Below are 72,089 nucleotides of genomic sequence, written 5' to 3' on the forward strand. Positions count from 1 at the left end.
CGTCTTCCCTGGTCACACCAAATTCCACGTCCTTCGTATAATGTTCGGTGTTTACTATTTGGCTTAGAGACTTTACAGCATAGGAGAACTACGGCTCAGATAACTTTTATGCATAAATTATTAATTGGAGATTTTGATGCACCTGACATTTTAAATTTTATTTGCTTTTCTACTCCCTCTAGAGGTCTTAGAAGTAGAGAGCTACTAAGAAGCCCTTTTAGATCGACTGGTTTTGGTGCCAATGATCCACTGCTCAAAATGATTGATGTGTATAATAGGTTAGGGTTATCAGCAGATTTCAATCAATCCGTTAGTCAGCTGCGTCAGCATATTCAAGTTAGTTCTAGGGCCATACTTTAAACTTGTACTCTGTAAGCATTAAGTTATTTAGGCATACTGCCCGATAACTTTGATTTAAATAAATAAACATAAATAAACATCAATTCAAAGTGCAAAATCGTAGGAAAATTTGACAAGAGCGCACGGAAGATGATATTTGAAAGCGTTGCTGAGGAGAGGATCGACGATGATTTTCGCGATGGAAACTACCCAATAGGACACCAGAAGCACCATACTCGGTTATTAGACTTAAAAGAATTTAATATAGTAGTTCAGATGTCAATTGCAGACGATTTACACTTGTTTCATCTAGGGGCATTGAAGAAATTGCTTAAGGGTTATAAAGGAGGTTATAAAGGGTTTTCAGCATGGTCAGCAGCAGAGCAGGAAGAGATAAACAAGATTTTAGCTAGAATAGAATTGCTAGCAGAGATACATCGAGGTGTTAGGTCTATAAAATATGTGGATTATTGGAAGGGGACCGAATTCCGGTCTTTTTTACATCATATAAGTATCCCTTTGTTCTTAGGAAGAATCCACGATTCAGCGTATGATCATTTTAAACTTATTTATGTAGCTCATACTTTCCTTTCGCATTCTTTCTTCAAACAATATTGGACATACGCTGGTCAATTATTAGAAAAATTTGTTTTATTTGTATATTTGTATATTTATTAAATGATCGACGGACCTCATAAGCCCTCTCGATATATGTAAGGGTACAATAGGAATATAACAAAAATAGTCACACGCGTTACAATAACACAATAATAACAACAATAACAATTACAAGGACGCTAAAGATTCTGGCGAGAGGCGCGAAGTAAATTAATGCGACTCAACACATTTGCCATCGTCATGCCGGGCTCATACGCATCAGATTCCGCATTCAGAGCAAGACATATACGCACAAACGGGTCTCGGGAGGCGAAGGCGGTCCTTGTCTCTGGGATGGCCAGCATCGCCCGAGGGCGGAGAGTTCTTGCAGGCACATACAGCTGTATCGACGAGAGCTAAACCGGACAGTCGATGCTACCATTGAGAAGCCCAACGATAAAAGCCAGCCTAGCATTTCGTATTCGGTCGTCGAGTTGGGGTAACCCGAGCAACAAACACCTTGTTGTGTAGTCGTTGTTGCTGCCCCACGAACGGAGCGCGAAACGGGTAGCCCTACGCTGGATGGACTCCAAGCGCGCAACCCCCCGAGCAGAGGAGGGCCACCACACAACGCTGCCATACTCCAGCACTGATCGAATAAGAGCACAATAAAGAGTTTTGGTGCAGATTGGTTCAGAGAGCTCGCGAGTCATGTTAACGACTAAACCTAACAGTTGACTGCATCTTGTCACAACGTGATCAAAGTGTTGCTCAAACGTGAGTCTCGCGTCGACGAAAACACCCAAGTCCTTGACACAATCGACTCTCTGCAAAGTTTGCCCGTTTAGCGTGTAGTCGAAATGCACTGGAGAGCGCGAACGGCTGATGGTGATGGTAACACACTTATCAACACAAATGGTTAAGGAGTTTCGCGTGCACCAGTTATCGAATTCTTCTAGTGAAGCCTGGAGTATGCGATGGTCGTCTGGTCCCTGGATTTGCCGAAAGATTTTGGTGTCGTCCGCATAGAGCAGGTGATTATCCGCAGGAAGGATCGTGGAGACATCATTTATATAAAGGACAAATAGTAAAGGTCCCAGATTGCTGCCTTGAGGGACGCCAGAAGATGCACGGAGGGATCTAGATAAATGGGGCCCCATCCTAACGGAATAAGTGCGGCCCATTAGGTATGATCTCAGCCAAGCAACTAGGGGATCTGGGAGGCCGAGTCTGTCGAGTTTTGCTAGTAATATGACGTGAGATATCCTATCGAAGGCGGCTTTTAAATCGGTGTAAATGACATCTACTTGAAGGCGAGCATCAATGGATTTATGGCAGCTACTGACGAATTGCATAAGGTTTGTGGTTGTTGATCTGTTAGGGACAAATCCGTGCTGATTCGGGCTGATGTAATTGCGGGCAGAGGCCAGTAACGGTTCATAAACAAGCAGCTCAAGCACTATTGCGATGGCCCCTAGCGATGTAATGCCCCGATAGTTAGAAGCCTCATTCTTGCAGCCTTTCTTATGGATTGGTGTTAACCATGAGACCTTCCAGGAGACAGGAAAGGTGCAACTACAACTACACAACTAGACTACAGTTCAATATACACTAAATATAATTTAACTAGTAATGTCCATAACCTTTTACGGCCAAGCTACACGTACCGGACGACATCGGACGATGCCATAAAACGTAGGACCGCAGACAAGAGATTCGCGTCGGGCTGGGCCGTGTCGGATCACAGCGGGCCGATTTTGTATGGGATTTGACAGTTGGTATTAACGGATTTATGGCATCGTCCGATGTCGTCCGGTACGTGTAGCTTGGCCGTTACACGTCACAAAAGACGTTCAAAATTTAGGTCCCCTTCCAGAAATTTCAACATATGATTGTGAGAATACGCTGCAGTTTATGAAAAGGCTAGCTAGACCAGGACCGAGAATATTAAATCAAATAGTTTGCAGGCTTGCTGAGCTTAGGGAAACACAAGTAGCAGTTAGAAAGGAGGAAAAACAGTATCCCATTTTCAAATGCAGAGGAGAGGAAGTCATTTTATTCGTTAAGGTAGGTTTAATGCTAAGGAAAGCTAATAGGAATGGATGGTTTTTGACGAAGGATAGGGAGATCATCAGGTATAGTGCAGCATTAGAAGAATCTGGAAAGGTTTACATAATAGGACATTTGATAAAGAAGAAGAAAGTCAGCTTTAGTACTCCGTGTAGTTCAGATATCATATTTAATAACGAAGGTGAAATAGCAGATTTATCAAAAGAATTAGGTAGGGTTCCTATAGATAGTGTGATGTGTAAGCTTGTAGCAATTTCATTAGATGAAGGAATAGGGTATCATTTCAGTCCATTACTATATACTTTAGCTGAATAGGTTAGATAGGGTTTCATTAAGATAGCTTAAGACGTTTTAATTGTTCCATGCAAGGCAGCAATGCTTCGACAATTTTCCTTTTTTTTTCTTTTTCAGCTGGCTAGCAAATGCTTTGACGCTTTTATGCATCTTTGAACTCCTATCCCAACCTCCACGTGGTGCTAGCTGGATTATATTTATTGCAGAATTTGTTACATTAATTCTGCAATTTTTATAAACTAATAGGGAAGGGGGCTTTTAAAACTGGTAATATAAAGGACTAATAAACGATGATTACAACATGTCAACCATATAAATACTAGCAGTTCAGTTATTTCATTAAACTTATTGCTACTAGATTTTAACAATTGAAAGAAAGGGGTTTTCTATAATTGGAGCTAGTTGGAACCTGGCAGTTGGGTGATTTTCATTAATAAAATATGCGCCAATTGGTATGAAAGATCATGGTTTCATTAGAACGAAGTAAACGTTTGTTGTAAAAGTTCATTTGTTATTCAATTATATAGCTCTTATTACTTACATAACTAGTTAACAAACCATCACATCTTTTAAGAAATTCATCGTTGTCATCCTTTAACAATAAAACAAAATCACAGCAATTCTTCGGTTTTTCGTTTTTTTGCTTCGCTTGCAGTCAACGCATTCCCTAGTTTCTTCATAAGAAACTTTTTTAATAATGTATCCGCAGCCTCAAGAGAGTCGTTACCTCCTACAACTCTCAATAAGTGAAGTACGTATATAAATCGATTGAAATCTATCTTACGTGCACCTACACTACTTTTCCCCGACCAACTACAAGTGGACAAAAATTTGCGATCGAACATTACTTCTAAAACTAAGTTGAGTCTACCTTCTATATCTTTAGCACTTGTAACATAAAATATAAGTTTTTGTGCAGTGTCTAACATAAAGATGCTATCAGATTTTAACCTTTCGTTAAAATTAATCAATCCTGCTTCATCAAAAATATTTTTAATTGACACTTTTCTGGCAGTGGCATTTTTGTGATACATTGTATCGTAAATTAAATCTACCTTCATGGACTTTTCTATCATAATCTCCGTCAAAGCTTCCACGGAAAAGGGAGTAGTAGATGAAGGCATATTCGTTTTAGGTGTTTCTATTTGTACAGATGGAAGTACGGGAAGACGGGATTTCGACAAATCACTGGTATTAGAAATCGATCCAGAAGATTGAGGCAAATTCAAAGGTTCCACAATTGGTCGGTAGACTGTGGGAAGGACCGGAAGGGGCTTATGGGGTGCCTTAAAACTAGAGGAAGCAGATGAGTTTGTTTGCCTAGTAGGAAGACGGGTTTTCGATGAAGCACCAGCGTCGAGCAAATTGTCTAACGGACGGGGTACACATGCATTTTGTACTAAAGGGCTGGTTTCGCTGATTACAAGCACAGGAAGTCGGGATGTAGTTAGTGTGCCAGATCTGGAACAGGAGGAGGAAAGCGATTTTGATGACATTATTTTATCACTTCGCGAAATGACATTGGATGATGCAACTGGCACATGATGTGGTTCGATGGTTTTAGAATCCATATCTAAAAGAAACGAAAAACATGTAACATTTTTTTTCACTGATAGCGTAGGAAGATGTGTGCTCCCCAGTAGCCGACAACAGTGACCACGGGAACAGCGCAACACCGGTAAGGTTAATACTTCTAATTTCTACTTACAGTCTTCTCTGTCTTTTTTTCTAAATACAGCAATCAAGCAAGCAAAATCACAGCATGGCAGATGGGATGCGAGAAGATCCGCCTACAAATCACAGCACTCACAAAAGTAAATAAAGATGGCAAGCCAAGCCGGGTGCGCACAGTAACACACACACACATATCCACATTGACAAAGCGCGTACATAAAAGCGCGGCTTTTTTATGCAATCTTCGAATCGAACATGACATTCGAAAACAATTTCGAATGTGTGAAACTATACAATCCTTGGTAAAAACGTACCTTGGTTTATGCTCACCTTGATGCATTCAAAATGACAGCAAACCTCTTGTTTTGCTGAAATCAAGAGGTTTTGAGGTGAATTTGTGGCGAAAATTGTTGTATGGGTAAGTGTGGTACACCTGTGGACATAAAAATAGCATTTTTTTTCTGACTGAAAGAGGTAGTTCTTTTCATAATTGTTTGGTAGCCCTTAAAAGAGCTGATTAAGTGGTGGTTGGGAGGAGGTGTTGAGGTGTTCCACAAAGCGAAAACACATTCTAACGGTCAATGTGTTGACCATTATTGTCTTTCACTGCCTGCAGCGAGTAGCCATATCCATGATGAGATTCTGGCATCTTTCTGGAGGAATGCGTTTTCACAAATCCTCGCAGCGTGCCCATAGGTCATCGGCTGAGGATGCATGCTGGTTCTTGAGCTTGTCCTTAAGAATTGACCACAGATTTTCAATTGGATTGAGGTCAGGACTCAACGCAGGCCACGGTAGAACTTGCACATCCTGGTTTGCCAAATAACATCTAACTGTTCGTGATGTGTGCTTAGAGTCGTTATCATGCTGAAAGATGTAATGCTCTTCGTCGCCGAATTTTTGTCGAGCGTATGGCAACATCTTACGACTAAGTATTTTTCTGTACCCTTCCGAGTTCAGTGTCCCGATGATACGGAACAAAGGACCCGGGCCGTGCCAGGAGAAGCAACCCCACACCATTACGAGGCCGCCTCCGTGACTAAGGGTTTATATCGTGTTTTTCGGATGATACGCCTCATTGGGAAAGTGCCAGACGTATTTTATGCCGTCCAAACCATCCAGATTGATTCTGGACTCATCCGAAAAGATTATTTTCATCCACCAAGTGATGGATGCAATTAGATGTTCTTCGGCAAACCGAATGCGCGCTTCTACGTGGTGCGGCTGCAGGTTCCGAACCTTCCGGGCACAGAACCCAGCCTTTCGTAAACGGCGAGACACCGTCTTCGACGATACTTGCAATCCAAGCTCTTGCTTGATTCGAGTGCACGTAGTGAAAGGGTCCTAATGCTGCAGGCGGATGTGTTGCTCCGTCGCAGCGCCCAACGCCGGTGCTTTACACCGAGTCGGGTATATTTTTCCTTCGTCGACCGGAGAGTGCCTCCGACTATTAAGAAACGAGCGATTCTGAGGTTTGTGTTCGAATGCGCTTACTTTATTTAGGTTTTCATCTCTTATATGCTATTTAGTTGCTGACCGCATATAGGTCAGCTAACTGTAACTATGACTATTTGATAACAAGTTTTATTTATGTTTAATGCGACATGTACACATGGTTTATGAATTGCGTAAAGTTACTTCCTCGTTTGAACCGTGAGAACGGTTGACTACCTGTTTATGTTTGTTGCGTTTCTGAAGCGCGCGCTATTGCGTGAGGCGTGTTTAGCTTGAACTTTGTTTTAACTTGAGATGTTTTATCTTGAAGTGTTTTACTTCGCTACATCCGCATAAATGCTTTTACTTCATAATGAGGTCGTACGCAACATCCCGGCCCCCGTAACTTCTCGTGAGAGGTTACGCTTCTGTTGGTGCCTTAAACGGCGGAGGACGTTGACGTCTTCTATTACATCTTTTAATCGTAAAAATCGCAAATATAGTTAATGGTATGAGCGCGAGCGTTGTTATTCGGTCTAGGATTGTTTTATCTATTGTTGAGGAGTACTTTTGCTTTACTACTTTTTCTGATTTCTCTATGAGCTTTAAGCCTAGTGCGATTGCTCTTTTTGTAGCGTGTCCAACTAGAGCACCAGTCGATTGAACGCGTTTTCCTATCCTTAATTTGCACTGTTTTTTCTCTAATCATGAGCACCGGTCGGATTTCTACGTTTGTAGCAAATTGTTCTGATTTGGGGGTTGCTAATGTTTTTTGTTTCAAGAAATCCGGACCCTCTAGCCATCTCGAGTGTCCCTGTTTAGGTTTCGTAGCTTCGTCTGCTGGATTGTCTTTTGAAGCTACCCAGTGCCACTGAATTCTTGATGTTCGATGGATAATTTCTCCTATTCGACATGCCACAAATTGTTTGTAATTGCGAGCTTCTGAATTGATCCATCCTAGTACTGTCTTTGAATCTGTCCAATAGAATTCTTCATCTATATTCAGTCTCAATTCCTTTTTAATGGTATCGGCAAGTCTTACACCAAGTATTGCCCCTTGAAGTTCTAATTTTGGTATTGTAAGTGGTTTTGTGGGAGCTACTCTTGACTTAGCTGCCAAAATATTGACATTTACTGTGTCACCTTGTATTGTTTTTAGATATACCACGGCTGCGAAAGCCCTTTCTGAGGCATCTACAAATGTATGCAGCTCTCTGCGACAGTTTCCTTTAATGTTTGAATAGGATCTGACGATCTTAATATCTTCAACAGTTTTTATAGCGTCGAGCCATTCCTGCCATTTTCTTTGGAGGTTAATTGGCAATACATCATCCCAGTCAACTTTCTCCTTCCATAGTTCTTGCATGAGGACCTTTGATTCCGTAGTGAGATTGATGACCAGGCCCAATGGGTCGTAGATTCTCATTATATTTGAAAGTATATTCCTTTTGGTCAATTTCTTATCCTCTAGTGGTGGAATTTTTAGTTTATATCTGAAAGTATCGTTTCTCGTGTCCCAGTGCATGCCAAGAATTTTCTCGTAAGTATCATCCTTGTTTTCGATAAAATGCATCTCTTTATTCGCTCTCCTGTTCTCAGGAAGAGAGCTTATCAATTCATGAGAATTTGACACAAAGTTTCGTATAAAAAAATTAGCCTTATCATGAATTGTCATGATCTCGTTTACTGTTTTGGCAGCATCTTCAATACTGGCGAAACTATCCAGATAATCATCTACGTAATGATTATCGGTAATAGCCTTCACCGCCTTTGGGTTTTGTTTTTCGAATTTTAGAGCGTTTTGATTCTTTACAAATTGTGCGCATGCTGGAGAGCATGTCGCTCCAAATGTCATTACCTGCATAACATAGACCTGAGGGTCTTTGTTAGGAGATTCTCTGTACAAAAAACGTTGGGCACACTGATCTTCTTGCTTAACCTTTACCTGGTGGAACATTTCCTTTATATCACCAGAGCAAGCAATTTCGTGTTCGCGGAATCTGATGAGTACACCAAATAAAGAGGTGGTAGCATCAGGACCGGATAGGAGAAATGAGTTCAGTGACCTTCCTTCATTTTTTGCGGCTGCATCAAATACTAGACGAGGCTTAGGTGGAAACTTGTTCTTGTTTACTATAGCAAAGTGAGGAATGTAGTTTATCTTCCGGTTATGTTCGAGCAGCTCCCCAGGGGTAGCCTTTCGAGCATATCCTTTGCTTAGGTATTCCGCAATAGTTCGGTGATACCATTCTTTTAATTCAACATCCTTTTCGAATTTTCTTTCTTGTGATTTTAATCTTGTCAGGGCTTGGGGATAGCTATTTGGTAACTGTGGTTTGTCTTCCTTCCAAAGTAATCCTATCTCGTATCGGTTTTCCTTATATGCCAAGGTATCCTTCATAATTTCCAACGCCTGCTGTTCTAATTTTGGCATTGGCGCTTCGTTTGATTTAAATCCAAATTCTTCAGTTGAGAAAAATTTCTGCATAAGTGACGACATTAATTTTTCATCTTCTTCTTTTTGATCTTTGATTGTAAATAGAGGACTACACTTGTTTATATCATGTTGCCAATAATGTTTTCCTCCTCCGAATATTGTCCATCCCAGACGAGTCTCTTGAGCTACCGGCTGGTTAGGTTTTCCGGAGCGATATCCAATGCTTTGAGTATAATAAGCATGTGGGAGACCTAATAAAACTGTGGGAATGGCATCATAGTAACTTTCTAAATCGATATTTTTGAAGTGTTTGTACATATTGCTTAATTTATTAGCATCTACCGTTTGTCTGGGGAGGTCGAGTTCCTTCACCGAGCGTAGATTCTTGATGTTGAGCATTTTATTATTTGGCCCACGAACCCTCAAGGATACAATTTGACTTGTGGTTCGTCTTGTATGTTTCCATTCGTCCACGATAATTTAAGAGGCATATTGGGACCTGTTAGTTGCAGCTGTTTTCTTACATCATCAACAATAAGACTTGTTGCTGACGCTGGATCCAACAAGGCAAATGTTTTTATTTCCGCACATTCGTGATATAATGTGATCGGTATGATTTGATAGTAAAGCTTTCTGTCCTCTTTGTGGAAGTTTAATCTTTGTGGAGGAATGTATGATGGGGATTGTTCCTCTTTCCTATGGAGCAACGTATGGTGTTTTTGTGAGCAACGTTCCACTCTGCATTGAGCAGGAAGGCGGCAGCTAACTGCCTTATGGTTTTTGTATTTGCAGCAATTAGTACAAATGCCCTTTTGGGTTAACAGTTTCCATCTCTGCCATACTGGCTTATCTATGAGCTCTTGGCATTGAGTTGTTTCATGAGCCCTTCCACATACCATACAATGATTGTTTTTAGAATACATCTTTGGCTGTAAGTGGGCATTTAAACGGTGCCCTCGAAATTTCTGACCATTTTCATTCGATACCAACACTGCCGCTAGGTCCTCGGTTGGTTTTATCCATAGTGCCAGATCACTTAATGTGTGAATCTCTTGGTCATTTAATGTTTTTGCAATCCATTTATTTCTAAGATCTGTTGATAGCCGTGCTATGAGGTCGCTTAGAAGCCTCTGATCATTTAAATATTGTGTTCTCCCCAGTAAATTCATATTATCTACCATATTATTCAACGCGTTGGATGTTGGATTTTCTATTGAAATGTGCCTGCAAGCTGTGAGATTGTTAAGCAAAGACTTGTAGACGCTTTCGGGGTTACCATAAAGTTTTTCTAATCGGTCGATAATTTTCTCAAGATTATCAGGACTTAACATGAGACCACTGACTGATTTTAATGCATTCCCTTTTAAATATCGCTGTAGTCTATTCAGATTCTCCAGCTTTGAAAAATTTCCTTTCTTAGTTGTTTCATCAAAGGCCGTTTTAAATCGAGGCCATAGTTTATAACTACCATCAAATTCAGGAAGTTCCATAAGCGTACTTTTGCCAGCAGAAGAACTAGCAGTTAGTGCGCTTACAAGTCTGTTAATATTTTCGGTAAGGGAAATATTTTCCTCGCTTGTTTCGGGTTTCAGAGCCTTATCGATTAGCAATTGTTTCGTTTCCTGCTTTTTTGGTTCTATTATGATTTGATCTTCAAAAGTCTTCTGCAATCTTTCTATTTCTTCTTCTTGCTGCTTTTGTGATTCTTTGTTTCGTTTTTCATTATCTATCTTTTCCTGCAATAATTTCTCTGTTTGAATTAATGCTTCTCGCATTTCTTTCCCGTCGTTTGCGGCTTCGTTTAAGTTCTCTTGTAACCGCTCCAAATCCTTTTTATTGTTATTACTTTGTTCTAATTCTTTCTCTCTTTTTTCCTTTAATAATTCGCAAAGTCTTTGTGATTCTTCTAGAGCCTTCTTTATCTCCTTCCTTTCTTCTTCAGATTCCTTACATTTTGAACATACGAAATTCTTTGGGGTACTCTTTACCCCCAAACAACTCAGGTGAAACCACCTGTCGCATTCCGTGCAACTAACCTGTTTCCCCCACTCATCTTTGTTAGTACAAAGCTTACAATGACCGTTTGGATTAGTAATAAATTCCATTGTTACTCACTCAGCGTTTGAAATGCTTTTGTATGCCGTATCACGGATGTCCGCTTGCTGATGATGCTAGTCGATCTGGTGGGTTCTTCTCTGGTCCGGCTACTGCTGTATAGTCGTCTCTAGTAGGTTGGATGCTTTCTTCAGTCACGTTATTGCCGGCCCCGCTCTGCTGCTTGGAACGTCTGCGATCGCTGTCTGCTGCCTGAAGTCGCTGGTGCACTGACCGTTATCCGCTCGCTGTTTGTTTTGTTTGCCGGCCCTGGCGATGAGTCGCTGCTTGCTGCTTGGTGCTTGGAGACGCCGGTGGACTTGCCGCTTGTCGCTCGCTGTTCGTTTTGTTTGTCGGACCTGACGATGAGTCACTGCTTGTTGTCCGTTCCAAACCGAGTAAGCCTACTCGTTGTTGTTTAATTCGATGTTTTTAATCAGCTATTCCCATTGAAATTTAAGCTGTTTGTTGTTACTCGTTGTTTTTATTTCGTTGTCGCCGACCTTGCTGTGTAACCACTACGTTGGCGTAGCCTTCTGCTGATTTGGCTTTTTGACGTTTTGCCGTTGGTTTGTTTATATCGTTGTCGGTACCCTCCGTGCTCTTGTGTTCGCTAACGGTTCTCGGGGTTTGTTTATGATGTCACCTTATTCTTATGGTGTTTCGGCGGTCGTGCTTAGTTACGCACTTATTTGCCGTTCTATTCCACTCCTAGTGTTGATTTTAATGCTTTGTGCACTTTCATTCGCGGTGTTTTGGCGGTCGTGCTGGTTTACGCACCTTGTAGCCGATCTATTTCACTCACGGTTGTGATCCTTACTATATCACTCACTTTAACTCGCGGTGTTTTGGCGGTCGTGCTGGTTTACGCACCTTGTAGCCGATCTATTTCACTCACGGTTGTGATCCTTACTATTTCACTCACTTTAACTCGCGGTGTTTTGGCGGTCGTGCTGGTTTACGCACCTTGTTGCCTATCTTTTTCACTCACGGTTGTGATCTTCACTATTTTACGCACTTTCACTCGCGGTTTTTTGACGGTCGTGCTGTTTTACGCACTTAGTTGCCGTTCTATTTCACTCACGGTGCTTCGGCGCTTATGCTGGTCTGAATCACGTGCTATTCACTACGAGGAGGTCGTTAGTTCCTCTCTGGAGCCACCATTAATGCTGCTGGCGGATGTGTTGCTCCGTCGCAGCGCCCAACGCCGGTGCTTTACACCGAATCGGGTATATGTTTCCTTCGTCGACCGGAGAGTGCCTCCGACTATTAAGAAACGAGCGATTCTGAGGTTTGTGTTCGATTGCGCTTCCTTTATTTAGGTTTTCATCTCTTATATGCTATATAGTTGCTGACCGCATATAGGTCAGCTAACTGTAACTATGACTATTTGATAACAAGTTTTATTTATGTTTAATGCGACATGTACACATGGTTTATGAATTGCGTAAAGTTACTTCCTCGTTTGAACCGTGAGAACGGTTGACTACCTGTTTATGTTTGTTGCGTTTCTGAAGCGCGCGCTATTGCGTGAGGCGTGTTTAGCTTGAACTTTGTTTTAACTTGAGATGTTTTAACTTGAAGTGTTTTACTTCGCTACATCCGCATAAATGCTTTTACTTCATAATGAGGTCGTACGCAACAGGTCCGCCCTGACTTTTTCAATAATCTGCGCGTCAACGTTAGCCGTAGTTTTTCGCGAACGACCGGTCGACTTACCCGTAGCCTCGCTACGAATGGCGTTGTCCACAAACGTCCGCGAACGGCCGAACGCCTTGCAGATTGTTTTTATTGGGACGTTCTCACGAAACAGCCCCTGAATGTGTTTCCGCTCCTCTGATGTGCAGTGCTTACCACGACCCATGATGATTTTGTGGAAGTTTTTAACAGCAACCTTACACCTTGACCACTGACTGAAGAATAAAGTGCAAAACGATTTGGCTCTCCTTTTATACTGCCGCGACACCTCATCGGCACTCGTAACTCAGGCACTCGGTATAAAAGGCAAAAATCGGCGATTGCAACTTCAGTACGCCTCGCACTCTTGCCGATGACACATCTAGCGCATGCATTGAGCAAAAAACAAAAAACAGGCACAAATTTTTTTTCCTATTTTTATGTCCAGCGGTGTACCACGCACACACAGCACAGTAGACTGTGCGTGGTACCACAGCACACCACAGTGAAAAGTGGTACTTGACTCATCACTAAGGATGATACACTCCTTTTCCACTGCATGTCACAGATGATATTGCTTCGGAAATCACTTGCACTTCTAAAATGTTCAATGTCTGCTTTCTTAATGTTTATCTCATTTCTTCTTGGAACTTGTACTGAGCTGCTTCCATTGAAGAAAAAAATTCTGGCTGAATTTTCAATTGTTGCAGAACATGCCTTGAATTTTCAATTATTTGGATAATAGCTTGAGTAGCTCAAACATAACATTTTCACTTCCATTTTCTTCCATACATGCTGCTGGAACAAACGTTTCTTCAAGTACATAATTATCTACAAAATTTTCTACGATATCATTCGGTGTTGGCTTCAGATTTTCTAAGCACAACCATTCTTGAACCACAAGCTCCCTAAATTATCTAATAGTTATGGATATATTATTTATTTTTTGGTAAATTATGTGAGCGTTCACAACGGAAGTTCCTATGAGAAGGTACATCGCTAACTTGTGGTACCATTTTCGACTCCTTCTTATATGTGTAGCATAAGATACCATCTGATCGCTTTTGTCTATACCGCATTTTCCTAAATTATAATCTATGACTGCCAAATGTTTCATTTTCTCCTTGGATTTAGGATTTTTGGCACTTTTTACGGGCATTAGCCTAGGAACGTGTTTGGTCGAAATCATTCTTACATCCCTAGAGTCTTTCCATTTTAAAACAACTATTACATTCGGATCTTCTCTTGATACCATTTCTCCTTTCTTGAGCGGTTTATCCATGACGCATTTTGGCATATATTTTTTGTTGTATCGTAAAGTACCAACAACATGAGTTTGTTTTTCAAGCACTGAATGGCGAGCTCGTAGCTTGTAAAAAAATTGTCGATGTATAATGTACGTCCTTCATGCATTAGGTTGCTAGCTAGTTCGACAGATATGTATGATCCTAACCCCATTTTTGTTTTACACATATTATTTTTTCCTGCGTATACTTTTCATCAATTTTCATGAATTTTCACTTTTCATCAAAGAGATCATGTTAAAATCTTATGTTTTATTCATTAATTATTTTTGTAGCTGTTTTAGTTGTCGAAAAGATCCCTTTTCCATTTTTTTTTAATTTTTGTAAACTATAATGACAAAATTCAGGTGTTTAGTAAGCTATAATTTGCAATGTTATACCTGTTCTCGGGGTGTTATTATTATAACTGCTAAAACTAGCGGCGAAATAACTGCCTAGGCTCGCAAACTTTTTAATGCGAGGGCTTTAGGGCTTTGAGCTTGTATGGCGTGCGAGCCCTCGCGCGCCCTCGCAAATCCTGAAATAACAGAGCAAAAAATAATTAATGAATAAAACATAAATATTTTAAAAAGATATTCAGATTTCTAGCAGATAATACCACTTGCAACCCTCGCAATGTTTGACGGGTTAATAAAGTAAGAAAAATAGTGAAATATTTCATAAAGAGTTCGACTGCGTTGTACAAGCAAAATTAAATGCATAAAAATCTAAACAATAAAGAACTGAAGGAAATATCTGCCGAAGAAATGTGATTCTCTCAAAAGCACGTGTTTTAAATACATTATTACTCAATAGACTAGATAACATGATGTTTATCTACGCTTTTTTTTTTGCTAAAAATTCAAAATTTGTTAATAGAGGTGATAGCAGAATTAAAACGTAGATTTAACTATGAAAATACTTATATAATGTCCAGAGCTACGGTCCTTGATCCGCGATTTAAACTAAAGGGATTTTCAAATGCAAACTTATACAGAGAGTGTTGCGATAACATTTTAATTGAAATGGATTCAATTGTTTTAGATAGCAATAACAATCAAGAAAATATTTCCGACCCGGTAGTAATAGAATCAGAAAATTCAATAGATAATATCTGGGAAGAGTTTGATTTGAACATAGTTCACCCACAAACCGTACTTCATGCACGTACGTCAAACCAAAAAGAACTGGATAATTACGTAGCAGAACCTTTGGCCCATAGAAACGACGATCCTTTGGGATGGTGGAAGCTACACAAATTACAATATCCAAACATTTACCAAATCATGCTTCGGGTGTTATACGCTCGCAAGGAAGTGAGGTAGCTGGGATACATATTATCCAAGGTAGGAGACTAGTAAAAGATAGCACTTGAAACCCAGCAAGCAAGGCAAGATGTTGTTTATAAAAAATAAATAAAACAAATTAGAGTAGGCAAAAACTGTACATAAATGAAGCCAACAAAACAAAATGAATAACACAACAAAAATGACTACAAGTAATAAATTTAAAAAGCCTGTCTATAAAGCGGTGTTCTGAAGAATGATGACGGGATTTTTTGTTATTATTTTTTCCTGACGAAGTGTGCTCGCCCTGTGCGAAGTATGCGAAAAGTGCGGAGTGTGCTCACAGTGCGTAGAGCGCGCACAATGCGTAGAGCGCGCACAGTGCGAAATGTGCACTGCACACTGAGATGTGCGTGCGTGTGCGCTCAGCACACTTAATTGTGCTATTTTACCCAACACTAATCCAGGCACCATCTTTCCTCCATCGAGCCAATTCCGAATTTTTATCTCTGACAAACTGCAATATCAAGGATATCACCACACTTTTACACCTCGGCCCTCGGCCGAGGTACCATGATCTCCCCACAATAGACTGGCATTTCAAGCACATACTAAAAGCAGGTTGCAATAGCACAATAGCCCAAAAACATTTCAAAGAACATATTGATAACAAATACCCTCAACACAACCAAATTTACACCGATGGATCCGTCGATGGACCAGCGGTAGGATGTGGCATTTATTCGACCATCGATAAAACAGCGGCCTAACTACCGGATCCCACTTCCATCTTAACAGCAGAAACAATGGCACTAATCCAAGCAGTAGAAGATTCCCTGCGCTCCGTTCTGGAGAACGTCATCTTTACTGACAGTGCGAGTGTGCTCTCAGCATTAGAGCATGGATCTTGTAAAGACCCGAACATCCAAAAACTCTACCAGCTCATTAGCCTGCACATCAACGAAGACCAGCAACTCACCATCTGCTGGATACCTGGCCACTCCGGAATCAAAGGCAACGAGATCGCCGACCGCCTCGCCAACAAAGGCAGAAGAAAAACATCTTCCTTCAACACCTCACTGCCCAAGAGAGATGCATTCAAATTCATTAACGGCGTAATTAAAGTATCATTGGAAAAGGAATGGTTTAAAACCTAGATCAACTTCCTTCGTCTAGTGAAAACAACAACGACATCATGGCCATCTGTAGAAAAGAATCAAGACCAGAAGATCCTTACTCGAGTAAGAATGGGCCATACTAGACTGACCCACACTCATCTCATGGATGATCCAGCCCTCCTCTATGGCAATTCTGCGGTACCGACATAACAATCTTCCACCTTTTGACTGAATGTCACGGTTACTTACTTCTAAGGAATAATTACTCTCTTGACTTTAACATAGATTCAATACTATCAGCCCATCCACAGAAACAGGAACATCTTCTTAAATTTCTAAAGCTTTCTCTTCTTTTACATCAAATTTAACAGTCAAATATTTTCTCACAATATTCTCAATTCCGTCAACAGGATTTTCAACACTTAAACGGGATAAAGCCATCCTTTTTTCTTGGGGTTTTGATGCCGCATGTCAACAAGGTTTGTACAATAATTTCAGAATTAATATTAAATGCTCCATTATTTTTGTTGTTATTGTCAACATGTTATTTCACATCTATATAACTTTTCATTTCCATCATAATAAATTTTAATTTCTTCAGCATGATTTTCAACACTTCTCAAGCTGAATTTAGTTTGACAGTTCTTTGCGATTTGTTGAAAATCATGCGTAAAATTGAAATTTCATTAGCAAGCAAATACACCATTTGACAGCTGTTGAAAAATATCTAGCAGGCGGTTAACTTTATGTTTACATTCGACTTGTAAAATTCTGTAATTCGCCGTGTAAAGCAAAAATCGGATAGTTCATTGCGTTACTTTCAGCTGAAATCTGCAAGTTTGACATAAAATGTGTGACCGCTTAATTTTAATACCCTGTAATTATTAATAACGCAGTTAAATTGCTGTGGTGCATGTGTGGAACATAGCTCTACTTTTAAATCAATTCCCTACTTTGAAATCAATTCTTATAATAATTCTTATTTTCTCGCGCCATAATAAAAAAAATTAATCGTTCTGAAAAGAATTACCATCTTCAAATTTAGTTTGTTTACATCTCGTTTTTATTCAGTTTCAATTATATGCGAATCAACCCGCCAAGCAATTAACAACGATTTGCGAGGGCGCTGCGTTGTGCTTTGGGGCCAGACGATGGTACATGCGCTGTAACCGCAAGAAACGGATTACACGAACATCAACCTAAAGTTGATAACGAACGGACTGGTCTGTTGACTCAACCAGTCTGTTGCGCATGATGAGAATCAATTCTCCCAGTGCAGCGATAGAGAGAGACCTGGATATCGTGATGCAGTACGAGTCCTCCGAGCACAAGTCGACGGTTACGGTTCAGGATGAAGTTATATCACGACATCATCCTTACCTTCTAACTATCACCTCATCTGTGGAAGGGTTCATTGCCGACTTCACTCGATTTGGCGACGAACAGACACTCTACGTCTGTCCCAGCGTGGAGAAATTTGCGGAGCAGATCGATCAGATAAGCCAGGCAGTGCAACTCGAGGCAATGTAGGAGCAAGAGAGGTAGTAGGCGAGCAGCAGGCAGACATATACAAGCCAGGAACACCATGCCTTGCTCGGTATAGTGGTGACGGATTGTACTACCGGGGAATCGTGGAAGAGGTAGACGACGTACATGATACTGTGCGTGTCGTCTACGTTGCCTTCCTTAAGAAGGACCTCTGCACAACGTATCCCGCACGACAAAATCGAGCAGTTTTGTAGCTCGGATTTTCGATCGCTTTCCGCCAAAAGCGATCGAGAAAGCGAGCAGAAATGTCAGGGAAAACGCTTGAATTCCGATCGAAGAAATATTTCAATCCTAAAATTTCAGCGCTGAAACATTCGAAATATTTCATTTATAAATTTGCAGCAATTTTGAATGCGAAATATTTCACAGCCATGGGCAGTGAAATATATTTGCAGTTTGAGATTGAGAAGTTTTCGATCGCTTTGCGCAGCGGGATGTGTGCGACTGGCGGGCGTTCGGCCGAATGCACAACTACCCATTTCAGAGGTTTACTGACTGTACACGACGAGCAACTGCAAAACGCTTGTCTACCAGAAGCTGATAGATGAGGAATACTTGGTTGCTGTTGCCAATAGTGATGGGCAATACAACACAATTTCGGAGCAGGCTCTGACCGGCTCCTTACCCGGCTTCGCCTTAGCGACTCCGTACCACCGGCTCCACCAGTCCAGGGCCGGCTAAGGAGTAACTGTTGTGCTTCAAAAAGCTAGTTGCCTAGATGCCAAGAAGTAAATAATTTGCGACCTATGGACAACACCAAGTCCAAGGATTTTCAAGGCTCCAACCTTCAATCTATCCTCAACTCTCTGTCCTGTTGGTGCTATTTCCTTAACTCCTTCCAACTATCCCGTGTTAATGTGATACGCGACCTGGGAGTGATCCTTGAATCAAAACTCTCCTTCTCGTCACAATACGAGAATATCATTTCTACTGCGTTTAAGGTGCTTGGGCTTATCCGCAGATTTACCAACTTAATAACTGACCCTAAATGTTTAAAGGGATTATTCTGCGCCCTAGTGTGCCCGATTCTTGAATATGGCTGTGTTGTCTGAAATCATTTTGCCCAAGTCTAGACGGCAAAAATTGAACAAGTTCAGCGCTGCTCCACCAGAATCGTCTTCAGGCGATTCCTTGGTCGCACTGCCCAGTTGCCTACTTATGTAGTCAGATGTCGTATGCTGGTCCTAGAATCACTTGAAAGCAGATGTGATCGCGCTCAGGCTATTTTTATCCCAGGACTCCTTCTCAGTGAAAAAGATGTTCTTTTCCTCTTAGCCCGCATTCGCTAATGGAACATTCACTGGAAGCAGACGCTCGTATTGACGCTCCGTGGTTACATTTGTGATAAGCGGTTGTTTCGAGTCCATTACTCGCTAAGTTGTGTGTGATCGTTTGCTGTGTTGTGTGTGAATCCGTGGTAACAGCCGTTTATTTATCACCATTAATATACATAGACCGAGGCGGTCTTAATCTCTAGCCTGCGACGAGGACGACTGGAGGTTCCGGTACGCGTCGGCGAGGTGACCTGCACCACTAGGAGATCGATTCGCTCTCTGGGGGTTCAGCTTCAAGAGAAGCTATCGTGGAGACCGCACGTGGAAGCGGCCGCGGACAAGGCCCTCCGCGCGGTGGCGGTTGTCACCTCGGTTATGAGAAACCACAGCGGCCCCCAGGTGGCCAAGCGGGGATTGCTGGCTGGAGTGGCTGAGTCCGTCATCCGCTACGCCTCCCCCCATCTGGGCCAAGGCAACGGACCTGCAGTGGTGACGGAGGAAACTCGCCCAAGTCCAGAGACCGTTGGCACGTGGAGTGACGATTTCGTTTCGCTCCGTGTCTTACGAGGTGGCAGTGGTGATGGCCGGTCTTGTACCCTACCGTCTAGTAATCCAAGAGGACGCAAGGTGCCATAGTAGGCTGTTGGCTGAACCTGATACCCGCAGGAAGGAAGTACGAGCGATGGAGCGAGCGGCCACGATGATCGAGTGGCAGGACGAGTGGGACCGTGCGGCGGCAACACCATCGGCCAGCCGCTACTTGACGTGGGCGCACGGGATTCCCGATTCCCGGGATTCCCGACATGCATCGGTGGATGGGACGGAGGCATGGTGAGGTGGATTTCCATCTTTCGCAGGTGCTTAGCGGACATGGGTTCTTTCGCGAGTATCTGAGCGTCTGCGGGTTTGCTTCGTCCCCGGAGTGTCCACGGTGCGCAGGGTCGGTCGAGTCTGTGGCCCACGTCATGTTTGAGTGCCCAGTGTTCGACGACACGCGACGCGAGCTGCTGGGCTGGGGGACACCCGAGGCAGTCCGGCTGGATAACATCGCCGAGAAGCTGCTGGAGAGTGCGGGGTGGTGGGACCGCATTCAACGAGCAGCGAAGATCATCACTACAGTGCTACATCAGTTGTGGTGCGATGAGGAAGCGCTCGCCAACGGACGAACGGAGGCGGCTTTCGCGGAGGATGACGAAGTTGCACTTGAAAGAGTGGCCTCACTCACATTATGGCCATAGGTCATAATGGACGTCACGTGGCGTGTGAACGAATCCCGAGCAGCGCGTCAGCGGTCTGCCCGCAACAGACGGCGTCGCGGCAGAGCTGAGGATCGGGCACGAGTGCGTCTGGCAGCAGACGTCGCAGCAGCGCTGGAAGCGATGACGAAATACTGCGGGCGGCAGTAGAGGCGAAGCGCGAGGACCTAGCTCCCCCTCCAATTCCTCGTCGAAGTAGGGGAGGACCACCTTCCCCGGAGACGGTGAGGGTTCGGCACGAACGGCGTCTGTTCATGCAGCGAGCTTGGAGAGCCTGTGTTCAACAAGAGGGTCCTTCAACAACGCGCCGTCGTCGGTCCATTCCAACGGAGGCGGACTTGATTCGGTCACGACGGAACAGATGTGAGAACGAAGGACGCCGTCGAGCTTCGGCTGCAGGTCGGCGATGGACACCTGCGGAGGAGGCTTCCGCTAGCGAGGCGGAATGGTCGGACCGTTAAGCAGAGAGACAATTTCAATGACCGAGATTAAGCACGAGGGAGTCATGCGGACTCGGGAAGCGTCCCTTTTTAACAAGTGGGAAGTAGATATAAGCGAAAATAAAGAAATGGGATAGCGACATCCGAAAGGGTCGATTTACGTAAGGCAAATCCCTGGCGGGCGACGCCGTACGTTAAGAGTGTAGGTTTGACGTGGTTATGTTATCAAATAAAGCCTGCAATGTCTTAAAAAAATCATTAATATACATAAGGGGGCGTCCATAAATTACGTAACGCTCAAAGGGGGTGAGGAGGGGGTTCCCTGTAGCGTTACGGTTTGTTACATAGGGGAGAGGGGGGGTTCACATTCTGTTACGTAACGTAATTCAATCCTATCACTGGTCACTGACAAATGATCGCCCACCTGGGTAAGTTTTGCACTTTTATTTCTTTATATCTTTTGATAGGGAATACGAACTTGACATTTATAAAATACTAAAACAGAGGTTTGACAGAAAATTGCCATAAAAAAAACCAACCGTGTAATACAGGTTTAAGAGCAGTGTGTCTCAGGTAAAGACTGTAGTTTTCAATCTTACCGTCAACAAAATTCAAACAGTTACATGTCATTCTACGCTAAACGCATCGACCTGTATATTATTGTTGGTAAACAACAGTCGTGCGGTGCTGTCAATCAGGATTAGTTGGATAATTCGGCTGCTCGATCATCCGGACCACCCGGATTATCGAGAAAGGGAACTCGTAACGTTACGAGACAGGAAACGATTAACAGACAGTAGCGAAGAAACATCTGCATACTTTATAAAAGCAATCAAATAAAAAAATATAAACCCATATTTTTTGTATTTGTTGATGCAAAACCAAATTAAGGGGGAAGGGGGGTTGTTCGATCATGCGTTACGTAATTTTGGAAGGGGGGTCTCCTCCAACGTTACGTTTTGTTACGATAGGGGGGGAGGGGGTCGAAAAATCCCAATTTCAGCGTTACGTAATTTATGGACGGCCCCTAAGTTGAGTAAAACTCATTTAGTTATGACGCCACAAGAGCGTCAGAATGTTCGACGTGCCGCACAGCTGCTCTCACATACTTCTGCTATTTCCTTGCGCCGTTATTTTAAAAATAATGCTGAAGCTACGGTCTTGGCGAATTTCATAGAAAAAGTAGACTTATGGTTCAGCAAATCGAACTCCTATAGTCCTTTCGCCAAATTAGACTATAAAAAATCTTATACAGCAAGCGATGATCAGATAAAAGCATTAGATGAAATGTTCGAATTGGTTTCAAATATGACCGTGATTGGTAAACATAGCTTGCACATTTTTCAAAAGTCGATGCTGATGCTGATAAAGTCTCTTAAAATGCTTTATGATGATCTTCGTAAAATACACAACATTTCCTTCATATCCACTCACAAGGTAATTAATGACATAAAAAAAGCATATATTCATATTGATCTACCATCCTTTTTAATTTAGCTCAATCAAGATGTACTGGAGATTTTTTTCTCACAGCTAAGGCATATAGGAGGGGTATATGATCATCCCTCACCAATGAGCTACATTCATCGTATTAAGATGATTATATTAGGAAAAGCACCTACGTTCTTAAAAAATCAAACAGACCTGAAGCCATCTACATTTTCCTGTACAGATGAATATATCTCATCGCAAATTCGGACATCGATTGAGATTGAAAATGAAGGTTCTGAACAGGCTAATGACGGTGATATAATTTCAGCATCAATCATTACCTCGGCCTTATTCAACCTCCAGTTAAACAAAACATACAAGCCGATACCCTGAGTTCGAGAATCAATGAAATGTTAAGCTCCGTCAGCAGTTCCCCTATCGAGCTTCCTGAAGAAGACAGCGATGGACTCGAGTATATTATGGGTTCCACATTTTAATTTGGGTAATCTGAGTCTTAATTTGAATAGCGACCATTCGTATAGCCATCCACCTTCATTTGTAAAACATTTGTTGGTTGCTGGTTTGTTTGTTCCTTCAGAAGCTTTTTTGAAACAAGGATACAAGATGGAGAATGCACCCAAATGGGAATTTTAACAAAAAACGTCATAAATCAAAGAGATTAGCTAAGCGACTTAAAAAGGATTCCCCGAGTTACCGTTAATAATTCTACAACTATTTGCTAAACATCGCATAAATGTACGTATAAAATTTCTCAATATGAAAATAGCTAATGAAAAAAGGGCTTTTAACAAACGAAAAGCACCATCACATCCCAAAACTGCGAAAAAATGCGAAAAATTACAAATTAGTTGCTTAAATTTCATTTCAATGCTATATTGGAGGATTAATAAAGTATATTTTGTTTGTTTAACGGATGTATCAAACAGACAGAAATATGAATTACATAAATTTACTTTTGGTGATGTATAAATTATAATCGTGTACCAAAGAGGAAACCTGCAATTTATTTGCTGATCGTTTCATGAGTTCGTTTGCCACTGAAGCTCCTGGCTTCTCATTGGATGCTGCTCTCAACAACGTGCCCTCCGACGCGGTCGATGTTAATGTGCGTGACATAAACATCTCCAGAGATTCTGTGCTAAAGGCGCTCAAGCAGGTCAAACCATCCTACAACCCTGGACCTGATGGTATTCCAACCGCAGTTCTGGCCAAATGCAGCGAAGTTTTGGCCGGACCTCTGGCTCGTATCTTCACACTCTCGCTCAATCAGCGTATGTTTCCAGCAGCATGGAAATCGTCCTACATGTTTCTTGTGCATAAAAAGGGGGATAAGAGCTTAGTGGAAAACTACCGTGGCATTACTACTTTGCCTGCAGGTGCTAAGGTTTTTGAAGTCGTCGTCCAGAACTCGCTCTTGAACTGTTGCCGCTCGCTGATATCAACACGCCAACACGGGTTCTTCCCTCGCCGCAGTGTGACCACCAATTTGGTGGAGTTTGTATCTCACTGCCATGCTGCATTCGCTTCGGGAGCCCAGATGGATGTCATCTATACCGACCTTAAGGCTGCCTTTGATCGGGTGAATCATCGCTTGTTGTTGGCGAAGCTTGCTCGTCTTGGATTCTCTGCCTCTTTAGTGGAGTGGTTCGAATCTTACCTCACCAATCGTCGATATCGCGTCTAAGTTGATTGTATGACATCTAGGGAATTCGTGAGTTGTTCAGGCGTGCCACAGGGTAGTAACCTTGGACCCTTGCTGTTTTCTCTATTTTTCAATGACGTTACTACTGTAGTAAGGGAATCTGAATGTTTATTGTATGCGGACGATCTTAGACTTTTTTTTCCTGTGAGGTGTTTTGGTGATTGTTATGTCCTGCAAGCATCGATCGACTCTTTTTCCGACTGGTGTCTGAGCAACGACCTACAAATTTCTGTTGATAAATGTTTGTCCATGTCGTTTCACCGTTCTAATTGTCCAATAGTGTTTAACTACTGCATCTCCGGTACACAATTACAACGACACAGTGCAGTAAAAGACTTAGGAGTTACTCTTGACCGTAAACTTGACTTTCATGTGCATCATAACGAAATTATTGATAGAGCGAACAGAATGCTAGGATTTATACGCAGGCAGTCGAGAGAATTCTCCGACCCACATTGTCTTGTCGCACTCTACAAATCACTAGTCAGATCCATCTTAGAATACTCCTCAGTAGTTTGGTGCCCATCGTCGTCGTTATGGTCGAATAAGATTGAGTCAGTGCAGAAAAAATTCACCCGTTTGGTCTTACGGTTCACACCCTGGCGTAACGTAGCAGCGAGACCTAGTTATCATGCCCGGTGTTTAATTTTTGGACTCGAATCTCTCGCTACTTGTCGCGAAACGGCGCAAATATTGTTCATGAAAAAAATCATCCTAGGAGAGATAGATTCACCGGACCTTTTAGCTAGAGTTAATTTCCACGTACCTGCTCGTATTTTAAGAAACTTTAGGCTACTAAGAGTTGACCAAACTAGACGTGCATATAGCGATAATGAACCTTTGACTGCGATGGCTATCAGATTTAATGCACATTATGACTCTTTTGACTGGAATTCCCTAATTTAACCTGTTTTTCTTGCTGTGATACTCTGTGTTATTTATTTTGTGCTGATGTTACATTGTACCGTGATGCTTTATGTTATTATAAGTTTAGTTTATAAGATCAGTGATAAGGCCAATTATGGCCAATCACTTAACATTTACAAATAAACAAATAAACAAATAAATGTATATATTAGTGAATATGCACATTTTTTTTAAATATAACTATTCCGACTAGACCATATAAATAAATAAATGTAGTTGTTCACAATGTTGTTTGTTTCCCTAGCAAAAGGCCAGGGCCTGCCACCGGCATGTGGGAAAGTTTACTGGCAGGCCCTGGGACCTGCCATCGGGCTGAACGTGTTAAACGATTGGTACGGCGACCAATTCAGAAAACTATGTTGAGTATATTTGTGACAATAATGTTTGTGAGAATAGTATTTTGCTTCTGATGATTCTTTTGAGTAGCGCTAGCTTGTACCGATGCACTTGTTTTTTCAACAAATAACGTATGTAATTTCAATCACCATTTGGTATCGTTGCATTCTAAGAGTTTGGTAATGCTATCTTATTATGTTCTTATGCTCCAGTGTTAGATTTTGCTAATGTTTACGTTGCCTAAGCTGTTTAGTTGCAATTGTTGGCCTGGAAAAATTCCAAAAATGAGTTGTATAGAAATGTAAGAAATGAAGGACTTCTAGTATCATCAAGCTCATAAGATTACAGTCAAGCTGCATATGCGTCGGAATATTTCGTCGCCTTTGATGCGGGACTTCCTTTCTGCAGCCGAGGCGTAATGTACCGTCACCGTGATGCGATGCAGACGGGGCCATACCCAGATAGCAAAGCCGAAGACCTTTGTATGGGAGCCATCGCGCTCATCAAGGCTCACTTAGTCGCGCGCATAACCCGCTGCGCAAAGCGATCGAAAACTTCTCTAACTCAAACTGCAAATATATTTCACAGCCCATGGCCCATTGAAATGAGAAATCACTCTCTTGATTTGGTTGCGGCGGCCTAGCTGCTTCACACTCTTTATTTTTCTTCTTTTTGCAGTTCCCACAAGAGGATTCACACATGTGTTCTCACATATTTACATACACACACACGGTGGTTGGTAGACTGGCGCGGCTATTTCCAATTCTGTCTTCTCTTCTTCCTCTCTCTTCACACCGCGCTGGAGCCCGTTTGGTGGTGCGCATGTTCAGCCTGCTTGGTTCCGGGAAGATGTCATCAAATTTGGCGCGCCTCAACCGCGGTGTTGTATGAAGGCTGTTGATGTAAGTACACAATTAATACACAGACTTTGTTGAAAAGATTACACTTTATTTGAAGATGTAACAAACTTACCTTTGTGCTTGAGGATCAATTGAATCTTGAACGCCTGCGCACACAGTGTCGCAATTTGAAGAGGTTTGGAGAACAGCTAGCGGTAACAGCACACATCTGAAACTTGTAAAGTGCAATGATTTAATTAGAATAAATGTCACATAGCACTAGACACTTAGAAAAGGACACTTAACCAAACAATTAGATGATAAAAATTCGTCCTCCGATGAAGCAGAAAGAACACCGTGGATGGTGCAGTACGGGAAAGTGTTTTACGCAGGAAAAATAGTTCACGCAGCACACAAACACACACTCTCACGTCCACGGTTCAGAGCACACTAAAGTCGCTCTTTGGCTTGGATGGAAAAGAGCAAACACCCTGATGAGTGTAATGGAAGAAAATGACTTGTGTTCAACAGGGATGGGTAGAATCAAACACACGAAGTGTACAGGAGAATTCTCTTCGTGTGGCAAGAGAGAATTGACTAACACCCTGATGAGCGAGAACGCAACAAACGTTGTGCAATGTAGAAATGGGATAGGAATAGTGAGCGAAGGAAGTTTTTGGACATGAGGGGGTTGAAACTGAGAGAAAAAAGCTTCGGTTGGTACTTGGGTATACGCCGACGCCGATGCAGAAGGTGATGCGCTTAAGGGAGGGAGAATGGCTTCCTCCCTTGATGTGCGGCTGCAGCGGGTGGTGTGAAGCCGCCTGGCCAATGCGGTCGCCAACAATGAGATGGCAGGAGGGGCCAATCTCTTTGGTGTTCACAAAGCAGCACATTCAACTGAATCCCAGGAGACTGTATATTGTAAAATTAGATATTTTAAAAGACGAAAGTGACATGCGAAACAGCATATCAGAATTCCGTAATGAATTGTTTGTAATATCTGAAAATAATACAAACCCGTAACTATTCGATAAAGATAAGGCATTACATTTATGAGGGACTTACATTAGAATACTGAAATAATAAAACAATCCTTACAATACCTTTTTTAGAAATAAAACTGATTGAGCGACGATGTTATGCACAGGAAGAAAAGATAAACAATACCGGTTATAAAGTGTTAAATTTGACAATCGTCATGTCGATCTAAATCTTTCGATAAGCTCAACTCCTTTCTACTCACTTTGATTGTATCACATATCTTGGTATACGCGGTCTATGCGGTGCTGTCATTCGGTTAAATAAACATAACCAAAATCAAATTGAAAACCGAAAACCGAAAAGAAAACCGTATTCAGGTGAGTTTTAGTTTTACAAATTATGTTGAGATCGCGGATGAGTTTTGAATATTAGATTTAACGTATAGATTTTTTGAAGACTGCTCCACCACGCAAAAAAATATAGCGAAATCTATCAAAAATGGATGAGCGATACAGAATAGCGCTGTTAAATTGAACCGAAGTGTTTGCCAGTTTCGCTCGTTTTCATATCCTCCTGCAAAGAAGACCGAGAACACGCATTTGGGCAAGACCAATGCTGTTGGAGCTAAATCAAAATGCAAGCCAGTTAATGCGTGCGATTCTGGAGGAAGAGCTCGACAATACCGTTATGAATTTTATACGACTAGTGAGATGGGACTTTGCTTATCTGTTGATGGCTATAACACTCCGCATCCGTAGGCAGGATTACACCAAAAAACAAACTTATTATAAAACTAAGATTTCTGGCTTCTGGTGATAGCTTCAAAAGCTTGGAATACGCCTGTCGAGTAAGTTATTGATTGAATATTGCGGAAAAGAGTAAATTAATTAATGTTGCAATCTTTTTTTATCACATCATAGGTATCTGAACAATCGATATCATTGTTCATCTCAGAAGTGTGCAACAGTTTACTAATTTATCTTCGCAAATACGTAAAGGTTCGTAAAAAAATAATTATTACATTTGTTGCTAATTAATTTGAAACTTATTTTAATTATGTTTCTAAATGTCTTATTACAGCTTCCGTCGACACAGCAAGAATGGCTTACGGTGTCGCATGCATTCAATGCCAAATGGAAGATTCCCCATGCTATTTGTGCCATCGATGGAAAGCGTGTTGCCATCAAAGCTGCTGCCAAAAGTGGAACGGGATATTATAACTACAAAAATTTTTTTAGTATTGTGTTGTTGGCAGTTGCGGATGCTGACTGCAATTTCATGTTTGTTGACGTTGGGTGCAAGGGTCGCATATGAGACAGTGGAATTTTAAGGACCTCTCGTCTTTACGGTATGCTGGAATGAAAGGAATTAAACATCCCAGAGGCGGAACCGGTAAATCAAAATTCTTCCATCAAAGTCCCGTATATGCTCTTGGGAGACCTTTCGGTGGTGCTACAGAGAGTGGTTCAATAGAACGCCTTTTTAACGAACGCCATTCTCTGGCACGAAGGGTTGTTGAAATGGCTTTCGGGATACTCAATGTTTAGAGTTCTTCGACTACTATGGGACTATGGAACTGAATCCATAAACGGCCAGCTTGATAGTACTTACTACAGTATACCTTCATAATTTTATTAGAAGAACTGAAATAACGAGGAGAGACAGATGGGATAATGAAGAATTAAACCATAATTTCACTCCTTTGCGTGGAATAGTTCCTCATACAACCAACGAACTTATGCAAATCCGTTTACATTTTCGAACCCTTGAAAAATCCTGTTATGAAGGTGTTAATGATGAAGAGGAAGTTTCGAAATTGATGAAGACACGATTTTGTTGCTTTGAACTCTGGAACTTGACTGACTTTATTCAGAAAAAAAACATCCTATTATATACTTGAGAAATTAGGGAATTCGAGCTGCCGCACGTGGATTTGAGCTGCACGATACCAAACTACAGCAGTTTTGCGCTGCGTAATAGATTTACGCTGAAGTATCTTTTACACGTAGGTAAATTTCCTTGAAGCGCCCTCTACCTTACGCCAGACGTACTAAGGGTGACGCGTTACCATTACGCTTGCCATAACAGAAGGTATAACATAAATATTAATAAATTAAACGAAGAACCAGAACATAATAACAAATGAGTTATGATTAATTAAAATTGCTTCTATCTTAGTTACTTGTTTCTATCCCCGGGACATGAGGGTGTGGCATAAGTTTTTCATCCTCATCTGTGATGGGTAAAGTTTTGCAAAAATCTGGAGTCGACTCCGATCTGACTCCGGATTATGCTGACCTTCCGGAGTTAGCATCGCAGATCCCATTGCCTACAACACTAAACCCAGTTTTCGGAAGTGAGCAGAAAGCCACGACAGTCCCGGTGCGTGCAAGACTTCCCGAAATCCTGCTACAACATTTCGACGGAAATATTCGCGACTGGCCTGCCTTCCGTGACGCGTTTCAATCACTGATACAGCAGCTGACCGAATGTGACAAGCTGCATTATCTTGCTGCGTCGTTGACTAAGGACGAAAGCGCGGTGATCGACGCTTTGGAAATTAAATCCAAAAACTACGACGTAGTCTGGAAGCTGTTGTCCGAGCGCTACGAGAATAAGTACCTCATCGTCAAAACCACCGTTGAGGCGTTATTCAGCTTATCCCCGCTGAGGAGAGAATGTGCAGATTCTCTATGCCGACTCGTCGACGATTTCGAGCGTAACCTTCGAATGCTCGAAAAGGAAGGCGAGAAACCAGATGCATGGAGCACGCTGTTGGTGTTGAGGCTAAGCTAGTTGCTGGATCCAACAACCCTGCGTTATTGGGAGCTTCACCGGAAGTCTACGACCATCCCAACGTACAAGGACTTAGTGCAGTTCGTCCGCAACCATTGCCATGTACTAAAGTCTTTCTCCAAGCCAGCCAGCGGAGCCAGAACCGGAGACACCATGCGCAGCAATCCTCGAGTGCAACCCATGCTGCGACCAGTGCTGTGAATAGTGATGCGTACAACGACAAGTGTAAATTGTGCGGTGTTTCAAAACATTTTGTGTTCCGTTGTGCAATAATTAACGATATGAGTGTTACAAATAGAAAGCAACTAGTGCAGTCGAAAGGATTGTGTTTCAACTGCCTTTCTCCAGCTCATCGTTTACGACAGTGCACATCAAGCGGATGAAAGATCTGCCAACAACGGCATCATACGTTGCTGCACGAAGCAGCGCCAGCAACTGAGGCGTCGGATGCTCCAACAACGAGTTCTACCTGTCCTCCTCAGTCCCTTACCCACTTGTTCCAAACAGATCGAAAACAGTGTTGTGTGGCTGCAAACCGTGCTGGTCCAAGTAGAGGACAATCACGGACGATGTCATCTAGCACGTGCCTTGCTGGATTCCGGAGCACAACTCAACATCATCACCGAGCGCCTTACTCATCGGCTGGGTGTGGCGAAAAGGCGAGAGAATCATCGCATCAGACGAATTGGAGAAGTTTCCGTGACGTCACAACATTCGACTGAGTTAAGGATCCATTCTTTAAACAGCGAATACGCAGCGTCCGGAAAGTTCCACGTACTCAACAAGCTCACTTGTGAGCTCCCATCAAGCCGTATCAACAAAAGCAGCTGGCAGATACCTCGTCAAGCTCAGCTGGCCGATCCTTTGTTTCACAGTCCTGGTCCTATCGAACTCATCATCGGCGCAGAGCCGTACTACGACGTCGTTAAGGAGGGACTCATCAACCTATCCCACGAAAAAGTGACACTCCAAAACACTTCTTTTGGTTGGGTGATAGCAGGAAGAGTCAATCTTCATGCACCACCACCACCTTCATCCATCGTTGGGCACGACTGCAGTAGTGATGGGTAACCGGAATCGCACCCACGGCTCGGAATCGCTTCCGAGCATTGCTACTCCGGCTCCGATTCCGAAAAATTTAAATCGTCGATTCCGCCCGGAGCCATCGGAGCCGTCCGGAGCCGTTCGGAGCCGTCGGAGCCGTCCGGAACCGTCCGGAGCCGTCGGAGCCGTTGGAGCTGTCCGGAATCGTTGGAGCCGTCGGAGCCGTCCGGAGCCGTTGGAGCCGTCGGAGACGCTAGTCGGCAGCTGGAGCCGTGTGGTAGGTTCGGCCGCGCTTCTCAAACCGTTTCGGTGAGTCAATGCACGGAGCGCAATGAAAGGGTGTGGGACGAGGAAGGGGATCGTACGGAAAGCGACACCAAAATGTATACACATTCGTCGCGTATCGGTTACGTCAACCCGTTCACGCTTACTCTAAGTTCGAAAAGAAGCACTTGCTTACGTCGGCAGAATCGCGGACTGGATCGACCTTGCGCGTCGAGTTGATGACCGAGGCGGAATCGGACACCGTGGGAGAAGTTGGGTGGAACTAATGCAAACGTGCTCTTTACTTCGATGAGGGTAATGCTGATCGGTCAACTGACTGAACAGCTGATAACCAAAAGTGATTATCAAATTGGGCAGAGCCTTCGGCGGAATCTGCAAATTGGTGAGATGCACCAGAACACGAGTGATCTACGTGTCTAAGGAAGAAGAACTGACTTCGCCATCAATTCGAGCTTTATTTATAAGAAAGATGGTGTGAAAGTTGTGACACATTTGGCAACCAGATGTTTGTCAAATGTGAGATTTCGTTTGGTTTTCCGGGTTTGGGTTTTTTTACAGGTGTTTCGTAAATTATACCTAGTGTGCCTGTGTTTTATCAACTATCCGTGCATTGTGGATGCAGCGAACGTTTTCCTGTTTATACCTGGGTTTTACGGAAGTTTAATTGTTTATCTGTGGCGCGTTTTCCTTATTTATGTTCTGGGGTAAAACACGAGAACGTTTACGCTTCTGGTGTTTAATGTTTCTTTACCTGGCTGCTGGCTATGCGCTTGCGCTTCTGGTGGTTAACGTCTTTTTACCTGGCTTTTGGCAATGCTAAGTTAGATGTGACCTACTGTTAGCAGTAAATCTGCTACAGCCGGTCGCAGCCGTCGTAGCAGTTGGAGCCGACGGAGCCGTCCGGAGCCGGTCGGAACCGTCGTAGTCGTTGGAGCCGACGGAGCCGTCGTAGTCGTTGGAGCCAACGGAACCGGTTGGAGACGGTGCCGTCGGTGCCGTCGAAGCCGACGGAGCCAGTTCGAGTCGTTGTAATAGTCGGAAGTCTTCTGAAGCGCTTTAATTTCCCGATATCAGCAATGATTCCATTTTAAAAAACAGCTTAAGAGTAAAAAGTAGTCTTCTTCATTTATTGCTCTGAAGTTTTTTTTGTATTTGTTTTAAACAATAAAGTCAAAAACAATTGTTTGCTCCGTATAATCCCGTTGAAGATTAATAAATAAATTATAATAATATATACGGAAAAACTATGAATTAAACTATTATTGATCTTTATTTTCAAAAAAGATGGACCGATGATTGATAGTTATATTCTTTGTCTTGTCCATGTGCCATCGTGTTATTCGGTAAAAAACAAGTGCGGCCTAAACCATACACGTTAGTTGATGTAAACAGCCGTGTAAAACTGCCATAATTACACTCGTCCCAAGCGGAAATTTTCGGACGATAACTCATACACTCTCATAATTTGACAAGCAATATATGACTGTATGTGTGGTTCTTCCTTTCGAACCATTTCGCTCTCCTAGCCAAGCGTTGAAGCAGGTTATGTGTATTTCTTTTTGTGTATTACGTTTAGTTTGCATTTAAATCAGTTGTGTTCTTTCGTATCGTATCATTCATATAAACACCAACAATGTAAAAACTATTTAACCTCAAAATGTCTAACGCTACACGTGCGATGAAGATAGCAAATATACCATTGCACGCGGTTGTGGTTATGTGCCGAAAAAAGTCTGAATCTCGTACACTGTTTCGTTTGTCAAATCGTGCACGAAATGTCAATCGAAAACACAGCCGAAAAGTGCCATTTACATTCGCTTGGGGTCTGCCTCGTTGTTTCGTATTTTATCAAACCCACCTCCGGTCATAGTTCTATTGCTCCTTGACCTCCTAATTTGATTCATTTTTTTTCCTATATATATATACGGAGCAAACAATTATTTTTGGCTTTATTTTTGAAAAAAAACATACAAAAAACTTCATATCAATAAATGAAGAAGACTCTTTTTTTACTCGTAAGCTGTTTTTTACAATAAAATTATCACAAATATCGGGAAATTAATGCGCTTCAGAATGCTTCCGACTATTACAACTACTCCGACGGCTCCGACGGCTCCGGACGGCTCCAACGGCTCAAACGGCTCCGACGGCTCCGGAAGGCTCCGAACGGCTCCAGACGGCTCCGAGGTCGGAGTTTTGCACCTACCTTCCGGAACCGCTTCCAATTTTGGCGGAGTCATTCGGAAGCGATTCCGGATTTTTGTTGAATTTACCCATCACTAGTCTGCAGTACTAGCATCGAAGAGCAGCTGAGCAAATTCCGGGAGCTAGAGTCATGCCGAGCTACCAGCACATTATGCGTCGAGAAGAGCAACTGTGAGAAACAGTTCGCAGCCACCACCACTAGTGACACCGACGGTCGATTCATCGTGCAGCTACCGAAACGAGAGGAGAGGCTGGCTCTTCTTGGAGACTCGAAAGGGATAGCTACACGCTGGTTCATTGCCTTGGAACGTCGGCTATGCTCGAATGCCTCATTGAAGACAGATTACACACAGTTCATCGAGGAGTACGCAGAGCTTCAGCACATGACAGAGTTAGCCGAGAGCGATGCTACATCTTCATCCCCCTCATACTATCTTCCACATCACTGCATCGTGCGACCAGATAGTACCACCACTAAACTCCGAGTGGTGTTCGACGCTTCGTGTGCATTAGACACCGGAACATCTTTAAACGATGCACTGATGATAGGACCCACTATCCAAGACGACCTGATGTCCATTCCATTGCGGTTTAGAATGTCGAAATTGGCCCTGGTAGCAGACATCGAGAAGATGTACCGGCAAATCAACATAGCTGCCATCGATCGTCCGCTGCAACGAATCCTGTGGCGAAATTCTCCAACCGAGCCGATACGAACGTTCCAGCTCAACACCGTCACCTATGGCACATCATGTGCTCCGTATTTGCATGCAAGTGCTATCTCAAGTCGGAGCTAGCACCCATCCCGAAGCGGCAACCATCCTCGGACGAGACTTCTACATGGACTGCTGACTGGCGTAAACAACATTCCCAAGGGTCAACGAGTATGTCAGCAACTCATCGATCTCCTGGCTTCTGGTGGATTCTGCTTGCGGAAATGGGCCACCTACAACAGGCGGATCTTCGAACATCTGCCCCAGCATCTGCAAGATGAAAGGACGATTCTCAACTTGGATTCGAAGTCACCGATCATCAAGACACTTGGACTGAAGTGAAACATTTCCACCGACGCCTTTGTGTTCAACATCCCACGCTGGAACGCAGACAACGTCATCACCAAACGAAACGCACTTTCGGATGTGGCAAAACTATTCGACCCAATCGGACTGGTTGGACCAGTTATCATCCAAGCTATGCTGTTCCTTCAAGAGCTGTGGAGATGTCAGATCGCCTGGTACGAGCCGTTAACAACAGCACTACAAAACCGATGGCTCCTGTTTCGCAAGAAGTAGGCCATGCTGCAAACGATCCACATTCCACGCTGGCTCTTAACCGACGAAAGAGCAACGAATCTACAAATGCATTGCTTTTGTGATGCATCCGAGAAGGCGTACGGAGCGGCGATTTACCTGCGTTCGATCAACACTGATGGACGTGTGATAACCAACCTTATCACTGCAAAATCCAAGGTGGCACCAATAGCAGACTCCCGTAAGCAAAAGCTTGTTTGCTTACCCCGACTGGAGCTTTCTGTAGCACTGCTACTGGCACACTCGTACGAGGAAGTGTCAGACACCTTGAAGCTTCAGGTCGAGACCATATTTTGGTCTGACTCAACCATCGTCCTGCATTGGTTGTCTGCAACTCCGTTACGCTGGAAAACTTTCATCGCTAACCGGGTGTCCGAGATCCAACACATCACTCACGGCAAGAAGAGGAGGCACGTACCCGGAACGGACAATCCTACGGACATCATCTGCCGAGGAATGGATGCGGATCAGCTGGAATCTTCAACCCTTTGGTGGCACAGACCAGACTGGATGGCGCAACCATCAGAGGAATGGCCGAACACTCATCAACCTCGACAAGAAGAATTCACCATGGACGAATTGGAGGAGCGACCAATCTGCATGGCTACACAATCTGTGGCTCCGAACGAACTTTTAAGCCTCCGTTCAACGTTCACCGGACTGCAACGTCTGGTTGCGTGGCTAAGATCACACAACACGAATCCTGCTAATCATCAACAACGCAGATTGGATCATCATACCGGCCGTTATCCTAAAGTGGTGTGTTTCTGCGCTTGCTCCCTCGCGGATGAAGATTTTTAAGGAGTCCCTGAGATGTGGAACCTTTCCTGCCACTTGGAAATCTTCCTGGATGACACCCATCTACAAGAAGGGCTGTAAGAATGATGCTGTAAACTATCGTGGCATAACCTCACTCAGCGTGTGTGCAAAGGTGTTCGAAATGCTAATCTACGAGCCATTGTTGGCCTCGGCCTGCAACTATATTAGTGTGAATCAACATGGTTTTGTACCCAGGCGACTAATCTACTAGAATTTGTTAGCAAATGCCATAAATCTATCGATACCGGTTTACAACTAGATGCTATTTATACGGATATCAAGGCAGCATTCGACAGTGTATCGCACTCCATCTTGCTAGCGAAACTCGAATTACTTGGTCTCCCAAACCCTATGATAATGTGGCTTAGATCGTACCTTACAGATCGTCAATATTCCGTGAAGTTAGGCCCGTACATGTCAAGTCCAGTGCATGCATCTTCCGGAGTCCCCCAGGGCAGCAACCTGGGTCCTTTGCTGTTCCTTCTTTTCATCAACGACGCGACGTTGATCGTTCCGGCTGATAATCATCTTGTTCACGAATAACACGAAAATTTTTCGGGTCATCTGCGTACAGTAGAAGACCACGCCCGACTGCAAACTTCCTTGCATGAGTTCCAGTGTTGGTGCAACCGTAATGCTTTATCCCTATGCACAGATAAATGTGAAGCCATCACTTTCAGTCGTTCTCGCTGCCCATCATTGTATGAATTTGCGCTTGATGGACAGTCCTTGGCGCGAAAACAATGTGTAAAGGATTTAGGTGTTTTGCTCGATACAAAACTATCATTAAAGGATCAGCTAGATCACGTAGTAGCCACCAGCAACAGAATGCTAGGACTAGTTATCAATATGACTCGCGAGCTTAATGATATACCTTGCACCAAGGCGCTCTATTGCTCACTTATCCGGTCGTTGATGGAATATGCAAATATCGTATGGTGGCCAATTGCAGCGCGTCCGTCAGCTCGATTGGAATCAATCCAGCGCAAAATTTCACGATTTGCACTTCGCTCATGGAACCAAAGGCTCGATTACCGGACTAGGTGTTTACTACTCGGGCTACCCACCCTAAGTGAGCGAATACGAAAAGCCAGGTTGTTGTTCATCACGGGACTTCTCGACGGCCGTATTGACTCTCCGTCACTACTGGCTGCCATCAACTTGTACGTTCCGGCCAGGCCGCTCCGGACTCGGGCAATGTTGGCCCTTGACGACCGTAGAACGCAATTTGGCTCCTCTGACCCGTTCCTACTCATGTGCCGTGCTTTCAACGCAGGCAGCGACGCTTTTGAGCCGAGGATTTCGCCAACTGAGTTTAATGATCGTGTTTCTGTGTTAAATTTGGTTCCATAGTGCACATTTTTATGTTCTATGTTATTGTAATCCACTGTAAAGAACTCATTGTAAAACATTGCTAAAATGGTTCAAGAGGGCATTATTGTCCATCGATAGACAAATAAACATAAACATAAACATAAACATAAAGGCAACAAAACATTACTCAGCTCAAAACCCGTTAGAACGCACTTGAAGCGTAAAACCATAACATTGCATAATAGCGACCATCAAGGCATAAATGATGAAATATGAGACACCGTACCTTCGAGTGTACAAATAGAACCGTTACTCGCAAGCGTAGAAAAAAACACCGCATAAGCACAAAAACCCAGAACTTACCTTACAGAGTAGGCGCAACCATATGTGTGTAAACTCAAAAACTGATCTTCAGCATAATTGACACAAAACAGAAAGTGAAAGTAAAACCAAATCTATCTAAAGAAATGCATCGTATAAATAAAGATGCAAGATAAGACCGAGGACTGCTCAGTTACGCACACTACTCCCAATGACACGGTTCAGTCGAGCCGTTTGCGTGCGAACAGACGGCGTCCACGGGCCTGCCCACGCCCGAATGCAGAGCCGATGGCATACGATTCTATCTTTACCATTAACATGAGAAGGGCAGAGCTTATACCCCGAACGTACCCGAAAGGTATGCATGCTTCACTCATCAGGATCTAAAGGCAAGGACAAGGCAACAGAGACACAGAAAAATTTCCTCACGGCTACACATGTCCTTTTGATGCGTTGTCTATGCGTCTCGCTCGGTATCACAGCGGCATACGGCAGGTAAGCAGTACAAATCCCAGATAGCAAAGCCGAAGGCCTTTGTATGGGAGCCATCGCGCTCATCAAGGCTCACTTTTTCGCGCGCATAAAGCAAAATGTGCGCGAAGGCGAAAAAAACCCGAAAGCGCTTCGTGTCCTCTCTCGTGTTTCTAGTTTTATTCTCTCTCGCATGTCATCACTCTCTCCCAGTTTTTCGGATTGAAATGAGAATTCACTCTCTTAATTTGGTTGCGGCAGTCTAGCTGCTTCACACTCTTTATTCTCTTCTTTTTGCAGTTCCCACAAGAGGATTCACACATGTGTTCTCACATACTTACATACACACACACGGTGGTTGGAAGCCTGGTGCGGCTGTTTCCAATTCTGTCTTTTCTTCTTCCCTCTTCACACCGCGCTGGAGCCCGTGGTGGTGCGCGTGTTCAGCCTGCTTGGTTCAGGAAAGATGTCATCAGATTTGGCGCGCCTCAACCGCGGTGTTGTATGAAGGCTGTTGATGAAAATACACAATTAATAGACACACTTTGTTAAAAAGATTAAACTTCATTTAAAGATGTGACAAACTTACCTTTGTGCTTGAGGATCAATTGAAACTTGAACGCCTGTGCACACAGTGTCACACTTTTTAAGTAGTTTGAGGAACAGCTAGCGGTAGCAGCACACATCTCAAACTTGTACTATGCAAAACATTGCATATTAGAAAAATATTAGAATTAGAATAAATGTCACATAGCACTAGACACTTAGAAAAGAACACTTACCCAAACAATTAGATGATAAAAATTCGTCCTCCGATGAAGCAGAAAGAACACCGCGGATGGCGCAGTATGGAAAGTGTTTCACGTAGGAAAAATAGTTCACGCAGCACACAAACACACACTCTCATGTCCACGGTTCAGAGCACACTGAAGTCGCTCTTTGGTTTGGATGGAAAAGAGCAAACACCCTGATGAGTGTGATGGAAGAAAATGACTTGTGTTCAACAGGGATGGGTAGAATCCAACACACGAAGTGTGCAGGATAATTCTCTTCGTGTGGCAAGAGAGAATTGACTAACACCCTGATGAGCGAGAACGCAACAAACGTGGTAGAATGTAGAAACGGGATAGGAATAGTAAGCGAAGGCAGTTTGTGGACATGAGGGGGTTGAAACTGGGAGAAAAAAGCTTCGGTTGCTACTTGGGATGCTGCTACCTGATACGCATACCCAACAGACAAAGCCGAAGTCGCTCGAAGGAAATAAGGTTCGAGATGGGTTCGAGGGAGCCCAACCAACCAAACCGTGCTCTTTCGAAGTAAATTTGCTTCGATATAGCTTCGATAGAAGTTCTCTTCCGAAGGTGTATCAACTTTGATAGGCAGTTCCTACCGAAGTTAGGCTCGGGTGTTTAGCCGAAATGCTACAAAAGAGAAAGAAAAAAATCTCTCGTATGCTGCCGCGTTCTCGCTCACACGCGCGCCCTGCCCCCTTTTATTTACGTACGTGTTTATAGCCCCTCCTCCTCCTCTCATCTATCTTCCTACCTTATGTGCAGTGGTTATGTGTTTTTAATTGAAATTGGAAGGAGAGTTATTCGATTTATTTATTACGTGACATTTAATCAGAGAGTTGAAACAAGGTACTTGGTGGATCTACTGTTCAACACAAGCGGGCCTAACACTTTAACTATTTGCTAATTCGCGCGTGAGGACGTAAAAGGCGCAATAATAATGGAGCGGTTCTAACGTAAACAGACAAAATCGCTCAGCTCGAAATTTGATAGAGCGGAATAGCATTTCATTGTAATAGCATTGCTAGTATATCATCCGCGCACCCTATGAACCGTACTTTTTCAAATATCTTAAAAAGTACGCATTGTATGAAAAACCCGTCTTTACAAGATCGATTCAGAATTTCAAAACACATTTGGAAAAAGTTTTTCGCTAAAAGTGACTTTTCAAATTTTACTCAGATGAATGTTTATTCCTTTAAATTAATTAATTAATGGGGCAAGGGAAATAATTTATACTAATACTAATAGACCACGACTCCATTGCCTGAAATATTTAGTGCCTCAAAGTAGTATATCCTCTTTGCCAAGCGTTTGAGTTAAACTGATTCTTCGCAAAATGTGAAGAGAGCGTTCGGCCCCCCTTCAGATGCTTCGACAGAGTGAAGCTCCTCCCCTTCCTCCATTCGTCATCCATCAATTTTTCTCCGCGCACTCACACATCTACACACGCAGCTGTTCGCATGGCAACACGTGAGATGCGTGACATGCTTTCTTGCTCATCACGAAGAATTTGCTTCGAAAGAGCTCGGTTTGGTTGGTTGGGAGCTTATCGCTCGAACCCTTGCTGGACTTCGAGCGGAAGCGATGGCTCGAACCTTTATTCGTGCAAAAAGCCGAAATTAGTTCGGGTTTCGAATGGGAAAGAAGCAAAACAACACACGCACACACACTGTGCAGTTTGATTTTGGGGCGTTCCTTTTTTTCGCGTTCGCCTTGGGGGGGCAAGGGCCAGGTGGGGTGGACGGCGGGTTAAGCCTGGAGCCGCTTGTGCTTTGTGGAATCCTCTTTGCTGCCTGTTTCCCTGTGAACTGATGGAGAGTTATTTTTGTATATGGATTAAAGGGTACTTACCGCCGGGTCTTGATCCAGCGTTTGTGATGGGAGAAATGTCAAACCAGCCGGTCAAACAATTTAACCATTTATTACATCGCGCTTGGCGAGATTATTAATGAAATAAGAATGGATCTTTTCCATCGTTTGATTTTTGTCTAGTATCACAGGCGCTAGCTTCCGCGCAATGAACAGATACCCGCTTACTGCTGAACATTTCAAATATGTGTGTTCGAAGAAAGCAACAGGTTTTTGATAAATATCTTTGTAACTATTCATCGTATCCAAAAACGATCTTCGAGAGCTAGATTCAGCAACTCAAAATATACTTAGAAAAAGTTTTTCGTATTTTTGTTTTTTTTTTTTTTTTCATTACGGGTTCAGAAACTTTTTTTTAAATCGATAATATAATCAATCTTAGCGGCTGCGGCTTTTTAGCGCCGTTCCTATGAAAATATTATCTATAGAAACATTCACGAGTATTTAAATGAAATATTTGAAAAGTGGTGTGCCTCGTAGTACTGTCGTCAACTTGTCCGACTAAACAACATGCCCGTCATGCTTTCAATCCCCAAAAATAGACCGTGCCGACATACGTAGGATTGACTATCCTGCTATGGTGGGAAATCAATTAGTATCGAAAGACAAGCCCAAAAGTGGTACAGGCAGGCCTTAACCGACAACGGCTGTTGAGCCAAAGAAGAAGAAGAAGATTGGAAAAGTGGGGAAAAATTTAGAAAATGGTGAAAACAATAACATAGTAAGCAAATGTTGCAAAGAACATACAGCTTTTCATAATCATGAGCACGAATCCCACCGCGCGAAAAACTAGCACACCCTTCCCTCAGCAGCGTTGGTATTGGACTGATAAAACCATGGGGAATTGTTCGGGTCCCTCAACTGAACGAGAAAACCCCGCTGCTTCCCATCTTCATCCATACATTCGCTCCGCACACACACACATCTACACGCGCTGTGTTTGCAGCTGTAGAACTTGATTCAGAATGCATGTTTTCTCGCTCTGGCACAGAGTAAAAGGTTCGAGCGACTTCGGCTTTGTTTGGTGGGTACCCACCGGTCACCAGCACTCAGAGATCCGCTGAGATTGAAGCTGGCTTTGAAGCTGAGTTGGCGAAATTATTCAACCGATCCGTCGGGTCCCGAAGCCGAAGCAAACCCGAAGCCGAAGCAAAACCCGAACCGGGTTCGGTACGACCCTTCGTTAAAATAGCCCCCTCCCCCTTTTTTGCCAGGATTTCTTTCCAAAATGATACAGTGCGGACCATTATATTAACATGATTCGATTTATTGGATATCGAACCAACATAGAATACAAAAAAAAAACACACAACACATGCACAATAATCACTGCACTTAATTCTAAATTAACGCACATAATAAAAAAACACTTTTTACATTCGCACAAAGAAAATTTAAAATCAGCACAGCACTTTCTGCTCCACATCGCTGTCGCGCCTAGTTCTTCTCGCTGCACTGTACGGGCCACCATCTCCAACACCACGACACTGCCACAGGTTTTGTTGTCTCCGTTCGCCGTGAAACACACATGAAATGGAAGAAAAATGATATGAATTAGAAGGGGGGATGTTGGTTGATAATTTTAATCACTTTTACTTACCTTAAATTAGAATGATCTCCATTTTTACGGGGTTTATCCGCTGACCACCAAGCGCTGAAACACCACACAAGCACCAACCTCACTGGACTGAAAGTAAAGCCTACTGCGTGAATGTGTGTATGCGCTTCTGCCAAGCCAACCGCGCCGTACTGCATGTGTAGCCAAGTGCGTGTGTGTGTATATTTGCACCACTGGACACAGAACACAAATCTCACCGCACAGCAGAGCGTGTGTCGCCAAGTGTATGCATGTGTGTATTTGCACCACTGAATTCTGAACGTCCGCCGCACCGCACCACACAGCGTGTATCGCCAAGTGCGTGGCTGTGTGTTGTATCACCGTGGTGTGGCCAAATGTGTGCATGTGTGTACTTGCTCCACTGAAAGCCGGTATCGCACCAGATTTCGGGTGTCGCCTTGTGCGTGTGTGTGTTATTGTCACAGCACACTCGTTCGTCATTTTTTTTTTCGTTTTTTCGCTTGAGCCACTCGATTTCGTTCTTCGCTGATTTTGGCAGCGCACGAAGGGGGTTCGGTTTCAACTTCCAACAACAACAACCACACGAGGAGGCTCGGGGACACTCATCAGGGGAAAATCGCTCAAATTAGAGCGAGAGACAGATAGAAAAAGTGAAAGGTCAATATAAAATCTTCGGCTTTTGACTGTTGGGTACATGTTTATCGAACACAACTATTCGGTTCGGCTCGGTAAACTTCACGAGGACGCCGGAAAAAAAGGGCGCAAACTTTTTCATGATTTTGTATGATTTCAGCTGTTTTGGACTACGCGTGTAGGCGCTCGCTTTAGGTCTTATCTTAATTCGCACAAACAACACAAATATGTTAAATTAATTCATTGTGTCCACTCGTTACCAGAAGCCCCGATGGCTGCCAGTGATCATCTGAAACTATATTTTGTTCTGACAAATTGATCCCGCGAGTGTTGTTTAATGCTCCTGCATCGCTGCTTTAACCACCGCAACCTGATACGACCACGCAAACAATGAGACCCCAAATTTTGAGTGATTCAGGCCGAGGGGTATGAGGAAGCTTGAGGAAGCACGGAGAAACGCGCTGCGATGAGAGTTCGCATTCTGTTTTACACGCGCGCTTCACTAACACCAATACAAATACCGTGCTTTGACGAGCCGTCTGTGAATGTGTGTGTGTCTTCTTTCAGCGAGCTCACCAACTTGGATCTGCTCGTCACATCGTGTTGTCTCGCTTACACTACAGCATCGAACCATCGCTCCGTATGTCCCCCCCTCCTACTCGTACAAAACCACCCCAACAGTCAAAAGCCGAAGATTTTATATTGACCTTTCACTTTTTCTATCTGTCTCTCGCTCTAATTTGAGCGATTTTCCCCTGATGAGTGTCCCCGAGCCTCCTCGTGTGGTTGTTGTTGTTGGAAGTTGAAACCGAACCCCCTTCGTGCGCTGCCAAAATCAGCGAAGAACGAAATCGAGTGGCTCAAGCGAAAAAACGAAAAAAAAATGACGAACGAGTGTGCTGTGACAATAACACACACACGCACAAGGCGACACCCGAAATCTGGTGCGATACCGGCTTTCAGTGGAGCAAGACACACATGCACACATTTGGCCACACCACGGTGATACAACACACAGCCACGCACTTGGCGATACACGCTGTGTGGTGCGGTGCGGCGGACGTTCAGAATTCAGTGGTGCAAATACACACATGCATACACTTGGCGACACACGCTCTGCTTTGCGGTGAGATTTGTGTTCTGTGTCCAGTGGTGCAAATATACACACACACGCACTTGGCTACACACGCAGTACGGCGCGGTTGGCTTGGCAGAAGCGCATACACACATTCACGCAGTAGGCTTCACTTTCAGTCGAGTGAGGTTGGTGCTTGTGTGGTGTTTCAGCGCTTGGTTGTCAGCGAATAAACCCCGTGAAAAATGGAGTTTTGTTTAATTTGAGGTAAGTAAAAGTGATTAAAATTATCAACCAACATCCCCCTTTCTAATTAATATCATTTTTCTTCCATTTCATGTGTGTTTCACGGCGAACGGAGACAACAAAAACCTGTGGCTGTGTCGTAGTGTTGGAGCAGTGGCCCGTACAGTGCAGTGAGAAAAACCAGGAGCAACAGCGATGAGGAGCAGAAAGTGCTGTGCTGAATTTGTTTTTTTTTTCACTGTGCGAGTGTAAAAAGTGTTTTTTTTTTTAAATTATGTGCGTTGATTTAGAATTAAGTGCAGTGATAATTGTGCAAGTGTTGTGTTTTTTTGTATTCTATGTTGGTTCGATTTTCAATAAATCGAATTACGATAGTATAATGGTGTGCACTGTATCATTTCGGAAAGAAATCCTGGCAAAAAAGGGGGAGGGGACTAATTAAACGAAGGTTCGTGCAGACCCCCGTTCGGGTTTTGCTTCGGCTTCGGGTTTGCTTCGGCTTCGGGACCCGACGGATCACTTGAATAATTTCGCCAACTCAAGTTCTTTTTCAAGCGCGTATTCAAGCGATCTCTGAGTGCTGGTGCCCGGTGGGACCAGTACAGCGCGACGCTTTGCCGGAGATGGTTGTGCGTGTTTTGTTCTAAGTCCCGCGCGCAGTGTTTGTGCGTTGATGCGCATTTCGTTATAAGTCTCGTGCGCCGGTGTGTTTTGATAAAGTGTGAAGTGAACAGTGTGTACAGACGCACATGCAGTGCGTGGATCGACAGGTAAGAATTTGCTGAACAGAGTCAACGCAGATTGTCGACAAGTTTCCCGCAGCCTGGCTCGACCCGGTACTTTGCAGTATGACGCCATTCGTGAGTATGAAGGATTCTAAATGTGTTGTGAAAGTGTAATTTATGTTTCAATAAAGTGTTTATGTAACCAAAAATGACCGTTTTTGTGTTTGTTGTTAGAATAAGTGCGTATTTGCGACCGTGTCTATGCATGAAAGAAAACGAGAAACGAAAGAAACAACTATCTTTAGATGTGTTCGTAGCATGACTGGAAAGAACACAAACACATTGAGAACTGCAGAGCGCACCATGTGTTGCGGGTGGGGAGGGGGAGGGCTCGCGCGAGGGTGTAACTCATTCCTCCAAGAGTAACTGCTAACGGGGGACGGTACTCAAATCACTCAAAAAATACACTCATTTTGCCGGACGGGCGTTAGCAGTTACTCTTAGAGGAATGAGTTACACCCTTTAACACCCTTTAAGTTACACTCTTAATTCCAGCAAGAAATGAAATTATTCATAGAATAGATTTAAAGAATTTAAAAGAAGATTCAGTAGTTCATGCACAGGAAATAACAACAGGAATATTTTGCGCTAATACAATAGTTTCCAAGAATAATCCATATATAAAATTTATTAATACTCCTGAAAAAGATACTGGCTGGTATTATTGAATCCGTTCGTAGCGGGGACATATGTCAGGTTTTCATCAGATCCCTTTGGAAAAAGAATCGCGAAAATATACAACCTTTTCTACACCAAAAGGACATTATCAATTCACAAGACTGCCTTTTGGACTAAACATAAGTCCTAACAGTTTTCAGCGTATGATGGCAATAGCAATGGCTGGCCTCACACCTGAAATTCATTTCATTTATATCGATGATATTATAGTAATAGGAAGCGCAATGAAAAATCATATAGAAAATCTTACACAAGTATTTAATAGATTACGATACTACAATCTTAAATTGAACCCAGAGAAGTGCAAATTCTTTAAATCAGATGTTACATATCTTGGACATAAAATAACGGACCAGGGAATATACCCTGATGAAACCAAATTCGAAACAATAAGAAAGTTTCCTATACCAACCAACGCAGACGAAGTTAGAAGATTCGTAGCTTTCTGTAATTACTACATAAAATTTATACAAAACTTTGCAAAAATTGCAAAGCCACTAAATGATTTATTAAACAAAGGCACACTTTTTGAATGAAAAAAGGAACAACAAACAGCATTTGATTCATTAAAGGAGCATCTGTTATCTCCAATCATTCTTAAATACCCAGACTTTAGCAAAGATTTTATTATAACTACAGACGCATCAAACTTTGCGTGCGGAGCAGTTCTCTCCCAAATCACAAATGGGCAAGATTTTCCTATTGCCTTTGCAAGTAAAACTTTTACTAAAGGCGAAAAGAATAAGAGTATAATAGAAAAAGAATTAGTAGCTATACACTGGGCAGTAAATCATTTTAAACCAAATGTTTATTGACGAAAATTTACAATCAGAACAGACCATAGACCACTAGTTTATCTCTTTGGTATGAAAAATCCAACGTCAAAATTAACCAGAATTAGACTAGATCTGAAAGAATTTGATTTCACAATACAATTCGTAGCTGGAAAAAGTAATGTTGCAGCAGACGCATTATCACGAATCGTGTACAATTCAGATGAGTTGAAAGAGTTGATCCCAAAAACTAAAGAGGAGGATATTAAAAGCATTAAAAACAATTCAATTATGGTAGTTAACACAAGAGCAATGGTAAAGGCGCAAAAGAAAGTAAAGGATACACCAACAGCTAGAAGAAATAAAGAAGAAGTAACTAATCTAGTATTTTGCAAGACAGATAGACCGTCAGAAGTTAATAAGATTTTGAAAATTAAGTCAGAAGTTAAAAGAAATGGAATAGAAATCAAAGTATGTAGTCACAACTATAATAAGCAACTTGGAAAAAGGGTTATCCCTCTTAACAATTCTAAAGGCCAAAATGGAAGTCAAGAAATAGAACTTGCTCTTCTAGATATATGCCAAATTGCTAAGAAATTTAACCGAGACAATTTAGCAATATCAGTTGAGGACAAATTATTCGAACATTACTCTCAATTAACCATAAAGGAAATTGAGACACAGCAATTTTCGGTTACGAGATAATTTTGTTTGATCCACCTAAATAGATAACAAGTGAGAAATAAAAGTTGAAAATAATGGAAGAATATCATGCCATACCCGCAGGAGGTCATATAGGGCAATACAGATTATATTTAAAAATTCGTGAAAAATTTAAATGGAATAATATGAAGCAAGATGTAATAAGCTACGTGCAGAAATGTGAAATATGCAAAGTCAGCAAAGTAAATAAGCACACACAAGAAAAATCTATAATCACATCAACTCCAGCAAAACCATTTACTATCATATCAATTGACACAGTTGGTCTATTACCCAAAACAATAAATAACAACAGATATGCAATTACGATTCAATGCGACCTATCAAAATATATTGTGATCATTCCAATTAAAAACAAAGAAGCAAACACGATTGCGAAAGCATTGGTTGAACATTTTATCTTGACTTATGGAAGCTTTTTGGAGCTTAGATCAGACCAAGTATTGGAATAGAACAATGAGGTGTTGAGTAAAATAGCCCAAATTTTAAAAATAAAACAAACATTTTCATCGCCATATCATCCACAAACAATTGGAGCTCTAGAACGTAATCATAGAAGCTTAAACGAACGAAACGAAACCTTAGAGCATTTACTAATGAACATCACGATGATTGGGATGATTGGATAAAATTTTATGAGTTTGTTTATAACACAACACCACATACAGAAACAAAATATACTCCGTTTGAATTAGTTTTCGGTAGAACAGCAAATCTACCACAATAAATTTATAAACATAAAATGATCCTTGGGCCGGTCTGGTGGTACAGTCGTCAACTCGTACGACTTAACAACATGCCCGTCATGGGTTCAAGCCCCAAATAGACCGTGCCCCCATACGAAGGACTGACTATCCTGCTATGGTAACAATAAGTCACTGAAAGCCAAGCTCACTTCACTAGTGGGTACAGGTAGGCCTTGACCGACAACGGTTGTTGTGCCAAAGAAGAAGAAAATCGATCCAATTTATAATATAGTAAGGATAAGGATGTATGTCATGACTAAGGATGCTAGAATGTGGGCAGAGTACTTCCGTGATACACAACCTTATGGGGTTTGGGATGCCTATATTCTTCAATCGGAAAAGAAATGTGCAACCTTATCCAATATCCGTGAAAGCACTATTGGTGTCTATGTCAAAACATATTATCTGTACATCATATTGTAATTATAGTTTCCACACCATATGCTTCACCAACTTTTCCATCCGTATATTTGCAGCTACAATGAATTTCAATGCAACACATGGATGCTTGAAATGCACATGTGTAGTAGGCACAACAATTCAGGTAGAACCTAATAAAAAAAAATCATGTATGATTCTATCGATGCTGTGACGAACAAATTCTTAAATTCATTCAATTACATCACCACATAACTTCAGCTATATTATCAGTCTATTAACTATGTACTGACCATCGAAATGAAAGAGTCCATTCGCATGTAAACAAACGCACACTTACACACACAAGAATGTTTCACAAAAAAAACCAATAAACACACGTTGAATCACTCTCTTTGTATCATTAATCACAATTTGGGGTGAAACATGTAGATCCAATTAATTAATCTTGCATAAAAAGTACTTCGACAACACTGAAGTGGCTGCTTCTGTGGCCGTGTGGTTTAACCCGCCGAACTGACTGTGTTTTGCCTTTCTTTGATGGAACTGGATTTTTAGTACAATAAAATGGTGGCGTTTTCTGTATCTTGGTTAATTGAGTGTTGGATGAGCTTAACAATACCATTCTATATTTTCTACGGCTAGTAAGAGAGGACTTTGCCTCTCTGTTGACTGTTGGCTGTCATAACCAGTGCTGCAAAATGTCATGACTATCACGAGATTTTCACCAACGAAAACAATCAACATATTCGTGGTAGCTTGATCTTCATTGTTGATAGTCAATAAAAGTGCATCATGACATGCTGAACACGACATGTGAATTCTTGAGTCCAACGCGATACTCTGACTGACAAGCTTAGCTTACTGCCCGCATAAGCATAATCATGACTATTGCTGGCTGTGTACTGTGCTGCCAAATATCACTGTTTCAGTCACCAACGCTCATGACTGAAACGAACCTCAAATCAGCTCACGTACACAAGTGCGATGATCAGACGCAAGATGAACATAGTCGTTGTGACGTGTGACCAGATTGGTGACATTGCAGCAACCACCTCTTGGTCGGTCACTTTGACGTGACTTTGTTTGTCTGTGATCAATTTCGAAATGTCACTGGTTCTATCACGAGCACTCGTGATTGAAATGAAATTCATTTCGGTTCACGTACACATGTGCAATGATCTGGGGTAAGACGCACATGGTCGTTGTGACGTCTGATCTGATTGGTGATATTTTGATAACCAACTCCTGATCAATCAGTTTGTCGTGATTTTTTGGTATTTTATTATCGCGATAGACTTAGAATATACATGGCGCGGGCGAGTGGTGTTTTATTAACCATGTGCATATGATTACAAGCAGTAGTCGGTTCTGCTAGCTGGTTAAATGATCCCGCATCCTACATATATTGCCAGACTCATTTTGCTGATCCAAACGTTTATGTATGAACTCTCGTAAGCAGTGCACATGCAAGGATGCCGCGAGCGTTGCCTTTCTGTGAAAAATTCACAAACCCGCGACAATCACGGTTGCCTCTGATTTAGTTCTAAAACTGAGAAGTTGTTTTAGAACAAAGAGCTCGCAAAAAATTGTCGCGGAAGATTTTGTGGGTCGTCTAGAAGCAGTGTGACAGAAAGTAGCACAATTTTGCAAACAGAGCTACTTGCCTAGCGCAATAATTCTGCTGCACCAAATAGAATCAAATTATCCAGTTTGTTCCAGCCAGATTAATGCCAAACTAAAAGAAAAATAAAATTGAGCACAATTCAACTTGTTTTTTATGTTTTTTTTTTAACAAAAAACAAGCAGGTTGACTGGGAAAACTGAGCTACTTTGATCTACTCGGTGTCAAATTTATCAATGCAATTCACCAAAAACGTGAGCGAAATTGTCGCAAAAAACGTTGTCGCTTTAAGTCTATTTAAACGGTTACGGGTTTCAATCATAATATGCCATTCTATTAAGTCACTAATATTAAGATGTGTCGTACAAATTTGGAAATTAAAAAACAGGCTATGAGCAGCCTGGTCTCCATACACCTTGGGCTTGGAGTACGATTGTTGTTGATGTGTGTTTAATATTTACATTTCAAGAGGCATAGCAAGCGGAAAACGGTTTGGTTTGTTATTCGAAGCTAGGAGATAAAATTGCAAACGGTTCGTGTTTCATACCATTTGACATATCAGCAAGTCGAAGCACACGTAGAATGGGATCGAAGTAACGGCTTCATATTTTGGAACCATGCACCAGCGTTGGATGCTGGTGTCATACTTAGCACTCATACTTAATTCATGGTAAGTTTTGCTTCTTTCTTTCACTCGATTGATTGATAAACATTATTATTTGCTATTTTTAGGAACGGTTTATAATGTAATAAGCTCGCGTGAAGTTTTTCCAGCTTAGTTAGATTACGTTTCAACAGCTTCTACCGTGTGATGTAGCTGTTTCTCCGAGTGTTGCCGGTTTCAAAGGATACCCGCTCGCTGTCGGTTACTAACCAACGCTGGATGTATACAGGAGTGCATTGCCACGATTACGACGGTGCAGGCCATTTGACGTGCCGGCTGATTCTCTGACCGATCCAGTTTTGACTACCACATTTGCTCGCTTTGATGTCACCATGCTGTTGCATGCCATCGCCGAGATAAGCATCTACTTGGCTGTGAATCCACTGGATTCGATATCGCGTATAATGAACCCAATACATCACCGACGCTGAGCATTATAACATTTACCGTGGCGTGCACCGGATCCTGTAGAACTGCAGGACGCTCCAGGAAATAATTCCCATCCTGACAATGAATGAGCTGTTCGTAGTGTTGCACATAGTGCATTGTGCTAGCACTTTTCGCACAGTTTGGTCTACGAGAACGGTGCGCTTTTTGTGCTCTTAACGTGCTATGCGCTTTGAGTTTTTGAGCCCTGTCCGCTCTTTGAGCACTTGAGGTTTGGTCTCCATTTTTTCCACGTCCACGTAAAACTTTCCGCACAGTCGCGTACATTAAGCGCTGTGTTGTAATGCGCGCATAATATGATGTGCTGTGCGCATAATATGATCTGCTGTGCGCATGATGCGCCGTTTCCAGCGTTTCGAATTGCAGGCGTTTCAGGTCACAGAAGTGTTCATGGGCTATGCCGGCAAGCTGGTGAACAAAGAGAACATTATCAAGGTTTACACCATGCTCATGAACGGCAAACTCGACCAACTGACGGAGATTGCCTTTTGGTCATGGTCGGTACGATCGAGAATTTTGGCAAAACCAAGTAAAGCGTCTGGCCAAAGAACCGGCCTAAGAATCCGGTCGACTCAAAAAGATAAAGTAGGCAGTTTTCCAGTAGTTGCGTCGGCGTTCGAATTCGGTTGGAAAACGATCAAGCAGAGCTCCTCGGATGTGAACTCACTTCAGCGGCACCTCCTCATTCACTGTGCTGTTAGTGTAATAATTTTAATCGAATCGATGATATTCTTAGCATACGAGGCGTGTAATTTGTTAGTTTCTCCATAGTGCAAATATAAAAAGATGTTTTGTAGATGGATGAAAAGGTAGATAGTTTTTGTTTTACATCCTGGTTTTATTATTTTCATATCCGAAAGCACTAACTCTAGACAAAGCAACCAAATTCCTGCACCTTTCATAATACACCTTTGGCGCAATTGACACCGCGCACGGGTACGGATTTTCTAACGGGCACGGCATGCTGACACCTAGCGTCTATCCACTGCCACCAACAACAGCCCGTGTATCCGCCCCCGGAAATCATCATTAACATAGGATTCCCGTTACCATCGAACAGCGTAAAATTGGTCATCTGGACAAGAAACTTAGGTAATGTCCGCTAAAAGTCGTGCTGACTCTTCCTTCCCTTCTTCCAAATCGCCTGAAATTCCAGTGCCGGCTGTTTGTGGGTCTAAGTGTTCTAGAGTAATTAATAAATACATTATGAAGCGGTAATCTTTGCATGTGCACTGCTTACGAGAGTTCATACATAAACGTTTGGATCAGCAAAATTAGTCTGTCAATATATGTAGGATGCGGGATCATTTAACCAGCTAGCAGAACCGACTACTGCTTGTAATCATATGCACATGGTTAATAAAACACCACTCGCCCGCGCCACGTATATTCTAAGTCTATCGCGATAATAAAATACCAAAAAATCACGACAAACTGATTGATCAGGAGTTGGTTATCAAAATATCACCAATCAGATCAGACGTCACAACGACCATGTGCGTCTTACCCCAGATCATCGCACATGTGTACGTGAACCGAAATGAATTTCATTTCAATCACGAGTGCTCGTGATAGAACCAGTGACATTTCGAAATTGATCACAGACAAACAAAGTCACGTCAAAGTGACCGACCAAGAGGTGGTTGCTGCAATGTCACCAATCTGGTCACACGTCACAACGACTATGTTCATCTTGCGTCTGATCATCGCACTTGTGTACGTGAGCTGATTTGAGGTTCGTTTCAGTCATGAGCGTTGGTGACTGAAACAGTGATATTTTACAGTGCTGCTCCTGGTCCAGAAAATTTCATAACAGTGATTGACTAAAAGTTTATTCCCAAATTGTCACCAATCATATCAATCGTTACAACCACTTGAGAATTTCACCTGTGATAATCGCAAATGAGTACGTGACGCTGACAAGGTTTTTGATTCACTCAGTTTTTTTTGTGATATTGATGGTGACATTTTGCAGCACTGGTCATAACACCCCGCATCCGTAGGCAGGATGCGTACATGCGAGATGCTATTACACCGAAAGATAAACTAATAATAACGCTAAGATTCCTGGCTTCTGGTGATAGCTTCTGTAGAATAAACGGCCTACTCCGTCTCGTGGTGCATAGTGGGGGGAGATTAACTCCCGAGCAAAAGCCTTGAAAAAGGCTGGCACCCCGATATAAGCCTCCGCTATGTTAACCGCGGAACTTGTTGAAGATGTCTTGCCACTCTCAGCGGGAATCGAATTTCCTTCTCCAAACCATTTGAAGGAAGAACTTAGCATATTACACTGGAATTCTAACATGTGTAGCGACCTTGGCTTGGCCGCAACGATTTCGGCTTTAATGCGGCGGCTACGAATACGGCGGCCGATGATAAGGAGGCGGACAACGACAACGAGAGCGACCGATCGGATAAACGAAGCCGAAGATGACGAAGAGGAGAATATATCGGGGTGATCAACGAGCTGGAGAGAAACTGCAGCTCTCTTAACTGGTGACGGTCTTGGTGTGCGGATCGAATGATTAATTAAATAAACCATAGATTCTAACTTAAACTAATTGTTGGAAACTGTTATAAGGTTCCAACGGACTGTCAACCAAGGCGATGTTTTGTGCGCGCGAAAAGAGATAAAAAGGCAAGGAAATCACATAAACGAGGACAATAACAAGAAAATATCCAAAAGTGAATAAGCAATAGCAAAAATAAAAGTAAACTAATTTTTTGGTGCACCTGTAGTGCCAACCTAAGAAATTCATTTTATTCAATTTTTCCGAGTTAGAACGGCAGTTTCTAACATTCCAAAAAATTAGTTAGAACATATCGACGCTAATCACGACAAAATCGCGAATCGTAAAAATACCGTGAATCATTAACTGCCGATAGTGTTAAATAGAGAGTTGCTAGGAAGGAAAGGAATCACGAGGTTGTGTAGTGAAGCAGAATATGGATTTGGTGCAGCATTTCCACGGATTTGAACGGGAGTCTTACGGCTCGTTTATAACGCGTGGAGGTGTGGAGGGATCTTCGCTTGAGGCGGGCACGAGCAGGTGGATCACAGGCCGTGATGCAATACCAATAATGCAGGTGCGGGACCATTTCGCGACTGATTCGAACTATAGATCCAGGGCTGCAATAGTAACTACTGGCAACGAAGGTGAGATCTTTTGGCAACGAGACATACTAAATCGCTACTATCGGGAATTTATGCTTCGATTTTCGCAAGCGGAAACGCTGCGTTTGCAAGAGGCTGAGAAATAGCGCAAGATCCACGAAATGCAACAACAAAGACGACAAGGAATCAAAGAACTAGAGCGTGAATGGTGTTATCTCAACGATTGTGAGAGGCTTGACCTCCAAAAGGATGAAGAACGGTGCAGGGCAACAGATCGTTCGGGCGCACCAAGTTTTAATCAACCGGGATACGAGCATATGCACAATCCGCAATTCGTTGAGAGGTATGATGATGAAAGGCCCGGAGACACTTCTTGGGGTCAACCCGCAATCCCACCGTGTATTGACCTCGACCGCGATGATGACGCAAAATGGAAGCACAGCGATGACATCACAACTACACACACAATCTCCGAGAAACGTCACTATCGCGCGACGATACACAATATACACAAATCTGAATCGTTCACTAACAACAACAACGCGATAACGCACACGAACACTGCTTTGGAGGATACGTTTATCGAAGCTCATCGCCGACTCTGGCTGCGTCCTGATGGGTTGAAAGATGTTCCAATTGGCGTTGGGACCGCTATTGAAAGGCAAAAGCTGATCGTGAAACCTGAAGCTGAAAAACCATCGGAGTCAGGTGTCTACTTTGAACCCTGCTTAGCAAGCTCGCTCGATAAAGACATACAACGGCTAAGATTGAAACCGCGTCATGAGAAGCTGCGATTATGGAAAGCGACGTTTGAAAGAGGAGATTCCTCCTAATTACACCTCCACGCGTTATTAACGAGCCGTAAGACTCCCGTTCAAATCCGTGGAAATGCTGCACCAAATCCATATTCTGCTTCACTACACAACCTCGTGATTCCTTTCCTTCCTAGCAACTCTCTATTTAACACTATTGGCAGTTAATGATTCACGGTATTTTTACGATTCGCGATTTTGTCGTGATTAGCGTCGATATGTTCTAACTAGATATCTAGCGCGGTTTAAAGTGTCGTCCTGTCGTGTTCTTGTACAAAAATTCGTTTTGTGTTATTTTTTGTTATTAAAAAAATGAAAACTCGCGCCCAAGTACGTGCAGAAGCTGCCGCTGAAGCAATGAGAGCAGAATTAGACGCAGCAGCAACAGCAAAAGCTGCTGAAGCTGCTGAAGCTGCTGAAGCTGCTGAAGCTGCAGAAGCGGCAGACGCATTAGCAGCAGCAAAAGCAGCAGCAGCAGAAAAAGCAGCAGAAGCAGAAAAAGCAGCAGAAGCTATAGCAGCAGCAGCAGCAGCAGCAGCAGCAGTAGCAAAAGCAGCAGAAGCTATAGCACCAGCAGTAGCAGCAGCAGTATCAAAAGCAGCAGAAGCTATAGCAGCAGCAGAAGCTATAGCAGCAGCAGTAGCAGCAGCAGAAGCAGCAGCAAAAGCATCAGCAGCAGAAGCTGCAGAAGCAGCAGTAGCTGCAGAAGCAGCAGTAGCTGCAGAAGCAGCAGTAGCTGCAGAAGCAGCAGTAGCTGCAGAAGCAGCAGCAGCTGCAGAAGCAGCAGTAGCTGCAGAAGCAGCAGTAGCTGCAGAGGCAGCAGTAGCTGCAGAGGCAGCAGTAGCTGCAGAAGCAGCAGTAGCTGCAGAAGCAGCAGTAGCTGCAGAAGCTGCAGTAGCTGCAGAAGCAGCAGTAGCTGCAGAAGCAGCAGTAGCTGCAGAAGCTGCAGTAGCTGCAGTAGCTGCAGAAGCAGCAGCATCAATGGGAGGTAGTACATCCGCCAATGCTCAGCCAGCGATGATTTCCCGCAGAACAGCCGAAGCAGTGCCACTAGGAGGTACAGCTATGCAGAGCCGCCAAGCAAATCCGCCAGCTTGCGTATCGACCCTTTCCTCAAAACAGGAGAAAATGGATTTGATCCGACTTGTATCGGAGCACCCCATGCTCTGGCAGACCACTGAAAACTTCTATAAAAATACAAGTCAGACTGCCGGAGCATGGGGGGAAATAGCCAGGCACCAAGGTGTGAGGTAGGCAGCGCACGGTATCCCGTATAGCAATAGTATCAAGATACACTGCGTGAACTTTAGGATGCGAATGCAACACAACCTCGTGATTCCTTTCCTTCCTAGCAACTCTCTATTTAACACTATCGGCAGTTAATGATTCACGGTATTTTTACGATTCGCGATTTTGTCGTGATTAGCGTCGATATGTTCTAACTAGATATCTAGCGCGGTTTAAAGTGTCGTCCTGTCGTGTTCTTGTACAAAAATTCGTTTTGTGTTATTTTTTGTTATTAAAAAAATGAAAACTCGCGCCCAAGTACGTGCAGAAGCTGCCGCTGAAGCAATGAGAGCAGAATTAGACGCAGCAGCAACAGCAAAAGCTGCTGAAGCTGCTGAAGCTGCTGAAGCTGCAGAAGCGGCAGACGCATTAGCAGCAGCAAAAGCAGCATTAGCATGCATTAGCTGCAGAAGCTGCAGTAGCTGCAGAAGCAGCAGTAGCTGCAGAAGCAGCAGTAGCTGCAGAAGCAGCAGTAGCTGCAGAAGCAGCAGTAGCTGCAGAAGCTGCAGTAGCTGCAGTAGCTGCAGAAGCAGCAGCATCAATGGGAGGTAGTACATCCGCCAATGCTCAGCCAGCGATGATTTCCCGCAGAACAGCCGAAGCAGTGCCACTAGGAGGTACAGCTATGCAGAGCCGCCAAGCAAATCCGCCAGCTTGCGTATCGACCCTTTCCTCAAAACAGGAGAAAATGGATTTGATCCGACTTGTATCGGAGCACCCCATGCTCTGGCAGACCACTGAAAACTTCTATAAAAATACAAGTCAGACTGCCGGAGCATGGGGGGAAATAGCCAGGCACCAAGGTGTGAGGTAGGCAGCGCACGGTATCCCGTATAGCAATAGTATCAAGATACACTGCGTGAACTTTAGGATGCGAATGCAACACAACCTCGTGATTCCTTTCCTTCCTAGCAACTCTCTATTTAACACTATCGGCAGTTAATGATTCACGGTATTTTTACGATCCGCGATTTTGTCGTGATTAGCGTCGATATGTTCTAACTAGATATCTAGCGCGGTTTAAAGTGTCGTCCTGTCGTGTTCTTGTACAAAAATTCGTTTTGTGTTATTTTTTGTTATTAAAAAAATGAAAACTCGCGCCCAAGTACGTGCAGAAGCTGCCGCTGAAGCAATGAGAGCAGAATTAGACGCAGCAGCAACAGCAAAAGCTGCTGAAGCTGCTGAAGCTGCTGAAGCTGCAGAAGCGGCAGACGCATTAGCAGCAGCAAAAGCAGCATTAGCATGCATTAGCTGCAGAAGCAGCAGTAGCTGCAGAAGCAGCAGTAGCTGCAGAAGCAGCAGTAGCTGCAGAAGCTGCAGTAGCTGCAGTAGCTGCAGAAGCAGCAGCATCAATGGGAGGTAGTACATCCGACAATGCTCAGCCAGCGATGATTTCCCGCAGAACAGCCGAAGCAGTGCCACTAGGAGGTACAGCTATGTAGAGCCGCCAAGCAAATCCGCCAGCTTGCGTATCGACCCTTTCCTCAAAACAGGAGAAAATGGATTTGATCCGACTTGTATCGGAGCACCCCATGCTCTGGCAGACCACTGAAAACTTCTATAAAAATACAAGTCAGACTGCCGGAGCATGGGGGGAAATAGCCAGGCACCAAGGTGAGAGGTAGGCAGCGCACGGTATCCCGTATAGCAATAGTATCAAGATACACTGCGTGAACTTTAGGATGCGAATGCAACACAACCTCGTGATTCCTTTCCTTCCTAGCAACTCTCTATTTAACACTATCGGCAGTTAATGATTCACGATATTTTTACGATTCGCGATTTTGTCGTGATTAGCGTCGATATGTTCTAACTAGATATCTAGCGCGGTTTAAAGTGTCGTCCTGTCGTGTTCTTGTACAAAAATTCGTTTTGTGTTATTTTTTGTTATTAAAAAAATGAAAACTCGCGCCCAAGTACGTGCAGAAGCTGCCGCTGAAGCAATGAGAGCAGAATTAGACGCAGCAGCAACAGCAAAAGCTGCTGAAGCTGCTGAAGCTGCTGAAGCTGCTGAAGCTGCAGAAGCGGCAGACGCATTAGCAGCAGCAAAAGCAGCATTAGCATGCATTAGCTGCAGAAGCAGCAGTAGCTGCAGAAGCAGCAGTAGCTGCAGAAGCTGCAGTAGCTGCAGTAGCTGCAGAAGCAGCAGCATCAATGGGAGGTAGTACATCCGCCAATGCTCAGCCAGCGATGATTTCCCGCAGAACAGCCGAAGCAGTGCCACTAGGAGGTACAGCTATGTAGAGCCGCCAAGCAAATCCGCCAGCTTGCGTATCGACCCTTTCCTCAAAACAGGAGAAAATGGATTTGATCCGACTTGTATCGGAGCACCCCATGCTCTGGCAGACCACTGAAAACTTCTATAAAAATACAAGTCAGACTGCCGGAGCATGGGGGGAAATAGCCAGGCACCAAGGTGAGAGGTAGGCAGCGCACGGTATCCCGTATAGCAATAGTATCAAGATACACTGCGTGAACTTTAGGATGCGAATGCAACACAACCTCGTGATTCCTTTCCTTCCTAGCAACTCTCTATTTAACACTATCGGCAGTTAATGATTCACGGTATTTTTACGATTCGCGATTTTGTCGTGATTAGCGTCGATATGTTCTAACTAGATATCTAGCGCGGTTTAAAGTGTCGTCCTGTCGTGTTCTTGTACAAAAATTCGTTTTGTGTTATTTTTTGTTATTAAAAAAATGAAAACTCGCGCCCAAGTACGTGCAGAAGCTGCCGCTGAAGCAATGAGAGCAGAATTTGACGCAGCAGCAACAGCAAAAGCTGCTGAAGCTGCTGAAGCTGCAGAAGCGGCAGACGCATTAGCAGCAGCAAAAGCAGCATTAGCATGCATTAGCTGCAGAAGCTGCAGTAGCTGCAGAAGCAGCAGTAGCTGCAGAAGCAGCAGTAGCTGCAGAAGCAGCAGTAGCTGCAGAAGCAGCAGTAGCTGCAGAAGCTGCAGTAGCTGCAGTAGCTGCAGAAGCAGCAGCATCAATGGGAGGTAGTACATCCGCCAATGCTCAGCCAGCGATGATTTCCCGCAGAACAGCCGAAGCAGTGCCACTAGGAGGTACAGCTATGCAGAGCCGCCAAGCAAATCCGCCAGCTTGCGTATCGACCCTTTCCTCAAAACAGGAGAAAATGGATTTGATCCGACTTGTATCGGAGCACCCCATGCTCTGGCAGACCACTGAAAACTTCTATAAAAATACAAGTCAGACTGCCGGAGCATGGGGGGAAATAGCCAGGCACCAAGGTGTGAGGTAGGCAGCGCACGGTATCCCGTATAGCAATAGTATCAAGATACACTGCGTGAACTTTAGGATGCGAATGCAACACAACCTCGTGATTCCTTTCCTTCCTAGCAACTCTCTATTTAACACTATCGGCAGTTAATTATTCACGGTATTTTTACGATCCGCGATTTTGTCGTGATTAGCGTCGATATGTTCTAACTAGATATCTAGCGCGGTTTAAAGTGTCGTCCTGTCGTGTTCTTGTACAAAAATTCGTTTTGTGCTATTTTTTGTTATTAAAAAAATGAAAACTCGCGCCCAAGTACGTGCAGAAGCTGCCGCTGAAGCAATGAGAGCAGAATTAGACGCAGCAGCAACAGCAAAAGCTGCTGAAGCTGCTGAAGCTGCTGAAGCTGCAGAAGCGGCAGACGCATTAGCAGCAGCAAAAGCAGCATTAGCATGCATTAGCTGCAGAAGCAGTAGTAGCTGCAGAAGCAGCAGTAGCTGCAGAAGCAGCAGTAGCTGCAGAAGCTGCAGTAGCTGCAGTAGCTGCAGAAGCAGCAGCATCAATGGGAGGTAGTACATCCGCCAATGCTCAGCCAGCGATGATTTCCCGCAGAACAGCCGAAGCAGTGCCACTAGGAGGTACAGCTATGTAGAGCCGCCAAGCAAATCCGCCAGCTTGCGTATCGACCCTTTCCTCAAAACAGGAGAAAATGGATTTGATCCGACTTGTATCGGAGCACCCCATGCTCTGGCAGACCACTGAAAACTTCTATAAAAATACAAGTCAGACTGCCGGAGCATGGGGGGAAATAGCCAGGCACCAAGGTGAGAGGTAGGCAGCGCACGGTATCCCGTATAGCAATAGTATCAAGATACACTGCGTGAACTTTAGGATGCGAATGCAACACAACCTCGTGATTCCTTTCCTTCCTAGCAACTCTCTATTTAACACTATCGGCAGTTAATGATTCACGATATTTTTACGATTCGCGATTTTGTCGTGATTAGCGTCGATATGTTCTAACTAGATATCTAGCGCGGTTTAAAGTGTCGTCCTGTCGTGTTCTTGTACAAAAATTCGTTTTGTGTTATTTTTTGTTATTAAAAAAATGAAAACTCGCGCCCAAGTACGTGCAGAAGCTGCCGCTGAAGCAATGAGAGCAGAATTAGACGCAGCAGCAACAGCAAAAGCTGCTGAAGCTGCTGAAGCTGCTGAAGCTGCTGAAGCTGCAGAAGCGGCAGACGCATTAGCAGCAGCAAAAGCAGCATTAGCATGCATTAGCTGCAGAAGCTGCAGTAGCTGCAGAAGCAGCAGTAGCTGCAGAAGCAGCAGTAGCTGCAGAAGCAGCAGTAGCTGCAGAAGCAGCAGTAGCTGCAGAAGCTGCAGTAGCTGCAGTAGCTGCAGAAGCAGCAGCATCAATGGGAGGTAGTACATCCGCCAATGCTCAGCCAGCGATGATTTCCCGCAGAACAGCCGAAGCAGTGCCACTAGGAGGTACAGCTATGTAGAGCCGCCAAGCAAATCCGCCAGCTTGCGTATCGACCCTTTCCTCAAAACAGGAGAAAATGGATTTGATCCGACTTGTATCGGAGCACCCCATGCTCTGGCAGACCACTGAAAACTTCTATAAAAATACATGTCAGACTGCCGGAGCATGGGGGGAAATAGCCAGGCACCAAGGTGTGAGGTAGGCAGCGCACGGTATCCCGTATAGCAATAGTATCAAGATACACTGCGTGAACTTTAGGATGCGAATGCAACACAACCTCGTGATTCCTTTCCTTCCTAGCAACTCTCTATTTAACACTATCGGCAGTTAATGATTCACGGTATTTTTACGATCCGCGATTTTGTCGTGATTAGCGTCGATATGTTCTAACTAGATATCTAGCGCGGTTTAAAGTGTCGTCCTGTCGTGTTCTTGTACAAAAATTCGTTTTGTGTTATTTTTTGTTATTAAAAAAATGAAAACTCGCGCCCAAGTACGTGCAGAAGCTGCCGCTGAAGCAATGAGAGCAGAATTAGACGCAGCAGCAACAGCAAAAGCTGCTGAAGCTGCTGAAGCTGCTGAAGCTGCAGAAGCGGCAGACGCATTAGCAGCAGCAAAAGCAGCATTAGCATGCATTAGCTGTAGAAGCAGCAGTAGCTGCAGAAGCAGCAGTAGCTGCAGAAGCAGCAGTAGCTGCAGAAGCAGCAGTAGCTGCAGAAGCTGCAGTAGCTGCAGTAGCTGCAGAAGCAGCAGCATCAATGGGAGGTAGTACATCCGCCAATGCTCAGCCAGCGATGATTTCCCGCAGAACAGCCGAAGCAGTGCCACTAGGAGGTACAGCTATGTAGAGCCGCCAAGCAAATCCGCCAGCTTGCGTATCGACCCTTTCCTCAAAACAGGAGAAAATGGATTTGATCCGACTTGTATCGGAGCACCCCATGCTCTGGCAGACCACTGAAAACTTCTATAAAAATACAAGTCAGACTGCCGGAGCATGGGGGGAAATAGCCAGGCACCAAGGTGTGAGGTAGGCAGCGCACGGTATCCCGTATAGCAATAGTATCAAGATACACTGCGTGAACTTTAGGATGCGAATGCAACACAACCTCGTGATTCCTTTCCTTCCTAGCAACTCTCTATTTAACACTATCGGCAGTTAATGATTCACAGTATTTTTACGATTCGCGATTTTGTCGTGATTAGCGTCGATATGTTCTAACTAGATATCTAGCGCGGTTTAAAGTGTCGTCCTGTCGTGTTCTTGTACAAAAATTCGTTTTGTGTTATTTTTTGTTATTAAAAAAATGAAAACTCGCGCCCAAGTACGTGCAGAAGCTGCCGCTGAAGCAATGAGAGCAGAATTAGACGCAGCAGCAACAGCAAAAGCTGCTGAAGCTGCTGAAGCTGCTGAAGCTGCAGAAGCGGCAGACGCATTAGCAGCAGCAAAAGCAGCATTAGCATGCATTAGCTGCAGAAGCTGCAGTAGCTGCAGAAGCAGCAGTAGCTGCAGAAGCAGCAGTAGCTGCAGAAGCAGCAGTAGCTGCAGAAGCTGCAGTAGCTGCAGTAGCTGCAGAAGCAGCAGCATCAATGGGAGGTAGTACATCCGCCAATGCTCAGCCAGCGATGATTTCCCGCAGAACAGCCGAAGCAGTGCCACTAGGAGGTACAGCTATGCAGAGCCGCCAAGCAAATCCGCCAGCTTGCGTATCGACCCTTTCCTCAAAACAGAAGAAAATGGATTTGATCCGACTTGTATCGGAGCACTCCATGCTCTGGCAGACCACTGAAAACTTCTATAAAAATACAAGTCAAACTGCCGGAGCATGGGGGGAAATAGCCAGGCACCAAGGTGAGAGGTAGGCAGCGCACGGTATCCCGTATAGCAATAGTATCAAGATACGCTGCGTGAACTTTAGGATGCGAATGCAACACAACCTCGTGATTCCTTTCCTTCCTAGCAACTCTCTATTTAACACTATCGGCAGTTAATGATTCACGGTATTTTTACGATTCGCGATTTTGTCGTGATTAGCGTCGATATGTTCTAACTAGATATCTAGCGCGGTTTAAAGTGTCGTCCTGTCGTGTTCTTGTACAAAAATTCGTTTTGTGTTATTTTTTGTTATTAAAAAAATGAAAACTCGCGCCCAAGTACGTGCAGAAGCTGCCGCTGAAGCAATGAGAGCAGAATTAGACGCAGCAGCAACAGCAAAAGCTGCTGAAGCTGCTGAAGCTGCTGAAGCTGCAGAAGCGGCAGACGCATTAGCAGCAGCAAAAGCAGCATTAGCATGCATTAGCTGCAGAAGCTGCAGTAGCTGCAGAAGCAGCAGTAGCTGCAGAAGCAGTAGTAGCTGCAGAAGCAGCAGTAGCTGCAGAAGCAGCAGTAGCTGCAGAAGCTGCAGTAGCTGCAGTAGCTGCAGAAGCAGCAGCATCAATGGGAGGTAGTACATCCGCCAATGCTCAGCCAGCGATGATTTCCCGCAGAACAGCCGAAGCAGTGCCACTAGGAGGTACAGCTATGCAGAGCCGCCAAGCAAATCCGCCAGCTTGCGTATCGACCCTTTCCTCAAAACAGGAGAAAATGGATTTGATCCGACTTGTATCGGAGCACCCCATGCTCTGGCAGACCACTGAAAACTTCTATAAAAATACAAGTCAGACTGCCGGAGCATGGGGGGAAATAGCCAGGCACCAAGGTGTGAGGTAGGCAGCGCACGGTATCCCGTATAGCAATAGTATCAAGATACACTGCGTGAACTTTAGGATGCGAATGCAACACAACCTCGTGATTCCTTTCCTTCCTAGCAACTCTCTATTTAACACTATCGGCAGTTAATGATTCACGGTATTTTTACGATTCGCGATTTTGTCGTGATTAGCGTCGATATGTTCTAACTAGATATCTAGCGCGGTTTAAAGTGTCGTCCTGTCGTGTTCTTGTACAAAAATTCGTTTTGTGTTATTTTTTGTTATTAAAAAATGAAAACTCGCGCCCAAGTACGTGCAGAAGCTGCCGCTGAAGCAATGAGAGCAGAATTAGACGCAGCAGCAACAGCAAAAGCTGCTGAAGCTGCTGAAGCTGCTGAAGCTGCTGAAGCTGCTGAAGCTGCAGAAGCGGCAGACGCATTAGCAGCAGCAAAAGCAGCATTAGCATGCATTAGCTGCAGAAGCTGCAGTAGCTGCAGAAGCAGCAGTAGCTGCAGAAGCAGTAGTAGCTGCAGAAGCAGCAGTAGCTGCAGAAGCAGCAGTAGCTGCAGAAGCTGCAGTAGCTGCAGTAGCTGCAGAAGCAGCAGCATCAATGGGAGGTAGTACATCCGCCAATGCTCAGCCAGCGATGATTTCCCGCAGAACAGCCGAAGCAGTGCCACTAGGAGGTACAGCTATGCAGAGCCGCCAAGCAAATCCGCCAGCTTGCGTATCGACCCTTTCCTCAAAACAGGAGAAAATGGATTTGATCCGACTTGTATCGGAGCACCCCATGCTCTGGCAGACCACTGAAAACTTCTATAAAAATACAAGTCAGACTGCCGGAGCATGGGGGGAAATAGCCAGGCACCAAGGTGTGAGGTAGGCAGCGCACGGTATCCCGTATAGCAATAGTATCAAGATACACTGCGTGAACTTTAGGATGCGAATGCAACACAACCTCGTGATTCCTTTCCTTCCTAGCAACTCTCTATTTAACACTATCGGCAGTTAATGATTCACGGTATTTTTACGATCCGCGATTTTGTCGTGATTAGCGCCGATATGTTCTAACTAGATATCTAGCGCGGTTTAAAGTGTCGTCCTGTCGTGTTCTTGTACAAAAATTCGTTTTGTGTTATTTTTTGTTATTAAAAAAATGAAAACTCGCGCCCAAGTACGTGCAGAAGCTGCCGCTGAAGCAATGAGAGCAGAATTAGACGCAGCAGCAACAGCAAAAGCTGCTGAAGCTGCTGAAGCTGCTGAAGCTGCAGAAGCGGCAGACGCATTAGCAGCAGCAAAAGCAGCATTAGCATGCATTAGCTGCAGAAGCTGCAGTAGCTGCAGAAGCAGCAGTAGCTGCAGAAGCAGCAGTAGCTGCAGAAGCAGCAGTAGCGAAGGTAGTACATCCGCCAATGCTCAGCCAGCGATGATTTCCCGCAGAACAGCTTGCGTATCGACCCTTTCCTCAAAACAGGAGAAAATGGATTTGATCCGACTTGTATCGGAGCACCCCATGCTCTGGCAGACCACTGAAAACTTCTATAAAAATACAAGTCAGACTGCCGGAGCATGGGGGGAAATAGCCAGGCACCAAGGTGTGAGGTAGGCAGCGCACGGTATCCCGTATAGCAATAGTATCAAGATACACTGCGTGAACTTTAGGATGCGAATGCAACACAACCTCGTGATTCCTTTCCTTCCTAGCAACTCTCTATTTAACACTATCGGCAGTTAATGATTCACGGTATTTTTACGATCCGCGATTTTGTCGTGATTAGCGTCGATATGTTCTAACTAGATATCTAGCGCGGTTTAAAGTGTCGTCCTGTCGTGTTCTTGTACAAAAATTCGTTTTGTGTTATTTTTAGTTATTAAAAAAATGAAAACTCGCGCCCAAGTACGTGCAGAAGCTGCCACTGAAGCAATGAGAGCAGAATTAGACGCAGCAGCAACAGCAAAAGCTGCTGAAGCTGATGAAGCTGCTGAAGCTGCAGAAGCGGCAGACGCATTAGCAGCAGCAAAAGCAGCATTAGCATGCATTAGCTGCAGAAGCAGCAGTAGCTGCAGAAGCAGCAGTAGCTGCAGAAGCAGCAGTAGCTGCAGAAGCTGCAGTAGCTGCAGTAGCTGCAGAAGCAGCAGCATCAATGGGAGGTAGTACATCCGCCAATGCTCAGCCAGCGATGATTTCCCGCAGAACAGCCGAAGCAGTGCCACTAGGAGGTACAGCTATGTAGAGCCGCCAAGCAAATCCGCCAGCTTGCGTATCGACCCTTTCCTCAAAACAGGAGAAAATGGATTTGATCCGACTTGTATCGGAGCACCCCATGCTCTGGCAGACCACTGAAAACTTCTATAAAAATACAAGTCAGACTGCCGGAGCATGGGGGGAAATAGCCAGGCACCAAGGTGAGAGGTAGGCAGCGCACGGTATCCCGTATAGCAATAGTATCAAGATACACTGCGTGAACTTTAGGATGCGAATGCAACACAACCTCGTGATTCCTTTCCTTCCTAGCAACTCTCTATTTAACACTATCGGCAGTTAATGATTCACGGTATTTTTACGATTCGCGATTTTGTCGTGATTAGCGTCGATATGTTCTAACTAGATATCTAGCGCGGTTTAAAGTGTCGTCCTGTCGTGTTCTTGTACAAAAATTCGTTTTGTGTTATTTTTTGTTATTAAAAAAATGAAAACTCGCGCCCAAGTACGTGCAGAAGCTGCCGCTGAAGCAATGAGAGCAGAATTAGACGCAGCAGCAACAGCAAAAGCTGCTGAAGCTGCTGAAGCTGCTGAAGCTGCTGAAGCTGCAGAAGCGGCAGACGCATTAGCAGCAGCAAAAGCAGCATTAGCATGCATTAGCTGCAGAAGCTGCAGTAGCTGCAGAAGCAGCAGTAGCTGCAGAAGCAGCAGTAGCTGCAGAAGCAGCAGTAGCTGCAGAAGCAGCAGTAGCTGCAGAAGCAGCAGTAGCTGCAGAAGCTGCAGTAGCTGCAGAAGCTGCAGAAGCAGCAGCATCAATGGGAGGTAGTACATCCGCCAATGCTCAGCCAGCGATGATTTCCCGCAGAACAGCCGAAGCAGTGCCACTAGGAGGTACAGCTATGTAGAGTCGCCAAGCAAATCCGCCAGCTTGCGTATCGACCCTTTCCTCAAAACAGGAGAAAATGGATTTGATCCGACTTGTATCGAGGCACCCCATGCTCTGGCAGACCACTAAAAACTTCTATAAAAATACAAGTTAGACTGCCGGAGCATGGGGGGAAATAGCCAGGCACCAAGGTGTGAGGTAGGCAGCGCACGGTATCCCGTATAGCAATAGTATCAAGATACAGTATCGGACAGAAAGATAGGGCATTGGTTTTTTAACGCACCATGCACCCGTTGGGCCATGTTTATGTGTGGTTTGTATGTGTTTGTGTTTGTGTATGTGTGTGTATGTGTGTGTGTGTGTGTGTGTGCATGTGTGTGTGCATGTGTGTGTGTGTGTGTGTGTGTGTATGTATGTTTGAATGTGTATTGATGTGTGTCTTTGTTTCACAAGTAGGTCGTTTCGGATAGATTTGTAAGTAGTTTTTTTGTGTTTTGGGTTAGGTTTTTGGTGTGATAAGCAGGACCACCGCCCTCGCGATCAGTGTGTTTTCGATATATTAACAATGTTACGGTCTTCTTTCGCCGTGGTCTTCTGAGGACGTCCGGTTGACTTGCGCGTTTCGGTTGTCCAAGCGCGTTTCAGTTGTCTAAGCACGTTTCGGTTGTCCGAAGCGCGTTTGCCACAAAAGTGCGCGATCGTTCCATTACGAACTCGATCCTTTTGCGCTTAATGCCAGCAGCAGCCATTCGCTTTTACATATGGCGCTGATAATCGGTACAACGTTTACCTCGACCCATTGTTACTAACATTGCTTGCTTGGACCGTCAAGAACGCGCTGGTTTAAAACTTGGACACGGCTGATCCCGTGCTCTGCCTGTGTTCTACTTCTATACGCGATGAATTACATCGTTGTCGAGCAGCGAAAACATCGCATGGATAAAAACTATCAACGAGTACGCGAGAAAGCGTCTTCCCTTCAAAATCGAGAAAAGAATACTGCCGCGCTCATGAAACAAAACGCCCATTGAAAAGAACAACTGCGCGCCAGCTCAATGCACGCACAAAGTTTACCATTCGCACACAACGTGCAACGCAGAGATGCACGAAGGCCTTTCAATGGCGCGCACTGGAGAAACACCTGTGAGGGAATGCCGAGTTCATTGCTATTGTGCGCGTGTCCATTTCGCACCAGTGTCGCATTCACATTCATGAAACAGCACACCTGCGTTTTCGTCTGAGAAACAAGCGCTGCTGTCGATGCAAACTTTAGTTTTTATCCAAGTGTAAACGCACAATGTTTCACATGATAACACACATAATAAGAATAATTTCAACGCAATATGACATCATGGCAAGCTATGTTTTTCAGACACAAACCCGCGCACTTGCTAATACACATTAAAAAGCACACTCTCTTTCTACTACTACACACACACACATGCACACACACACACATACACACACACACACACACACACACACTCACACATACACACACACACACACACACACACACACACACATACACACATACACACACACACAAACACAAGTAACGTGGCAAAACAAGTGCACGGTGCATTAAAAAAAAGGGTCCTATCTTAATGTCCGATACTGTACACTGCGTGAAATTTAGGATGCGAGTGCTATCGGTTATACAGATACGTGCGAGACGAAACAATACGCACGTGTAATATGCGGCCGGGTTAATTTGCGTAGAAACAATAGTAAGGACGACAGGAACCAAATCAAGTTGGAAGCCACCCCTTTGTTTAACAAAGCGGCTTAGATAGAAAAGCACGTTTAACCAGCGGAAGATAAACAAACATCAACTGACAGTCGAGCTAGGAGTGAGAGACAGTTAACGTGATCTAGATCACTTGTTAGAAAGAGAGCTAACTGTATCACACTCGGGGGGACAATGTTAGAAACTGCCGCTCTAACTAAAATAGAAAACAAAGTAAATTCTTCAGGCTAGCACTTAAGGTGCGCCAAAAAAATAGTTTTTTCCTTTATTTCCTTCGTATCTTCGTTCGTATGTATTTTTGACCGCAATGAACCGGTTTCCGCGATTTTTCTCCCTTTTTATCTGCTTGCGTTCATACAAAACATCGCCTCAGCTGACAGTCCGTTGGAAACCTTACAACAGTTTCCAACACTAATAATTAGTCTTTTCACTTGATTTCTGTCTATTTCAAAATCCAACAGCTTCAAAAGCTTGGACTACGCCGAGTAAGTCATGAACTGAATATTGCGGAAAAGAGTAGATTAATATATGTTGCAATCTTATTTTATCACATCATAGGTATCTAAACAACCGATATGATTGTTTGTCCCAGAAAGGTGCAACAGTTTGCTAATTCATCTTTGCAAATATGTAAATGTGCATAACAAATCATTAAAGCCGTTTTTGTATATTTCCAACGTATAATTATTTTTATTCCTTTTCTAAATGTCTTATTACAGCTTCCGTCGACGCAACAAGAATGACTTACGGTGTGGGATGCATTCAATGCCAAATGGAAGTTTCCCTATGCTATTGGTGCCATCGATAAAAGGCATGTTGCCATCAAAGCTCCTGCCAAAATGGAACGGAATACTATAACTATAAACAGTTTTTTAGTATTGTTTGGTTCGTAGGGTAAACGTACCTATAGTGGTGCTAGTACCAATAGTGGTGGTATTGCACTAAAATGCGTCTCATACGATAAATTAACAGTAGTTAAGTTATTTATGATAGTGTGAAATGTTCTCTAGCCTTTTACAAAGGATTTAAAAATGAAATGGGGCCATTCCGTTTCTTAGTGACCGAAAAATCCATTATTTTGTGAAAGGTATCAACATTTTTCCAAAATTTTTAGGATTTCATAACGATACTCATATTTTTGTTAACGTTCTTAATGACCACATAACAACGCAATTATTAGTTTTTTAGCATAATTGTTATCAAATGATATTGTTTTATTCAAATTCATTGGCTTTTGACCATATTTACGTATTTTTAAATGTTTTTTACGATAGTGCCATTATAGGTACACCAAACAGGCATGTTCCTATAGTGGTCCTAGTTCTAAAATCAATAAAAACAGCTAATTTTAGATTTATTCGACGACATTTTTGACATGTCGTACTGTTTTCATTAAAATAAGCAACAAAAATTAGTTTTCTGTAAGTAATTTATGAAACAAAGGCCAAAATTCGCTTATCTGGCTGAGTGAAAAATCGACTTTAAATCGAACAAACTCTTCTGAGTATGGGTTGACGACAGGTACTTCAGTCAATATTTTCATCAACCAAATTCATAAATTTTTTACGATCAAATTACGAAAGATATCATTATTATGGCAGTAATCCATGCTATTCATACGAAAACAGCCTCAAAACTAAGTTATATTGATATTATACACTGTTTTGAGGCATCTTTGTTTACCACCACTATAGGAACACAATACGACGACTATAGGAACCATACCACCATTATAGGTACAACGAAGCAATCACAAAAATATGTATTTTTTCGTAAATTCGATGTGTTTTATGGTAAAAATGGTTTTGATTGCGAAGATAAAACATATTCTAACTGTTATGTGTTGAAATATTCAGAAATTGTCGTTTCTGACACTTTAAATCCATTAAAATACATCTGTACCACCACAAATTGCACCACTATTGGTACATTTACCCTAGTTGTGGATGCTGACTGCAATTTCATGTTTGTTGACGTTGGGTGCAAAGATCGCATTAAACAATGGAACTTTACCTCTCGTCTCTATGGTATGCTGGAAAGAACGGAATTAAACATTCCAGAAACGGAACCGTCAAATGACCATTCTTCCATCAGAGTCTCGTATATGCTCTTGGGAGACAAAAGCGCATGCGTTAACGGATTAAGCGGCGTATGCGATCTTTCGATGCGATCTTACAGAGATTGGTTCAATTGAATGTCTTTTTAACGAACGCCATTCTCTGGCACGAAGGTTTGTAAAAATGGCATTTGGAATACTCAGTACAAGGTTTAGGTTTTCAAGGAGTTGTTTGAAAAACTCTGGAACTGAATCCAGAAACGGGAGAACCAGAACCAGAACCTGATATCCAGAACTGAATTGCCAAGATGAGAAAGATGGGATAATGAAGAACTAAAGCATAATTTCACTGCTTCCCAAATACCAAATCGGCATTAACCCACTGTACAGCCAATTCTACTTCTACGTTTTGAGATACAAATTCGCAGATCCCGGTATTGTCAACATTTTCGCATATCGTTCCGCAGTCTTGCAATTAACTTCCGTCGATTCATCAAAGTGTGTCGCGGTCTTGAGCTTTTTCCGAAAACCCTGTATTCCGATATATCAAATGAGGCATACCGTTCTATTTTTTCGAACCGGTTCATTCATTTTTAAACGTGACCTGAATCAACCGTACGAATTTGGTACATTTTTTTATTAAAAATAAGCTGTTATTCCGCCTGGTAACAATCTGTTTATTTGAGTAGCGTTTTGGATCTTTTTAGAATTGGCGCTCGCGTATTTTAAGTTTTTGCCGCACAGTTTAAAAATTGGTCTGTTTTCTCTCGTAGATAATCCGCCACTAATTTTCTCGATGGCGCCCATTCTTCATCAGCAGATCAGTCTTGACCCCGCTTGACGCTGTTTTGTAACCGCTGCCGAACTTGTTTCTAATTGGCCCTATTTTTGGATCAGCTAGATGTCTCGCCTTAAGGACTATCTTTTCATCCTTTTCTCATTTCCATACGCCATGAGCAAAGCAACCTATGACTTTGAATCTAGTCATCTGACGGTTCAAAAAGAAGACGTGTGCATGGACGAGATGATGCGAAACTATTTTTCAACGGAAGATTTCGGTTTGAAGGCAACAAAAATGGTGAAATTTAGTTCAGAAGAAAGGGCGAATTCCATCCTAACAAAAACTTTGAAGAGAACGGGAGAGCGGTTTGAAGTTTGACTATTGTGCAAAAGTGACGATCCTAAATTTCCGAACAGTTACAGCAACGCTTTAACTCGGTTGAAAAGTATGGAGAAGCAAATAAGTCGAAATCCTGCGTTGATGGAGTGGGCGAAAAAAACGTTTGAGGAGTATCAAGCCAAAGAATACAGTAAAACGTCGATTTTTCGGGGACGGATTAACCGGCGGGCGGCTTAACCGTGCGCATGAATTAGACAGTTGGTCTGTCGTGGCGAACATTTTCTACGATTAACCGGTTAGCAAATACATTTATTGTGCAGCAATCTAGTGTCTAGTGATACAGTGTTGATTTGCTTCTGCGAAGGGCACATTTGTGTTGTAGGCGATATCAAACAAATGTTTCATGGTGAAAATAAGACTGGAGGATCAAGACTCACAAATAATTTTGTGCGGAGATGCGACCAAACCGGTTGAAACATTAGTTATGCAAGTCATGACGTTTGGAGCAACATGTTCACCATTGAAACGACTTTACCTATTTTTTCTTCGGAAAACACGGTACTAAATTACTATTATTAAATAAAGATGTATTTTCTCCTACTACACTTTATTTGTTTCCACACAAATCGACCACCAAAATTAAAACTAATCCACGAAAATTTTCACGTCTTCATCAACCGCCATAAAAAACAGTCGTCTATAGCCAAAGTTCGGCAAAACTAAAATTATCATATGGGATGAATGTATTATGGCTAACGAAATTCACTGGAAGCACGTAATAGAACACTCAAAGATTAAAAAA

The 72,089-nt window shown here is 43.4% G+C and overlaps 1 long non-coding RNA gene across 1 annotated transcript; it reads right to left on the reverse strand.

Annotated features, from left to right (window-relative positions):
• Nucleotides 1-37,873: 37,873 nt before the first annotated feature.
• LOC125906613 (uncharacterized) lies at nt 37,874-38,512 on the reverse strand. The gene is made up of 3 exons (XR_007451967.1): nt 38,409-38,512; nt 38,216-38,312; nt 37,874-38,137 (listed from the first exon to the last, which is right to left on the reverse strand). It is a non-coding gene; the product is annotated as an uncharacterized LOC125906613 (long non-coding RNA).
• Nucleotides 38,513-72,089: the final 33,577 nt, after the last annotated feature.

This window comes from Anopheles coluzzii, chromosome 2 (assembly GCF_943734685.1).
Source record: "Anopheles coluzzii chromosome 2, AcolN3, whole genome shotgun sequence".
Lineage (NCBI taxonomy): Eukaryota > Metazoa > Arthropoda > Insecta > Diptera > Culicidae > Anopheles > Anopheles coluzzii.